Raw genomic sequence first — 68971 nt, forward strand, 5'->3', positions numbered from 1 at the left:
CTTAAGATTAAACTCAAATTTTCTATGTATGGCATATAAGAATTCCTAATTTATTCTTAGTCCATCTCTATATTCTGCTTGTGTGAAAATTAGAAAACACCTATATCTATTTTGTAAAAAATTCAAAAGTAACTGCATTTAAAGAAATGTATTTACAGTGAATGTAAACACAATATTACAGAATAATCAAACAGAATATATTTAGCTCTTAAGCACTATTGGGTGTGTCACAAAAAGAAGAGAAAGAAAAAAGAATATTTTAATAATCTTGATCATATTAAAGAAAAATATTCCTTAACACAAACAGCATACATGTCTATAGGTGTTCTTTTGTGAAGGATATTAAATAGGCTCTAAGTGAAAAATCTTTCATCATGGGGGCACAGAGGGTAGGGCATTTGCCTTGTACACAGCTGACCCGGGTTTGATCCTGGCATCCCATATGGTGCCCCGCATCTGCCAGGAGAAATTTCTAAGCACAGAACCAGAAGTAACTCCTGAGTGCCACCAGGTGTGGCCCAAAAACAAAAAAAAACAATAACTTTCAGCAAAAAAATGATCTGGAGTCAAAACAAGAAAATGCTTATAGTAAAAAGTCTATATATAACTGAATATAAAAATCTTATATACAGTTTAAGTATTTAAAAAACATAAACAATCAAAAATGGCATTACTTCTTTAGAGTAATTTTTAAAATCTTTTTTTGTTTGTTTGTTTTGGGGCCACAACCGGTGATGCTCAGGGGTTACTCCTGGCTGTGTGCTCAGAAATCGCTCCTGGCTGGGGGACCATACGTGATGCCAGAGGATGGAAAAGTGGTCCGTCCTAGGTCAGCCGCGTACAAGGCAAACACCATATCTGTGTGCCACCACTCTGGCCCCACTTTATAAGAGTATTAAGCTGAAGATAGATAAGTCTTTCTGCCTATATATATCTCCCCAAATTTATAATATATCTATACTACTTTTTTATACTACTTTTATATTTTAAGAAACTATAAAGGGGCCCGGAGAGATAGCACAGCGGCGTTTGCCTTGCAAGCAGCCAATCCAGGACCAAAGGTGGTTGGTTCAAATCCCGGTGTCCCATATGGTCCCCTGTGCCTGCCAGGAGCTATTTCTGAGCAGACAGCCAGGAGTAACCCTTGAGCCCGCTGGGTATGGCCCAAAAACCAAAAAAAAAAAAAGAAACTATAAAGGTTGAACATATTCAGTCTATACATTTTTTGTGAAATAAATTATTAATTCACCTTTCTTACCTTTGTTAATGTTTGAAAGATATTAGAAAGAAATTCACATGAGATATCCTTTAAGATTTTTAGGTGGAAATCATCTTGGATAAAATCAGACTTTTTGGTTTCTTCTGTACTAGACTCTGCTGAGTTCTCTAGTTTCTTCTGACAATGTTCCATATTTCGTAAAACACGAATCAAGCTGTCAATTAGGGGAAGATTTGCTGTACAGATAAGAGACAAGGAATTAGTTACTTTGGGTTTGGGTTTCTTCTCATTTCCTCACAAGCCTGGAATATCCACCAGTCTAGAGAAATACTGTATCTCAAGTGTTATTCAAAGAATGAGGGATCAGGAAAACAGCTCAAAAGGCTAGAGCACATGTTTTGGAGATGAGGTTCAATTCCTGGTACCACCTACCTGAGCATCGTTCAGTAGGGAAGGCCCTGGGACTGGGGCAATAGTTTGATCCCTAGCATCTATTATGGTCCCCCCGGGCCTGCCAGGAGTGATCCCTGAGCGCAGCTCCAAGTATCTCTCATTGTGGGACCCTATTTTCCCCACCCCCAAAATAGTTCTATCTTAAGAGAGACAAAGCCATTAAAAATCATGGGTACATTGGTATCAAAGTTGAAAACTCTGGATGCTCTTGGAAGGAGGTGGGCTGAGTCCCCGCCTTGAGGAAGCCCTGGCAGCCACATCCACTCCCCATAGTCTCTGCCATGCTAACAGCCCAACTTCATGGCTTAGCAACTAATCTCACTCCAGATACACCATTTCTCAAATGAAAATTCTGGAGTCTTCTCAGACTCTATCCACTCTCTTTCCAGAAACTCCAACAGCCACACCCAACAACCCACAGCTACCACCATGTAAACTTATGGGTCCAGCTTCATAGATCCTGCAGTTCCTGGAATGCACTGCAGACACCTCCAAATTTCTCAATATAGACACACAGAGGGAACCAAATTACATGGGAAAGTAACATAGAAGCCACCTAAGCTCAACAAACAAAAACAATACAGAAAGCACAGTTTAGTAAGTCTTCAGAGAATGACTTAATAACTCCATTGTGAGATTTAACAATTTTCACAAATACTCATTTACTGAAGTTTTTCTGATAATTTTATTATCATTTAACTATAGCAATATAAAATCAATTATTTTGTGCCTGCCAAGGGGGCGTACTTTAGGTGGGAAACTGGAAACAATGGTGGAGAGAATGTTACACTAGTGGTGGGATTGTTACACTAGTGCTGAAACACTGACTAACAGAAACTGTGTTATGAACAACTTTGTAAACCGGTGTTTAAATAAAATGATTAAAGGGGGTACAAACAAGATTATAAAGGCATTAAACTTCAAGAGGGTTTTTTTGTTTTTCTGTTTTTGGGCCTGGTGATGCTCAGGGGTTACTCCTGGCTATGCGCTCAGAAATCGCTCCTGACTATATGGGACGCTGGGGGATCAAAGCGTGATCCATCCTAGGTTAGCACATGCAAGACAAAAGCCCTAGTCTTGCGCCACCGCTCTGGCCCCCAAGAGTTTTTTTTATTTTTTTATTTTTTATTTTGGGTCCATACCTGGTGGTAATTAAGGCTTAATCCTGGCTCTGCATTCAGAGACCTTTACAGGTGATCTTGGAGCACCATATGTAGTGTGCTCAGGATCTAACCTAGGTTTACTGCATGCAAGCCAAGAGTCTTAACCTCTGTATTATCACTCTGGCCCAAATCTTTTTTTTTTTTTTTTTTTGGTTTTTGGATCAACCCGGCAGTGCTCAGGGGTTATTCCTGGCTCCAGGCTCAGAAATTGCTCCTGGCAGGCACAGGGGACCATATGGGGCACCGGGATTCAAACCAATGACCTCCTGCATGAAAGGCAAACACCTTACTTCCATGCTATCTCTCCAGCCCCTGGCCCAAATCTTTTTATATCTATATATGAACAACAATCTAGAAGGGGGGAAAAGAATTAACAATTGCATAAAAAAAAAAGAATCAAATACCAAGGCAGGAGCAGGTAGGATGTTTGCCTTGCATAAGGATGACCCAGGTTTGATCCCCAGCATCCTACATGATCCCCCAAGCCTACCAGGAGTAGTTCCTGAGCTAAGAACCAGGAGTAACCTATGTGGCCTAAAAAACAAAACAAAACAAACAAAATAAAAAGAATCAAATACCTAGGAATCAAATTAACAAAGATATAAGACTTATACATTAAAATGATACAGTAAGCAATAATTAAATGAAATTAGAAGACACAAAAGATGGAAAAATCCTTGTTCATAAATTGAAGTAGTTTAAAATGACTTATACAAAATTTTGTATAAATTCAATGCAATATATCAAAAATTCTAATGGCATTAGTCAAGGACAGAAAGTACTACCAACATTTTTAATGAACTAAAGAAATGCCCAAGAATCAAAGCCAACGCAGAGGAAAAATAGATGGCAGGCATTGTGTTACCTGACCTTAAACTACACTTTAGACTACATTAATCAAAACAGTGTGGTATTAAAATTTTAAAAACACAAATACAGACCAAAGAAATACAACAAAGACCAGAAATAATCCTTACATATATAAAGTTAACTTTTAAGAGCCAAGCACATGAAGAAAGAAAATTCTCTTAACAAATGGTACTAGGAAAAATTAGTTAGCAATGTGAAAAATGATAAAACTGAGGGGCCATAGCAATAGCACAGTGGGTAAGGTGTTTGTTTTGCATGCAGCTTTCCCAGATTCAATCCCCAGCATACCACAGAATCTACCAAGCCTGCTAGAAATAACTGCTGAGTGCAGAAATCAGGAGTAACCTAAGTGCTGTGTGGCCCAAAAAAAAAAAAAAAAAAAAAAACAACAAAAATTATTTTAATGGATTAAAGACATAAATGTGAGACCAAACTTCATAAAATACACTGACAGAAACAACTGGGCCAAGGAGAGCGCTTAAAAGTTTTGGAGTGCATCATGTTTTGTATATGAGAGCCCAGGGTCAACCCAGGCACAGCATAGTATTCTGAGGATCCATGACAGAGGTCCCTGGCTAGGTGTAGCCCAGTAAAAAACAAAGAAAAAGAAAAAAACCCACGCCTTTTATGAAGAAAAAGAGGGATAAAAAAAACAAAACAGTATAGGAGTAAAGATGCTTGCTTGCTACATACAGACAAACTAGGATCAACAACAAAAAATATATGTATGTGTATTATGTGTTTGAGAAACCAAAGGGGGGCCAGAAACAGTACAGCAGGCAGGGCACTTCCTTGGATATTATCAACTCATGTTCAATCCATGACACCATACATGGCCCCCTAAATCCACCTGACTTTGGGGCTATATTAAGTCCTAAAAATATTGGGTGTGACCAAAAAGCAAACAAAACAAACAAAAAAGAGGCTAGTTTTTTTTTTTTTTCAATTTGGCAGAGAAGAATTTAATTTATTAAACTGAAATGATGCCTACCTTCTTCTCTTTTTAGATACTCCTGCTCTGCCTGCGAGGCATAGATGGCAGACATCACTGAAAAAACAGAGGCTAGCACGGTTTTTTGTTCCTGAAGAATAATGGGTGGATCATCAGCCTGGCAGAATTCATGGCAGACCAGGTCAAAAAGTAAGCTCCATGTGTCTTTCCCAGTATCAGGGCACTGTACTTAAGAAAGATAATTTTAAAAGTAGTCAATTAAAAAAGAACAAGTCACTCCTTGAATGAATACAAAGCTTCCACATATTACATCTTACCAACTGCTTGAATTCCATCGTCCACGGTGGTAAGCAGCTGTAAGATACGCATGTAAACATCAAGTCCTTCTGGATGTTCCGAGCTAAACACAAAAACAAAGATCATCAATACTGATACTGAGCTTACCGCCTTTGTGTGTGTGTGTGTGTGTGTGTGTGTGTGTTGCACATGTGTGTGCACGCATGAGAGAGAGAGAGAAAAAAAGAGAGATAATGCACTCAAGAAAGATTTCTAACACTATGACCTACTCACTACTCTGTGTTGGGATTTTTTTTTTTTTTTTTTTTGATTTTTGGGCCACACCCAGCGGTGCTCAGGGGTTACTCCTGGCTGTCTGCTCAGAAATAGCTCCTGGCAGGCAAGGGGGACCATATGGGACACCGGGATTCGAACCAACCACCTTTGGTCCTGGATCGGCTGCTTGCAAGGCAAACGCCGCTGTGCTATCTCTCCGGGCCCTCTGTGTTGGGATTTAAACAAACGAGCAAAGAACTCTGCACGGTAAAGGAAACAATGTGAAAAAGGCTTAGTGAGGAGAGTCTGGTTCAGCTGAAATAATGTAGAAAATGCTAGATGACTGAAACAGAGTAAAATAAGAAGGATGAAGAAGTACTGTGTAGGGCCTTATATAAGCCATTTTCTTAAGAAATCTGGGAGACCAGAGATGTGGCTGAGTGAAAAAGTACTTGCATTACATGTGTAAGTTCTGAGTTCTAGTCCCAGCACTGCAAAAAAAAAAAAAAAGAAAAAGTATAGATAGCAAAATCTAGCCCTCATCATAAGGATGGCAAATAGAGACTGAGGCATGAACAAGAGAGGGTCAGGGTGGGCTCTGCAGAATCATAGAGGAGAAAAAAGTACAGCAGTTGTCCAGGTGAGATACTGGCCTAGCCATTCATACCATCAAGATCCTAGAGAAAACTGGGACAAAGGGCCCAAGACATAGTACAGTGGATAGGGTATTTGCTTTGCACAAGGCATATGCAGGTATGATCCTCAGTGCCCCATATGCTCCCCTGAGCCACTGGATATGGCGCAAAAGCAAAAAAAAAAAAAAAAAAAAAAAAAAGTACTACAAAAGAAATCCTTTTATACCTAAGATTTCTAGCAATTGGACTTTCCTATATTTTGCATACAGACTTCACCTACCGTACTTGTTTGGCAGCTTCAAGCACACAGGGCACAATTTTAAACACTGGCTGTTCTTCAGATTCTTCCTGGGGTGGGTCCAGAGGTGGAACAGTCCCCTTTCTAATCCATTCCAACATTAGCTTCTCATCCAAATCAAAGAGTTTGTCCACAACTTCCCCCACCTTCCCTAGCAAGTCAACTGCAGAAAATAAAATGGGTTGTAGAAATAAATGAGTGATGTGCAGACCAAGAATCTAAGTGAAGGCTCCTGCAAACAAGTGCTCAAGCCCTTTGATCCAACATTTTATTATAATCTTTTGCTTTGGGGCACAATCAGTCATGCTAAGGGTTTTCTCAGGAATCACTTCTAGCAGGTTCAAGGGATCCTATGAGGTGACAGGGATCGAACCCAGATGAGCATCATGTAAGTCAAGAGTCCTGCTACATCTCCAGACTCCAGCTTTTTAAAAAAGTGATCCCTAAAAAGTTATTTGGTTTCCTTGGGACCAGAGCGGTGGTGTGAGCCATAAGGCACTGCCTCACACGCACTAGCCTAGGACAGACCTTGGCTCGATCCCTGAGTGTCTAATATGTCCCCCAAGCCAGAAGCAATTTTTGAGCACATAGCCTGGAGTAGTAATCCCTGAGCATCAATGGATGTGACTGGTATTTTAGAAAGAAATTCTGTATCTTCATCAGGGTCAAAAAGATCATACAGGGGGTAGGGTGCTTGCCTTGCATGCAACCGACATAGGTCCAATCCCCAGCACCCCATATGGTCACACACAGAGTCAGGTGTGATTTCTGAGCATGAAAAACCAAAAAATAAAAAAAAAGTTATATGGTTCCCTAAAAATCAAATATAAATGGTGTTTTTAGATTACATGGTGACTTACCATTTGTTGAACTTGACAAGATGAAGCAAATACTATCATAAATAGATGGATATTCCCGAATTCTTTCAACCCAGATACTAGCCACTTCCATCTGGGAAAGGCAAGTAAGCAACAACCTGTATGATAAATGTGAGTTTGATAGCTGTATTTTAAAATCAGTACAAAGATTTCAAGAATAAAAATTACCTCTTTTTTCCTACAGTCCCATATGAGTGAGCAAACAGAGTAAAAACAAACAAGCATACCTACTTATTTCCAGCAGGGTTGGAGGGTCTGAATCATAAAAACAGTGCAGTAACACCTGGCTACAAAAACAAACAAAAAAAATCTTTCATTTCAAATATCAAAGCAGTATTCATTCCACTTCTTTAACATTTTTTGAGGAGTGAAATTCGTCATGCATATACAAAAGCCTGTAACATACAAATCTATTCCTAGTAGGTAAAGAACACATTATCTCCAAGAAAAAGGACAGCCCTTCAATTCCACAGTCCCATAAGTACCTTCCAAATCACAATTCTCTTTTCCATCTAGAAATAACTACTATCATAATTCTTCCAGCAATCTTTTTTTTTTTGCTTTACTTTATGATTTTATATATTTGTTATGTGTTCTGAAATACCCAGCAATGCTGGGTGCTAAGTGCTCAGTTATTGATCCCCAGCGGTGCATGTGGGACCAGGCATTGGGAATCAAATATAGATGCTCCAGCCCAGTGAGCTATCTTCCCCATGCTCATTTTTGTTTTAAACCTTATTTACATGGTATATATTCTAGTGAGTACTGTTTTAGCTCAACACATTAAGATCTACCCACATGGGACTGGAGCAATAGCACAGTGATAGGGAGCTTGCCCTGCATGCAGCCGATCCAGGACAGACCTGGTTTGATCCCTGGCGTTCTATATGGTCCCCCTTAGCCAGGAGCAATTCTGAGGGCATAGCAGCCAGGAGTAACTCCTGAACATCATTTTGGTGTGGCCCAAAATTTAAAAAAAAAATCTACCTAAATGAGGTAATCACCTCTATTTTAGAGACCCAGGGATGTAAATCTTGATTAAGATATTAACCACCTAAGACATTCTTTTTTCTTTTTTTTGTTGTGGGTCATACCTGGATTTCAGTCAAGTCCCTTCAGGATTTTCTCCTGGCTCTTGGTTCACTCCTGGCAGGACTCAGAAAAACATAAAGGATGCTGGGAACCAATCCAGGTTGGCATCATGCAAGGCAAGCACAGTACCTACTGTACTATCACTCCAGTCCCCTTTTTCTTTTTATTGGAGGGGGAAAAAATGGGAGAGGGTGAGCCATACGCTGCAGTACTCAGTAATTACTCCTGGCTCTGTGCTCAGAACTCAGACTCTGTGCTTAGACCCTTAACCACTATTTCATACAGTATTACAACAGTTTTTTTCCTAAGAACATTTTTTGACCTGTGTGGACACAAATTTCTTTGAAAATTTTTGTTTGTTTGTTTGTTTGTTTGTTTGTTTGGGGACCACACCTGTGGTGCTCAGGAGTTACTCCTGGTTCTGTGTTCAAAAATCACTCCTGGAAGGCTTGGGAGATGATATAGGATGACAATATAGGATGGGTCAGCCACATGCAAGGCAAGTACCTTACCCTCTATGTTATCATTCTGGTCCCCTCTTCAAAATATTTTAACAGCTATAAACCTTAGAAAATATTGGCAACATGACTGAAACCTAATCACAATCATGTTGTAATCAAGGTGTTTAAATAAAGATATAAAAAAAAAAGAAAATGTTAGCAAATATTCCTGAGGCTCAAACCATTATTACTAGGTTTCCAATATTAAAAAAAAAAAAAAACCGCTAGGGACAAACACAGTTAACATGTTTGAACCAAGCCAGCTCCATAGAATCACTCTTTTTTTTTTTTTTTTTGGTTTCTGGGCCACAACCAGTGATGCTCAGGAGTTATTCCTGGCTTAGGGGACCATATAGGATGCTGGGGATCAAACCGAGGTTAGTCCTGGGTCAGCATTGTGCAAGGCAAACATCCTACTGCTGAGCTATCGCTCCAGCCCCTGCCCCACTAATTCTTATTCCTAATGGTTAACCATCTGCTAAAAACGCAGTTCACTTTGCTATTATGAAGAAAATAGGTTCAAATCCTGAGTCATGTCCTTCAACAGAAGCCCTGTGCATCAGATGAAGCTCACCACAAAGAGTGGCGAGTGCAGTTAGAGAAATAACTACAATGACAACTATCATGACAATGTCAATGAGTGAGATAAGTAGAAGGCATGTCTCAAATACAGGCAGGGGGTGGGGGAGGACGGAGATAGGGGACATTGGTGGTGGGAATGTTGCACTGGTGAAGAGGGGTGTTCTTTTTATGAGTGAAACCCAACTACAAACATGCTTGTAATCATAGTGCTTAAATAAAGATATTATTTAAAAAAAAAAAAAAGAGTGCTCATCAGAGAAAGGTGGTAAAAAAAAAAAGGGTTGTTTTATTTATTTATTTATTTATTTTTGCAGTGCTGGGATCAAACCCTACAAGACAAACACTGAACCATATCCCCCACCCATAGTATATATTTCTTTTTTTTTTAGTATATATTTCTTATCTCTACAATACATCAGGATTTCCTTAGAGATATAAAACATCAATACATTAAAAAAAAACACACAATTATTATGCAGTAAAACTTACCCAAGATTTTTATTATTGCTGATAGACACACATATCTCCTGGAAACAGGCCATATTACCTAATATTCCCACACAGATTTCCTGCCAAAGCAAATTTTATAAGTCACAATGGCTCTGAATCAAAAGACACAAATACAAAAATCACAATTTGAAAAAAAATATTAAGCCAAGTTTGGGTAAGGGGGGAAAAAAGGAAAGAAGCATATAGAAGTCAATTACCTGAGTCCTAATTGTAAAAAGTTTGTAGTATTTAAGAAAGGATGAAAGACACATAAAAAACAAAGGCAGGGAAGAGTTATAAGAAAAGAAATCTTGGGGCCAGAGCGGTGGCGCAGGCAGTAAGGTGTTTTCCTTGCACGCGCTAACCTAGGACAGATCGCAGTTCGATTCCTTGGCGTCCCATATGGTCCCCCAAGCCAGGGGCGGTTTCTGAGTGCATAGCCAAGAGTAACCCCTGAGCATCACTAGGTGTGACCCAAAAACCAAAAACAATAAAAGAAAAAATCTTGAGTCTTTAGTGACTGGTAGGATTTAAAACATGAAAGACACCCAGAAATACAAAGAAACTTAGAAGGGGTCCCTCTCTTCCCCTCTCCCCTCTCTCCTTCTCTTTCCCCTCCCACTCCCCCACTCTCTTGTCCAGATTGATCAATTCAACTATCACTGCATAGTGGTCACTTCTCTACCCTAACTACATTGCTCCACTATTTATGGCAAGTTTCCTCCCATGGACTGGACCTCCTGGCCTTTATCTTTAAAGTCTTGGGGTATTATTACCATACTATCTTTTTTTCCTTATATTCCCAAAATGAATACGATTCTTCTATGTCTATACCTCTTTTTCTGACTCATTCCATTAAGAAACTGGAGAAACAGCATAGAGGTTGGGTGCTTGCCTTGCATACAGCAAACCTGGATTCAATCCCTGGCATCCCATATGGTCCCACTAGCACTACCAGGACTGATTCCTTAGTGCAGAGCCAGGAATAACACTTGAGCAGTGCTGGATGTGGCCCCAAAAAGTAAAAATGAAAGAATCCATATGCCTATAATGAGAAGGAATGGAAGGCAATACAGTGAAACATGGAAGTGGTTAAGATAAAAAAAAAAAAATAAGTTTCTGAGACGAGGAGTAGACAGGCCTAGCTAAATTGGAAGCACCTGGAGGGTTAGCTCTTAAAATGAAAAATTATTTGGACCCAATTATAAGAAATCTTTAGCAAAAGGCTGAGTTTGGAATGAAGGCTTTTAAGTAAACAGGCAATTTTGTGAGTAAAAAGGAGAGATCAACAAAATAGGGGTCTGGGTACCAATTTCCTGTTCTGCCACACAGTAGCCACAGAGCTGGCCAGGCCCATCTGGCTTCTATAGTCTGATAAAAGTGCTGGTCTCTAGGTTCTTCCCAAATCTACATGACTTTTGTCAAATAGACCCTTACCTGGTACTATGCAATAGGCATTTACAGACTGATTTATAGTCAGTAAGGTAATGTCAGTGAGAAAAAAATTTAAGACTTTCTAGCACTGTTACTGTTACAAAAAGAGACTTACCCTTAATCGAGGACACCTGGATTTGGCCAATACTCCCATAAATATGTCAGGAGTATTAAATTCTTGGAGAAATAGAGCAACATCCTGCAAATAAGAATAATTATTAACATAGTGATAGTCTCCTTTAAACTCTGCAGCCTATTCTGCACTTCAAAGGAAACAGTGACTAGGACACAAAGGCCAACCATGGAACTGAAGAAACTATTCACCCAATACTCATCGGATAAGGGGCTAATATCTAAGATATACAAGGTACTGACAGAACTTACAAGAAAAATATATCTACTCCCATCAAAAAATGGGGAGAGGAAATGAACAGACATTTCCTCAAAAAAGAAATACAGATGGCCAAAAGGCCTATGAAAAATGCTCCACATCACTAATCAACAGGGAGCTACAAATCAAAATAACAATGAGGTATCATCTCACATCATTGAGACCAGCACACATCACAAAGAACAAGAACAACCAGTGCTGGTGTGGATGCGGGAGAAAGGGACTCTCATTCACGACTGGTGGGAATGCCATCTAGTCCAGCCCTTTTGGAAAACAATATGGAGAGTCCTCAAAAAACTAGAAATTGAGCTTCCATCTGATCCAGCTCCCATCTGGATCCATCTGATCCATACTTCTAAGGATTGCCCTAGGAACATTAAAACACAATACAAAAATGCCCTCTGCACTCCTATGTTCATTGCAGCACTATTTACAATAGTCAGAACATGGAAATAACCTAGGTGCCCAACAACAGATGAGTAGTTAAAGAAACAATAGCACAGCTACACAAATGAAATACTACACAGCTGTTAGGAAAAATGATGTCATGAAATTTGCCTATACATGGATGAACATGGAAACTATTACTCTGAGTGAAATGAGCTAGAGGGAGAGGAAAAGACATAGAACAGTCTCACTTATCTGCGGGATATAAGAAAAATAAAAGGCATTATGTCAAAAATATCCAGAAATAATACAGCTGAATGCTAGGAGGACCAGCTCATGGCATGAAGCTTGCCACAAAGAGTGGAGAGTGCAGTTAGAGCACTAAATGCAATGTAATCACAGTGCTTAAACAAAAAAAAAATTTTAAATAAAAAATGAACGAGGGTCAGAGAGATAGCATGGAGGAAAGGCATTTGCCTTCCATGTAGGACATGTGAATCCCCAAACTAACTCAGCTATGGAGATCTGTGTTAAATCTTAAACAAAATGAATTTAAACTTAAAATTAAGTTTCTGGATATTTTTGCCTCAGATTTTCACCAAACTTGAGGTATATTTATGATAACTTAGCTTGAAAGTTAAGACAAGAAACCAAAGTGATAGTACAAGTAATACTTTAGCTTTATATGAAGGCCAACCTAGGTTCGATCCCCAGCATTGCAACTGGTCCCCAACCATCACCAAGAATAATTCCTGACTGAAGACCCAGGAGTAACCTCAAAGTATTGCCAGGTATGGCCCAAAAAATTAAAAATATAAAAACGTTTTAAAATGTTAAAATGGGGAGGCCAGAGAGACAGCACAGTGGTAAGGCGTTTGCCTTGCATGCAGCGGACCTAGGACAGATGATGGTTCAATTCCTGGTATCCCATATGGTCCCACAAGCCTGCCAGGAGTGATTTCTGAGTGCAGAGCCAGGAGTAACCCCTGAGCACCACAAGGTGTGACCCCCCCAAAAAAGAAACAGGGCCCGGAGAGATAGCACAGCAGCGTTTGCCTTGCAAGCAGCCGATCCAGGACCAAAGGTGATTGGTTCAAATCCCAGTGTCCCATATGGTCCCCTGTGCCTGCCAGGAGCTATTTCTGAGCAGACACCCAGAGAGTAACTCCTGAGCAATGCCAGGTGTGGCCCCAAAACCAAAAAAAAAAAGAAACAGTTAAAATGATAATGTACTTCAAAGGGCCCTAGAAGGTACCTTAAAGAGACAGAAAGCAGAGTTTCTTCAAGCAAGATAACCTACATGAATGCTGACTAACAGAGGCGTGTACTGGGGCCAGAGACACAGTACAATGGGTAGAGGGCTTGTCTTATACACAGCAGATGCAGATTCAATCCCCTGCACTATATATGGTCCCCTGAGCCCTTCCAAAAGTGATCCCTGTGTAGAACCAAGAGTAAGCCCCAATCAATGGATGGGATCCTAATAAGTAAACAAAATAAAGATTGTGAGCTAGATGCCAACCTATTAGTGCTTCTTTAGATCTGTCAAAGAATGAATCTCTGAAGAGGTGACATTAAACTTGTAAAAGAAATTAAATCTATTGGAGGACAGAGAGAAACAATCACTGAATAACAGAGTGATCTACAACGAAGTAAACAGTTTCCCTGAGCACAGAGAATGTTTATACGATTTTTTACAGCATCCAAGAATATAAATAAAATGGTGTGTGAGGTAGCTCAAACTGTAGGACACATGCTTCACTGTGTTTGCTTCAGGTTTGCTTCCTTGCACCTCACAGCCCCCATGCACTGCTGGGAATAGCCCTGGACTGCCAAGTATTTCTAGTTGGCTAACAAATGAAATAGCTAAAATATGAAATAGGCTCAGAGGGCTAAGGAGCTTTTCTTGCTTGCATAACATTGGTTCTTCCACAATGCCAGGAATACCCTGAACATTGTGGAGTGTGGCTCAAATCCCACCTACCCACCCCCACAAATATACAAAACAATAAATAAAATAAATAAATTAAAATAAGAGGAACCAGAGAGGGCCGGGCGATAGTGCAGCGGGAGGGTGTTTGCCTTGTACGCTGCTGACCCAGAACAGATCTTGGTTCAATCCCCAGCGTCCCATATAGTTCCCTAAAGCCAGGAGCTATTTTTGAGCACATAGCCAGGAGTAACCCCTGAGCGTCACCGAGTGTGGCCCAAAAACAAATAAACAAACAAAAAAGAAGTCAGAAAGATAGTACAACAGTAGAGCATTTGCCTTGCATATAGTGAACCTGGGCTCAATCCCTGGAATCCCAGATGGTCCCCCCAAGCATTGCCAGGAGTAAATCCTAAGTGCAGAGTCAGAAATATTCCCTGGGCATTGCCAGGTATGGTCCAATTTTAAATTAAATTTAAAAAATAAGAATGTTTAAAAAATTCATTTTTTTACCCTACAAGTCTTTCCAGTTTCATTTCCAAGCCCATACCTCATCCATTGACATATCCCATACTCGGCAGATTTCATTCTCCAATTCTTCATCCAGCTCTGTCTGCTGCTCCTCATCATCTGAGCTGCCTTTAGTGTCTTCTGGGGTAACAAGCTTCAAAAAAAAAAAAAAAAAAAAAAAAGGAAAAGTACATAAAACTATCCATATAATTTGGCTAAAATGATCTCACAGTCATTTAGAAGTCACAAAACTACCTCAAAGAAGCTTCTTTTGCAAAAAACTTACTTGAAAGATACAGTAAGATCTTGGATGGATTTATTTATTCAACATACATGGTTTACTCCATATATGCTATTACTAGGTGCTATCATAGAAATATAAGAGATGGAACTGGAAAGACAGTACAATGTTTGCCTTGCATATAGCCAACCTTGGTTGATTCCTGGTACATTCCTAAGCTCCACCCGGAGTGACCCCTGAGTACATAAAACTAGGAATAAAGCCTGAACACTACCAGGGAACCTAAAGCAAAATGAAAATATAAGATAGACGGGGCTGGAGCGATTGTACAGCGGTAGGGTGCTTGCCTTGCCCACGCTAGCCTAGGATGAACCGTGGTTTGATCCCCCAGTGTCCCCTATGGTCACCCAAGCCAGGAGCAATTTCTGAGCACATAGCCAGCAGTAACACTTGAGCATCACCAGGTGTGGCCCAAAAACAAAGAAAACAAAAAATGTAATATAGAATCCGTTACTTCCAAACAATTTGGTCGCAATAGAGACTAATTCATCTGAATTGAATACAAGGAGTGATGATGGAAAAATTATCTGTAGGTGTTGAAGAAGTCCAGAACTCTTCTTCTAGTGACTTGTACGCTACAGTGTGTCAGATGAAGGTAAGAGACTCCAGAACATGGGGTTCAGACTGAAGAAAGGAATGAGAACATTTGGGAAAAGGGGGGAGATGCAATGGGCTCTAGATTCTGAATTTCAAGCTAAGAAATATTTTTTTTTCTTCTGCAGGCAAAGGGAACAACAAGAAGTTCCCAAGGACACCTTTATTTATTTACCTTTAAGACTATTCTTGCAGTTACACAGAAGATGGACTGAAAGGAGCAGATATTGAAAATTGGAAAATCAACTTGGAACATGGGGAATAAAGTTTCTATTTATTGGGGCCGGAGAGACAGCACAGCGGCGTTTGCCCTGCAAGCAGCCGATCCGGGACCTAAGGTGGTTGGTTCAAATCCCGGCGTCCCATATGGTCCCCCATGCCTGCCAGGAGCTATTTCTGAGCAGATAACCAGGAATAACTCTTGACCACCACCCGGTGTGGCCCAAAATCCAAAAAAAAAAAAAAAAAAAAAAAAGTCCCTATTTATTGAGTTTCTTGTGTGCACTTTGGTGGTATCTTTTTAACCCACACAAAACCCTATATACAGAAAGATAGTACCCCCATACGCATGCACACAAACTAGAGAGAGACAGAGAGAGAGAGACAGAGAGACAGAGACAAGAGAAAGAAATTGATCTAGACTCCAAGCAACCTGCCCCAAAAGCCACACGATGCATGCATGACTCTAAAATCATTTCTCCCACTACAACAAGAATCCAGGACCACAAAATGTCATGTAGTAAAAGCAAAACAAAAAACAGGGATTGCCTAGATCAGCTTTGACACCAGAGTATAGAGAAAAGGAAAGAGAAGGAATGAAATCAAGAGGAGGAAGAGAAAGGGCACTAACGGGGAACCTAGGTCATTGAGGGGCCTTGTACTATCGGTGATGTAGGAGACTGGGGTAGCTGTATTTCCAAAACAGACTCAACAACACTGCAAATATGAGACCTACACTGCAAACACCGAACTCTGAAATGTCCATGTGAAGGCAGGCAGGCAAAGGTGGGAGAAAGCATGGGAACACTGGTAGAGGGAGGAAGGTGGTGGGACTGATGTCGAAATCTTGTCTGCCTAAAAACCTATCCTATCACTTTGTAAATCACGGTTCTCTACGTAAATAATTAAAATAATTTGAAAGGAAATGAAAAAAAATTGGACTGGCTGGCTTGCGAAACTACAGTGGAAACAGCAAAGATCCTAGCCCAGCCTGAAGAAGATCGTGCACTTGGGGAATCAGCAAAACAAATCTGGGAGCAAGACAAGATTCCAATATCCCTTCCATCAGGATGTTGGGGGCACCGAGACGACCCCCCACAGTTGGGAAGCAGCAGAAGCGGCCAGGATGGAAGCCCAGGGCTGAGGCCCAAGTCGGTGCCAACTGCAGAGGCGGGAAAGTGTGGGGCGAGCCGCCGATGCCACACCTGGATGAGTCCGTTGAGGACGCCAAAGAGCCAGTGCTTGCTGTAGACCGTGCTCCCTATGCAGTCTCCCGTGGCCACGTCCTCCTCCCGACTCGGAGGCGGCGGCGACGGGTTGCGGTCCATCACTTGCCGCCACTGGCTGCGCAGGCGCCGCGCCGGAAGCTGCCGGAGGAAGCGAGAGGACTCTCGGCGGCAAGAGGGGCCGGCGCGCCCGGTGCCGCTCTCGCCACAGCGCCCCCTGCCGCGTAGGATGCAGCCGGGTTTAGAGGCACGCCAGGTGTACTGCACTTGCAAGGCCCTTTTTTGGTTTTTGGGCCACATCGGCGGTGCTCAGAGGTTACTCCTGGCTGTCTGCTCAGAAATAGCCCCTGGCAGGCATAGGGGACCACATGGGACGCCGGGACTCGAACCAACCACCTTAGGTCCTGGATCGGCCGCTTGCAAGGCAAACGCCGTTGTGCTCTCTCTCCGGCCCCAACAAGGCCCATTTTATACAGGGCCCACGTACATATAATTTCTTTATCAAAGGCATAATGATTTTCACCCTCACAAGATCAGATTTTCCACATCTCTGGAGCTCTGATCCTAAATCAAAGAGAAACGGTTAGGGAGGCCAAGAAACAGATCTGTGCCTTTTTGCAAAGCAATCCGTTTTTTTACCTTAGGGTGTGACCCCCGGGACCCTGCCCACAGGGTGGACTGAGGATCACGAAGTAATTCGTGGGTCACGAGCGGGATCTGACCTAAAAAAGAGGAAAGAGGCTGGGAAAGAAATGAGCTCAAGTCAAGCTTGCTGATCAAGAGCTAAAGTTTATTGAAAAGGGGCTAGCTTTTATAGCATGAGCAAAATATGGAAGTAACAGTCAGTACTTTTCCATGGCATCTATAGAAAAGTAGGGGGGTCGTGCAGGATGGACTTTCCAGTTTTACATTATCTTTATGGGGCACAAACATTCTTTCACAATGGTAGCTTAACAGGATGTGTGATCTTATCTTAGCAACTCGGGCGGTTTACTGGAACATCTTGTGACTTTTGCTAACTGAACTATGTGGCTGTTCTTTCCTTTAGGTCCATGGGGGAAATGCCACAGTGGCCGCCTGTCATGTAATGTACACAGGCCTTATGTTTCAGGCATAAGAGACTCCATTTTGCTCTCTAGCTCTAACAGCCTCCAACATTAGGGTACAGAGGAAAAACAATAAAACAATAAAGTAAAAATAAAAATAAATTAATAAATAAAATAAATATATAAATAAAATAAAAACAATAAAATAATACAATTCCCTAATAGAAATGTGCAATAACTTCAAGACAAAATATCTATTTTGCTATTCTAAGTGCTTCATCACAACTCTACTGAACGATAGAGTAAATGTCTCCAATATTAGCATTTAGACAATAAATCACTGTAAACCACCTAATCCCCCTTAGTTACAAATGAAAAATGAGGGGGCCAAAGCTATAGCACAGTGGTAGGGCATTTTGCTTTGCACAAAGTCGACCTGGGACAGATCCCAGTTCGATTCCCGGCCTCCCATATGGTCCCCCGCGACAGCCAGGAGAGATTTCTGAATGCAGAGCCAAGAATAACTCCTGAGTGCTGCCGGGTTTGGCCTAAAAAAAAAAAAAAAATGAAACGCACCTGTGGGTTTATCAGGGAGCAAGTTTGGCAAAGTCATGAAAAAAGGATGGTAAAGTTGTGACAAAAGCAAAGATCAATTTACACTGTAATTTCATTTCTTCAAACTATTAAGATATTAAAACTGGGGGCCGGAGAGATAGCATGGAGGTAAGGCGTTTGCCTTTCATGCAGAAGGACGGTGGTTCAAATCCCAGCGTACCATATGGTCCCCTGAGCCTGCCAGGAGCAATTTCTGAGCATAGAGCCAGGAGTAACCCCAGAGCGCTGCTGGGTATGACCCAAAAACTGCTGTCAGGCTCGATATAATAGCATTTGTGTTATTAATATAACATAAACTTTTTTAATTTTATTTTATTGAAACCATTGTGATCTACAAAGTCCTTCATAGTCAAATTTCAGATATACAATGAATCAGGGCCATTCCATCACGAGTGCCCAGAGTATGACGTGAACTTTATTTGGGGGTGGGAGGAAACACTTTGCTGTACTCAGGAGTTATTCCAGGCTCTGCACTCAGAAATCGCTTAAAGCAAGATCTGGGGACCATATGAGATGTGGGGAATGAAACTACCATCTGTCCTGGATAGACTTCTTGCAAGGCAAATGCCCTACCACTGTGCTATCTCTCCAGCCTCAGATGACATAAACATTTTGGGGGGGGTCACAACCGGCAGTGCTTAGGGGTTATTCCTGGTTCTACACTTAGAAATTGCTCCTGGCAGGTGCAGGAGACCATATGGGATGCCGGGATTAGAACCACCGTCCTTCTACATGCAAAGCGAACACCCTACCTCTATGCTATCTCTCTGGCCCCCAAACTTCTAAAGCTGTTTCTCAACCTTTTTCTGTCCAGGACCTCCCGAACCAGCAATTTTCCTTTATGTTCCCCCATCCCTCCTACCTAGTGACCCTTCAGTCCCATTCCGTAGCATCTCATTTCAGAAAAACTAAAGTCAGGACCCCAGTTGAGAAATACTGGCTTAAAGAACTTATATTTTGAAGGTGCTTGCTCTGAATAATTGTTCTGCATTGTTATAAATAGTTTTAGGGAAAAAGTTGTATTTCTGGGAGAAGTTCTAAGGTGCCAGCAGTATTGAGCAGAAGATACTGAGATTCGCCATGAAATCTTTGTCCCCATTCACGCATCACAGTTGACATAATTAATAAACTTACATGGACACATCCTTATCACTAAGAATCCGTGACTTGCATTAGGGTTCACTCTGCATGTTGTGTTTCAATGAGTTCTAGTAAAATTATGACACACATCCACCAATATTGTATGACATAGGAAAATTTCATGACCCAGAAAACCTCTCTCACCCTGCTTCTATACAAGCTTTTTAAAAATATAACTTTGATGGGGCCGGAGAGATAGCATGGAAGTAAGGCGTTTGCCTTCCATGCAGTTCGAATCCCGGCATCCCATATGGTCCCCCTAGAGCTGCCAGGAGCAATTTCTGAGCCTAGAGTCAGGAGTAACGCCTGAGTGCAGAGGGTGTGACCCCCTCCAAAAAAAAACCACCAATATATATATATATATATATATATATATATATATATATATATATATATAATTTTGCTGACTTTTCTTTGATCCACTCTATGACAAAAACCCTGGAAAATAATTTTCTATAACAAAGATAGAAAGGTTCATTCTCTTTATTAATCCATGGTTAGAGAGGGGCTAAAGCCTAAATACAGCAGGTAAGGCAGCTGTCCATCTGTCTTGCATGCTTCTGACTAAGGGTTCAATCTCCAGCACTTTATTTGGTCCCTTGGGCATTGTCAGAAGCGATTCCCGTCCCAGAGAATAGATCTAGGAATGCTCTAAGCACAGCAATGGGAAAGTCCTCCCCCGCCCCAGGTTACTTTTTTTTTTTTTTTTTCATTTTGTTTTGGTGTCACACCGGGCTTGCTCAGGGGTTACTCGTGGCTCTGAGCTCAGAAATCGCCCCTGACAGGCACGGGAGACCATTTGGGATGCCTGGATTAGAACCACCTTCCGTCCTGGGTCTTCTTCATGCAAGGCAAACGCCCTACCGCTGTGCTATCTCTCCAGCCCCGCCCCAAGTTACTTTTTTTAGTATGGTTATTTGAATTTTCTGGGATGCTTATGAAGTATCTATGGTATTAAATAGGCTTGTGTTCCCAGGAAAATGTCCCATGTTATTCCCAAACACCAACCAGTTAGATTTCACAAACATTTATTCACACATTTCTCTATGCTTTTTTCTCAACTATCAAGTACTAGAAATTTAGCATCCAATGATTTTTGTTCAGTAGCTGTTCTGTCCTCCTGAGGCTTTCAGAGAGCAGATGAGGGAGAAGATCAGTACTTCTCAGGCAGTTTTGCAGGACGGAAGTGGTTGGGGTCTTTGCCACTCCGGCCCCACTCATTGGCAAACTGATCGGCCTTTGAATCTTCCCGTCCATGACCACTGTTTCCATACTTAAAAAAGTCTGTGATTCTCTGAGAACCCTCTCTGGCATCGCTGAAAGGAGTGAAGGAGAAAGGAGATGAATCAAAGACAGAAAAGCAATATTCCCATTTTACACATTTCTTTCTTCCAAGGGAGTCAAGAAACAAGAAGCTGTAACATTGGCCCTGCCTGGGCAAAATCCAACTCAGCCTACTCTGATCTCCTGTATGCTGGGCAAATGGCCTCTGTCCTGAGGCTGGAGAATAGCTCTCTCCACTCGCCTTATTCTCTTTCAGCCTCCCAACCCAGAGTGGGCAGAGGGGAATGTGGCAAGAGGTACTTGGATCAGAGGATTGTCTCCAGAGCCTCCTTCCTCCTGATCCCAAACCTCCTGACCCTTTTCACCCACCACTTTACCTGATCACTTTAGCTGCCCATGCGCCACCAGGTCCTCTTCGTGCAGCATCATAGTTCCCCCGGGCATGGAAGTATTTGTCTGAATTTTTATGATTGGCCTCTCGCATGTCGGAATAGGCTCTCCACATGTCTCCGGCCCCTAGAAGGAAAAGAAAGTAATGAAATGCAGGCTTTCACGTTGTGGAGAGAGAAATTTTAAAAATGCTTCTTTCCTGAATTTCAAGAGTCTTTTAAAAATGTTACTCTAAAGTATATGGGCTTGAAAATTATTAATTTTTCACTTCCTTTAATTAACATTAAAAGACACACATGTGGTACAAGATTTTTCTGTGTGTTCCCACTCTGGGTTCTATTGCTCCTTTCATGATGACTGTGTGTGGTTTATGCGCACTAACCACTTTCCTATCTCCTGACCCTGTATCTTAGCTCTTTTTTGTTTATTTGTTTTGTTTTGTTTTTGCTTTTTGGGCCACACCCGCGGTGCTCAGGAGTTACTCCTGGCTGTCTGCTCAGAAATAGCTCCTGGCAGGCACAGGGGACCATATGGGACACCGGGATTCGAACCAACTACCTTTGGTCCTGAATCGGCTGCTTGCAAGGCAAACGCCACTGTGCTATCTCTCCGGGCCCTGTATCTTAGCTCTTAGTGCTTCAGTTTCTCTGTTAAGAGATAGTGATGGTAACATCAAAAAATTCAAAGATTAAAACATGAGTATAAAGATTAGTTTATTTGTGAGTACAAAGCCCAAATAGTGCTTTGCATTATTAAAAACTCTGTTATGGGGCCGGAGAGATAGCATGGAGGTAAGGCGTTTGCCTTTCATGCAGAAGGTCCGTGGTTCAAATCCCGGCGTCCCATATGGTCCCCCGTGCCTGCCAGGAGCGATTTCTGAGCATAGAGCCAGGAGCAACCCCTGAGCGCTGCTGGGTGTGACCCAAAAAACAAAACAAAAAAAGAAAAAAAAACTGTTATTTTGGCTACAAAGAGGCTGGGGCTGGAGAGATAGAATAGCAGGGAAGACATTTGTCTTGAACACAGATGACTTAGGTTTCATCACCTGCACCACATAGAGTTCCCCCAACCCCCTTCAAAAGTGATTTCTGACTTCAGATAGAGCCAGGAGTTAGCCTGACCATGATGGTCCAATGTATCCCCCCCCCCCCGCAAACATCACCAAAAAATTTATTCAGAGGTAAGAGAATTGGGAACAACTCCCAGGTTTGATAAATCCTCATCAGAGCAACATACAAGTGCTATACCCTAACCTCCATTAGGGGGAAGCAGGTCCTTACTTGTATTATTCAAGGAACATGCACTTTAGAAATCCAACTCTTTTCTTCACGCCTGTTAAAAGTTGGGGTCTCGACTTTATGAGCCCTGCTGTACAGGGGTATCCACTGAGGAGGGCAAAGCCCTAAGAAATGCTGTCATAAAGTCCCTACTCAATTTCAACCTATTGTGGCCCTGACCCTGAGAGGTTGTGTCCTCTGCTCAGATGATTGGGTGAACAGGGGGAAAGTCTGGTACAGGCCCTGACCATCACCCTCCCAGCCTTGGAGCCTTACCTTGAGAAGCTTCCCTGAGGAAAGTAAGCCAACGTTGGCTGCTGACACCCAGAAACAAGGAGCAGAAAAGAATGGCCGTGAAAAGTTTCATCTTGCTGCAAAGTCAAGAACACAGCAAGAATTCCAAAAATAAATTTCACTTAATTTTATAAATAGGTATATAGATAGAAGTGAAAAGATACTGTTTTATCATTTAACATAATTCTTACAAGCTTTATTCTCCATTTCTATTTATCTCATGGATATCCAAATGCTTTTCTAGGATTACAAAAGATTACAGTGAGTTTTTTTGTGTGTAAGTCATTTTCCATTTCTATCATCCATAATCAGCTCTGAAATAGAACCATACAGCATGTTTCCATGGAAGGATTCATAGATTTATCCTTCTAAAATACCATATGAGTTTAATAATTCATCCACATTTGTGATATGACACCACATAGAGGTTACAAACAACATGATTTATAATAACTTCCTAGACTAAAAAGTATTCATGGGGTTGGGGAATTAATTCAAAGGGCTGAAGTGCCTGCCTTACAGGTACAAGGACCCAAGCTCAACAATTAGTGATTCCTTCTCCCTATGCCCCAAACACTGTCAGGGTGACTCTGGTGACCCTAGCACTATTTATTTTTTTTTGACCCTAGCACTATTGCTGAGCAGGAATGAGTCAGAGCACTGGACCATCAGGCCTGAACTTCAGGGCTCATGAGAATAGTCACCAGAACCCTAAGCAGTGCTGTAGAGGTCCAGCAATGACAAAAACAGCCACATCTGCTAAGTTGTAATTGTCAGAACAGTTGATTCAGAAAGGATGGAGGACAAGAATGCTTCTGAGAAAGAGGGTTCCCAAAGAAGGAAATTTGGAATATTTTAGCACCTCACCTTTTTCTGTCCCTTCCTGCTGAGAGTCCTGGTACAGTTGAGCAGTCTGTGCTGTCTGCCTGGGAAAAGATCTCTGCTATATATACTGCTTACTTGGGTCATAGGACACATGGGAAGAGAGGGTTGAAGAAAAACAAAACATTAGGGGAATTCCCTGTGTACAGGTGCATTATCTAGAGTATTGGATAGACTTTCATCATATATTTCATTCCCAAATTTCACAATCTGGCAGAATTGAGCATTCTTGGTGTGTTTTCTGTAAATTTCTGGAGTTCTTGTAAATCTGCTCGACCTTTTTGGGAAGGAGTGTGTCCGAGTTATCACTGGGAGATTTTGCAAGGGTGTGGAGAGCAGCATGGTTTGATGGGTCTCTGTAAGCAATGTGTTTGGGCGTAAACTAGACCACTTTTCCTTGGAAGGATTTCTTTTCTTTTCGGTAAGGGGCAATTTCTTTTTCTTTTTTTTTTTTTTGAGGGGGGGTCATTGGTTCACAACCTGGCAGCGCTCAGGGATTATTTCTGGCTCTGTGCTCATCATCACTCCTGGCAGACTCAATGGGACCATAAGAGATGCTGGGGATTGAACCCATGTCCGTCCCAAGGCATCTGAATCAAGGCAAATGCCTACCACTGTGCTAGCAATCTGGCCCTTGGTAATGGGCAATTTCAAAAGGGACAATTTCAAAATTGGCAAACTTATGATTATAAAAGAAGTTTTGCACAATAATTTTTTTAGCTTTCTTTATTGAGTCATAAAGCTCCCCCCAAATTAGGCTTGTGCACCAGCCCTGAGCATGCACAATAATTTGAAAGACAAATATTTCTTTCTTTCAAATTGTGATACTTGCTTCCTGCTGTCCCCAACTGAGGACAAATAATCTCCAAGTACCTCAGATCCTAGGGTAAGAATCTTAAAAACTGGATAGGTTTGTATCCACTCAATGTTGATGAAGAAGTGGCAGTGGCAGTTCTTGGAATCAACTTCCATCTCATTTCTATTCCTTTCCCTGATCTAAAGAGAGCTTAGAGATACAGGCGGAAGAGAGAAGTCAAGAGTTGCTAGTTTTATGAGCATACAGTGTTTTTGGAAACAGAGAACTGGAGAACCAAGAAGAAAAGAAAAGTGTCTTTGAGTCCCAAGGTGAATGTATGTTGAGCTGTGAAAATTCTCCTTGTTTAGGGCCAGAGCTATAATAGAGCAGCAGGTAAGGCACTACCTTGATGTGGCCAATGCAGATTGACTCTCTGGCATTCCATATGGTCCCCCAAACACTGCCAGGAATAATTCCTTAGTGCAGAACCAAGATTACCCTGCAGCATTGCCAGATGTGACCCCAAAAACAAACCAGAGCAAAACAAAACAAAACAAAACAAAAAACCTCTCCTTGTTTATATTAGAAAAGAGTAAAGGAGGGAATTCTTGAGAGACTGGGTATATATAAGACCCAGAGGATGTTCTGAAGGTGCTTATTCTAATACAGAATTTCTTTAGGAGGGGTAGAAGCTGGGAAGATTGGAAGTACACCCTGTGGTGCTCAAGGTTTACTTTTACCTCTACAGTCAGGTATCACTTTTGGCAGTGCTGGAGGATCTATTTGGGGTGCTGGGAATAGAACCTGGGTCATGCAGTACTAGGGCCCTACCTACTGCAATATCTCTCCTGACTCCCAGGTACAATCTTCTCTATAATGGAAAGTCCTTGTCAGATGAAATAGTGCTATACTGATTTTATGTCATAAAAACGATGCACAAGGGTTGGAGCAATAGTACAGCAAGTACTGCACTTGCCTTACATGCAGCCTACCCAGTTCAATCTTTGGCATCCCATATGATCCCCCTTAATAAAAAGCCAGGAATAACCCCTGAACACCCACCTACTAAAACTAGGGAAGAAAATTAAAAGATCCTTTGTGCCAGTGGATGCTGCCAACAGGACGTGTGTTGCGATCTTCATATTGCACAAGGTTTTGCAGCTGCTAGTGAGGTCAGAAGTGAAAGTGCAAGAGGTGCCAGAAGGTGCTTTTGGACATAGCCCAAAGGCCAACCTTTTTGAAGGTACTTCCATCCAAAGGGAATTGTGCCTGAGGATGTTGAACTTGAGGCCAAACAATAAAATTATTATTAGAAAGTGTGCCTCCAGAACGCTGCCCAGAAGCTCATTTTATTCCTTTATTCCCTCACTCCCACACCTATTACCCATCATTTAACCATTTTTTGTACTAATGATTTTTTGTTTTGGCCGAGGTGGGTGCATATGTTTCACAGTAATGTTTTGGGGGCTGTCTGAAGCTTCAGCAGGCAACACGAGGAGAATATGACTCCATGCAGTAGGCTTTTTGGCCAAGCTAAGAGGAAAATGCAGTCTTGGCTCCCCCCCCCCCCCACACACACACACAGCCTTCTCTGTCCTTCCTCTCGGTCCCCAGGGTTATCCCTGGCCACTGCTCAGGGTCCTAACAAGTGGGTTCCAGCGAGGAGCAGTTTAAAGGAGACCCCAGGCTTCCCAGTTCCTGCATGGGGCAGGGAGGGGACTAGAGAACTCCTGGCTTCCAGCAATTAGGAAGCAAACGCCTCTGGGGGAGTCGGAAGCTTCAGCAGGCAACACAGGGATAACATGGCTCCATGTGCTCTTCACTTGGCCAAATCACAAACCCAAGTGGTGTCTCGGAAATAACACCCTCCCTATTGATTATTTCTAAAACATAAAAGGGACACGTGTATCTCCTTTGTATATCTCAGATGTAGTCCCTTAACATCTAGAACAGGGGTCTTCAAACTTTTTAAAGTGGGGGCCAGATTACGGTCCCTTAGAGAGCTGGAGGGCCGGACTATATGAGCTACTAATTCCTACTCACACTGCACATATCTTATATAAATAAAATGAAAACCATTTATAAATAAACAGATCACACACCAGTATTTCAATGGGAACTGTGGGCCTGCTTTTGGCTAATGAGATGATCAATGTCCGGTTCCATATTTGTCACTGCCAGCCATAACAAGTGATGCAAGTTGGCATCAGTTAATCTTGATCTGGTTGGAGATTTCAGATGTTTATTTCTTGAGAAAGTCTGTTCACAGGCATAAGTGCTACCAAAGATGGTTACCATTTTGAGTGCATGGTTCCTGATATTTGGTTATACACTGAGTGTATATGCTGGCAGGTATCTTGGCAACCAAACAGCGCTCACTGCTGGCAGGCCGCATGTGGCCCTCGGGCCGTAGTTTGAAGACCCTGATCTAGAACGCTTTCCGAATATCCTCAAATAGTGACAATTTTGCCCACTGGTTTTGTTGCTTGATTGTTAGCTTTTCTCCCGTTGAGATCTGTTTTATAAGCAATCCTGGTAGAAGAGTATCTCTGTATAGAATTCATGTTTGAAACAAGTTACGGGGAATGTTGGACTTTATTTGTAGGCCCATGATGCACCAACAATATATTGTGGCATGTTTCTCTTTTGCATAGGCACATTAAAATGGGAAAATAATACATATGCAAACAAGTTCTTATCTAATAGAGATGGGAACACAATTTTGGTAATGCAGTTAGGCCTTATACCCTGAACATTGGCATAATGATTTGGCTTAGGCCTCAGAAGAACGGACATTGCCCATACACACCTGAACAATGGATATCATCTATGGAAACAACCACAATTGTCTATAACATTACCAGGATCCAACCCTCTACCAGGGAAGACCTACTACTGCTCTGGCATTGACTTACTCCAAAGAGTGCTCTCAACACCCAGATGACTCAGCAACAGTCTGCTTGCAGGGCAGATCGCTCCGCATCTAACGGTGTGCTGAAACTAGAGGATGTGCCACATCAGCCTGACTTCGATGAAAGAAATGCATTGAATCCAGAATCTTTAAACATAGGAACCTGATACCAACAACAGCTAAAATGTAAAAAAATTTCACCGGGACCACGGAGAATGACTCGAGTTGGACAGACTGGTATGCCTGGAGCCCAGAGTCGATCTTATGCCAACAAACCTCAGGGGTGAGGCCTTCTTGTCATCAGGCCAAGGATTTTTTTTTCCGTTTTCCCCATATTTTTCTGGCTCTGTGCAAACAACGGCGATTGCCACTATCACACCTTTACTATTTTTTTTTAACCATTATCCTTTAAGAAAAAAAAATTACTGAACTTAAAAACAAATAACTGGGCCGGAGAGATAGCATGGAGGTAAGGCGTTTGCCTTTCATGCAGGAGGTCATCGGTTCGAATCCCGGCGCCCCATATGGTCCCCTGTGCCTGCCAGGAGCAATTTCTGAGCCTGGAGCCAGGAATAACCCCTGAGCACTGCCAGGTGTGACCCAAAAAAACCAAAAAAAAAAAAAAAACCAAAAAAAAACCAAATAACTGTAGTAGAATGACTGTCTCAAATACAGGCAGGGATGGGAAGGGGGGAGGGGGCATTGGGAAGGGGGAATGTTACACTGGTGAAAGGGGGTGTTCTGTTTGTGACTGTTACCCAACTATAATCATGTTACATAAATAAAAAATATATTAAAAAAAAAAAAAGAAAGTGTGCCTGAATTCAGCTGATCAGGAAAGACACAATACCACAGTCTTTGTAGCCAATGATGTTTGTTTGAATTTTATTGAGGAAAAAGTATGAAATTCTGAATGCTGGATCTGGTCACAAAGGGCATTCTGTTGGTGACATTCCTGGAGTCGATTTTAAGGTTGTCAAAGTAGGCAATGTCTCTCTTTTGGCCTTATACAAAGGCAGGAGAAAAAGACCGATATCCTAAGTTTTGGTATAAAAGTACAGTAGTAAGAAACTTTCACATACCCAGAAAGATAGATTGCTTTAAGGAGTATCTCTCTTTGGTTCTTGCCACTTGGGTTACAATATGTCTTGATCATCTGTTTGGGTTTGTTTTGTTGTGTATATTTTGGACCTTCTGATCAGTAAATCTTTACATTGTTAACATGAAATGTATAAATGTAAATATCCCCTTTACACACTCGGGAAAATTAATTCATTCTATCTAAGGCTAGAGCAATAGTATATTGTTTTCCACATAATCAACCTGGGTTTGATCCTCAGCATCCCATATGTTCCCCAGAGCAACACCATGAGAACACTACCAGGTGTGGTTCAAAAAGCAATAAATAAATACTTCTTCCTTGCATTTTCTTCAGTATCCTGTGGTGATGAGTTTTTTTTTTCTCTTAATTTTTTATTTATCTCTTAAGCTCTGTTTGAGGTATTGGTGTGTTCGGTCACATCCAGCAGTGCTCAGGACTTACTCCTGGCTCTGTGCTCAAGAGTCACTCCTGGGGTCGGAGCGATAGCACAGCAGTAGGGCATTTGTCTTGCACGCAACCAATCTAGGACAGATGGTGGTTCAAATCCTGGTGTCCATATGGTCCCTCAAGCCAGGAGCGATTTCTGAGCAAAAGCCCAGGAATAGGGGCTGGAGAGATAGCATGGCGGTAAGGCGTTGGCCTTGCATGCAGAAAGATCGTGGTTTGAATCCCGGCATCCCATATAGTCTCTGAGCCTGCCAGGAGTGATTTCTGAGCGTAGAGCAAGAAGTAACCCCTGAACGCTGCCAGGTGTGACCCAAAAACCACACACACACATACATACACACACACACACACACACACACACACACACTCAAAGCCAACAGTAACCCCTGAGTGTCTCTGGGTGTAGCCTACAAACCAAACAAAACCAAAACAAAACATTATAATATAAATTTACTGCTTGAAAAAGAAAAAAATTACTGCTTGAGGGGCTGGAGCGGTGGTGCAAGCAGTAGGGCATTTGCCGTGCATTCGCTAACCTAGAAAGAACCGTGGTTCCATTCCCCGGTGTCCCATATGGTTCCCCAAGCCAGTAGCGGTTTCTGAGCACTTAGCCAGGAGTAACCCCTGAGGTCACAGGGTGTGGCAAAAAAGGCAAAAAAAAAATTACTGCTTGAACACAATACAGTTAACTACAGTTATATTTTTCAGAGGGTGGGGAACACCTGGTAGTACTCAGAACTTACTCCTGACTCTGTACTCAGAGATCACACCTAGGGAGCTTGGGAACTATATGAACTTCTGAGGATTGATTGCCTGTAGGCTGTGTGCCAAGCAAAGGCCTTAACCACTGTATTTTATCGAAGCCCCTCAACTACAATTCTTGTAGTCAACATACTCTTGTTTTCTCCACATGTGGAGGCTGGTCTTTCTGGCTTAACTTCTGGACAAAGACTTGTACAACATTCTGCCTATAATTGTTTCACTGTTCCTGGCTACCCAGTTCTCTCCTTTAATTCTGTCCTGCCATCTGGCTCCACTTTTTCTTGGATTTTATTTCTGATACCTGTCAAATCAACCTCAAGGATCATCCTAAGAATATTGGCTTAAAGTCAGGGTCCTACACAGGGCTCGATTCTCCCACCTCCTACTCTCCGTTAGCTCAGATGTCCCCATCCAGGTGCTCCAATCCCCTCCACAGTCCAAGTATTCCTGTCTCAGACCCCCTCCCAGTCGCCCAACCTTTGATATGAGGCAGCCAGGTCACATTGCAAACTTTGTTTGCTCAGGTTTGTGTAACCAGGTTATGACAGGAGGATGCGGAAACCACCGATGTCTGGAAAATAATTCTCAGCAATTTTTCAGAATTATGGCCTTCAGAAATTTTCCCTGGATCTCGTTAGCATGAGGAAATAAGGTAGGATCAGCTCCAAGAAGTGGTCAAAGTGATTCAGTTTAGTTTCTTCTTTCTGAATTACATTGCAATTTCTTATTTATTTATTCATTTATTTATTTACTTTTGGTTTTGGGGTCACACCTGGCAGCACTCAGGGGTTGCTTCTGGCAGGCTCCGGGACCATATAGGATGCCAAAGTTGGAGCCACCATCCATCTTGAATTTGCTGCATGCAAGGCAAACGCCCAACCACTGTGCTATCTCCCTTGACCCAATTTCTTTGTCTTTCTTTCTCCTTCCTTCCTTTCTTCCTTTCTTTCTTTCTTCCTTCCTTCCTTCCCTCCCTCCCTCCCTCCCTCCCTCCCTCCTTCTTTCCTTCCTTCCTTCTTTTTCTTTTCTTTTTTTTGGGGGGGTCACATTAGTGGCACTTACAGGTTACTCCTGGCTGTGCACTCAGAAATCGCTCCTAGCAGGCTCGGGGACCATATAGGATGCCAGGATTCGAACCACTGACCTTGTGCATGCAAGGCAAACACCTTACCTCCATGCTATCTATCTGGCCCCTCTTTCTTTCTTTCTCTCTTTCTTTCTTTCCTTTTCTTTTTTTTCTTTTTTTTCTTTATTTGAATATTTTGATTACATAAATGATTGTGATTAGGTTTCAGTCATGTAAAGAACACCCCCCTTCACCAGTGTAACATTCCCACCACCAATGTCCCCAATCTCCCTCCATCCCACCCCACCCCGACCTGTACTCCAGAAAGGCTTTCCAGTTCCCTCATTCATTCACTTGATTATGGTAGTTTTCTGTGTAGTTATTTCTATAGCTGTACTTACCACTCTTTGTGTTGAGCTTCATGGAGGGAGCTGATGTTCCAGCCCTCCTCTCATTGTCTCTGAGGATTGTTACAAAAATGACTTTTATTTTTCTTAAAACCCATAGATGAGTGAGACTATTCTGCGTCTCTCTCTCTCTCCTTCTGACTTATTTCACTCAGCATGATAGATTCCATGTACATTCATGTATAGGAAAATTTCATGACTTCATCTCTCTTGACGGCTGCATAATATTCCATTGTGTATATGTACCACAGTTTCTTTAGCCATTCATCTGTTGAAGGGCATCTTGGTTGTTTCCAGAGCCTGGCTATTGTGAATAGTGCTGCAATAAATATAGGTGTGAGGAAGGGGTTTTTATATTGTATTCTTGTGTTCTTAGGTTATATCCCTAGGAGTAGAATAGCTGTGTCAAATGGGAGCTCAATTTCCAGATTTTGAAGGAATCTCCATATCGCTTTTCATAAAGGCTGTACTAGGCGGCATTCCCACCAGCTGTGGATAAGAGTTCCTTTCTCTCCACATCCCCGCCAGCACTGATTGTTCTCATTCTTTGTGATGTGCGCCAATCTCTGTGGTGTGAGGTGGTATCTCATCGTTGTTTTGATTTGCATCTCCCTGATGACTAGTGATGAGGAGCATTTTTTCATGTGCCTTTTGGCCATTATTATTTCTTTTTTATCAAAGTGTCTGTTCGGGGCCGGAGAGATAGCATGGAGGTAAGGTGTTTGCCTTTCATGCAGGAGGTCATCGGTTCAAATCCCGGCACCCCATATGGTCCCCCGTGCCTGCCAGGAGCAATTTCTGAGCCTGGAGCCAGGAATAACCCCTGAGCACTGCCGGGTGTGACCCAAAAACCACAAAAAAAAAAAAGTGTCTGTTCATTTCTTCTCCCCATTTTTTTGATGGGATTAGATGTTTTTTTCTTGTAAAGTTCTGTCAGTGCCCTGTATATTTTGGATATTAGCCCCTTATCTGAAGGGCATTGGGTGAATAGTTTCTCCCACTCAGTGGGTCACTCTTGTATCCTGGGCACTATTTCTTTTGAGGTGCAGAAGCTTCTCAGTTTAATGTATTTCCATCTGTTAATCTCTGCTTCCACTTGTTTGGAAAGTGCAGTTTCCTCCTTGAAGATGCCTTTAGTTTCAATGTCATGGAGTGTTTTACCGACGTGTTTTTCTATATACCTTATGGTATCCGGTCTGATATCAAGGTCTTTAATCCATTTGGATTTTACCTTCATACACGATGTTAACTGGGGGTCTATGTTCGCTTTTTTGCAAGTGGCTAACCAGTTCTGCCAGCACCATTTGTTGAAGAGATTTTCCCTACTCCATTTAGGATTTCTTGCTCCTTTGTCAAAAATTAGGTAATCGTATGTCTGGGGAATGTTCTCTGAGAACTCAAGCCTATTCCACTGATCTGAGGGTCTGTCTTTATTCCAATACCATGCTGTTTTGATAACTATTGCTTTGTGATACAGTTTAAAGTTGGGGAAAGTAATGCCTCCCATTTTCCTTTTCCCTAAGAGTGCTTTAGCTATTCGAGGGTGTTTATTGTTCCAGATGAACTTCATAAGTGTTTGATCCACTTCTTTGAAGAATGTCATGGGTATTTTTTTTTTTTTTTGGTTTTTGGGCCACACCCGGCAATGCTCAGGGGTTACTCCTGGCTGTGTGCTCAGAAATAGCTCCTGACAGGCACAGGGGACCATATGGGACACCGGGATTCGAATCAACCACCTTTGGTCCTGGATCGGCTGCTTGCAAGGCAAACGCCGCTGTGCTATCTCTCCGGGCCCTGTCATGGGTATTTTTAAGGGGATCACATTAAATCTGTATAATGCTTTGGGGAGTATTGCCATTTTAATGATGTTAATCCTGCCAAACAATAAGCAGGGTAAGTGTTTCCATTTCCCTGTGTCCTCTCTTATTTCTTGGAGCAGGGCTTTATAGTTTTCTTTGTATAGGTCCTTCCTGTCTTTGGTCAAATTGACTCCAAGATATTTGAGTTTGTGTGGCACTGTTGTGAATGGGATTGCCTTCCTGACTTCCATCTCTTCCCTATCATTATTGGTGTATAAAAAGGCCATTGAGAGAACACTCCGCATGCCAGATTTCTGGGTCTTTGACTGGTATGTTGGGGGCTCTGGGCAGGACAGCTAGCCACAGGCCCCCTGGGCTGAACACCTAGTCCAGGGGACCAAGATCCCCCCAAACCTGGTGGGTCTTCAGGGCCACGCCTGGTTAATCGGGCCCTAGGGGGAGGGGGGAGAAATCCTTCCCTATGCAGCCAAAAACTACAGAGGCACAGCTGGGCTCAGAACACTCCACATGCCAGATTTCTGGGTCTTTGACTGGTATGTTGGGGGCTCTGGGCAGGACAGCTAGGCACAGGCCCCCTGGGCTGAACACCTAGTCCAGGGGACCAAGATCCCCCCAAACCTGGTGGGTCTTCAGGGCCACACCTGGTTAATCGGGCCCTGGGGGGAGGGGGGAGAAATCCCTCCCTATGCTGCCAAAAACTACAGAGGCACGGCTGGGCTCAGAACACTCCGCATGCCAGATTTCTGGGTCTTTGACTGGTATGTTGGAGGCTCTGGGCAGGACAGCTAGCCACAGGCCCCCTGGGCTGAACACCTAGTCCAGGGGACCAAGATCCCCCCAAACCTGGTGGGTCTTCAGGGCCACGCCTGGTTAATCGGGCCCTGGGGGGAGGGGGGAGAAATCCCTCCCTATGCATCCAAAAACTACAGAGGCACAGCTGGGCTCAGAACACTCCGCATGCCAGGATTTCTGGGTCTTTGACTGGTATGTTGGGGGCTCTGGGCAGGACAGCTAGCCACAGGCCCCCTGGGCTGAACACCTAGTCCAGGGGACCAAGATCCCCCAAACCTGGTGGGTCTTCAGGGCCACGCCTGGTTAATCGGGCCCTGGGGGGAGGGGGGAGAAATCCCTCCCTATGCATCCAAAAACTACAGAACCCGCGCGTACTTCATATATTAAGAGTATTCCTTACTGTTATGTTACGTTTTACGTATCCAGAATCTTTATTTTGTATTGTGTCCTTTCCCACATCCCTACAAAGCGCCTTTTTATTCCTTTACTCTCTACCCCCCCAAACATTTCTAATCTACATTACTCTTTTTAATCAGTAGTGTACAAGCCTTATCACAGACCAAAGCCGTTTATTGTGTGTAACAACCCCAAACTGTTTCAAGATACATAAAATGGACTCGTATTTCTTTAGAATATTTTGTGTTTTTTCTCTGACAGCTATAATTCTTACTAAATGTTTTCTTATATGGTGACGATTCTAACCACTTTTCATCTTCTCTTTTTGAGCTGTTTAACAAGGAATCTTAGAGAAAGAGTCCCCCAGATTAATGCTTATGATTGAACCATAATTGTTCTTATCACCCCCATATGCACCAAGAACACCACGTGGCATTGCTCCTTTTTTGCATAGGCACATTAAAATGGGAAAATATTATACATATAAATAAGATCCTATCTAATAGAGATTGGTACAGACAAATCTTATAGTGCAAAGGGACCTTACACCCTGAACATTGACATAACGACCTGGCACAGACCTCAGAAGAAAGGGCATTTCCCTGAACCAGGGAAGCCATCCACAAAACATCCAGGCTGGTCTATAGCATCACCTGGAAGCAATCCTCTACCAAGGAAGACTCTACACTGCTCAGACATTGTCCTGCTCAAAAGAGACTTCCATTAACACTGAGAAGACTTAACAACAACAACGACCTGCTTACAGGACAGGGCTCCCTGCATTGCCCTTTGATTGTGAGGTGAAACCAGAGGACGCTCCACATCCTGACTTCAATGTTGGATATACAGATTCCAGGATCTTTAATACAGAAGCTTGATACCAACAACAGAGACTGTGTGAAAAATATAAGTGTGTTGGCACTACAGACAATGTCTTGGATTGGACGATCTAGCTTGCCTGGAGCCTAGAGTTGGTCTTGTGCCATGAACCTTCAGGGGTCGGGTCTTTTTGTATTTAGGCCAAGGTTATTTCTTTCCATGTCCCTCATATTTTGGTGGGCCTATGCAAACAACAATTGCCACTCTAACACCATTTTTGCTGTGCTCCTTTGACTCTAATCCTTAAAAAGAACCCACTTAAGATTTGAGGTTAACTTAAGCTAATATGCATGAATATGGAAATGTAAAAAAATGCTGTGCCTGTAATGTTTAAGGAGTTATGTAAGTTTTATGGCTTTAGATTGCCTTGTGTGCTGTTAAGAAATATTATAGTGTGTTACAATCTTAATGTTCTTTGAATGAAATTTCAAAGTTGGGATATCAGCAAGGGGACTTCTGAGAATTATGTTATGTATTGTCCTTCCACTGTAACTTTACCTTGTCCTCTTTCTTTGCATCCTTGTTCTCATAATTAAAAATAAAAAAATTAATAAAAAAAAGGCCATTGATTTCTGTAGGTTGATTTTGTAGCCTGCCACCTTGCTATATGAATCTATTGTTTCTAGAAGTTTTTTGGTAGAGTCTTTAGGGTTTTCTAAGTATAGTATCATGTCATCTGCAAACAATGAGAGCTTGACTTCTTCCTTTCCTATCTGGATTCCCTTGATATCTTTTTCTTGCCTGATCACTATAGCAAGAACTTCCAGTACTATGTTGAAGAGGAGTGGTGAGAGCAGACAGCCTTGTCTTGTACCAGAATTTAGAGGAAAGGCTTTTAGTTTTTCTCCATTGAGGATAATATTTGCCATTGGCTTGTGGTAGATGGCTTCAACTAGATTGAGAAAGGTTCCTTCCATTCCCATCTTGCTGAGAGTTTTGATCAAGAATGGGTGTTGGACCTTATCAAATGCTTTCTCTGCATCTATTGATATGATCATGTGATTTTTATTTTTCTTGTTGTTGTTGATGTTGTGTATGATGTTAATAGATTTATGGATGTTAAACCATCCTTGCATTCCTGGGATAAAACCTACTTGGTCGTAGTGTATGATCTTCTTGATGATGCATTGGATCCCATTTGGCAGGATTTTGTTGAAGATCTTTGCATCAGCATACATCAGGGATATTGGTCTGTAATTTTCTTTATTGGCAGTGTCTCTGTCTGGTTTTGGTATCAAGGTGATGTTGGCTTCATAAAAGCTGTTTGGGAGTGTTCCCATTTTTTCAATTTCATAGAAGAGCTTGGCTAGGATTGGTAGTAATTCCTCTTGAAAGATTCGAAAAAATTTATTAGGAAAACCATCTGGGCCTGGACTTTTCTTTTTGGGCAGATGTTTGATTACAGTTTCAATTTCCTCAGTAGTGATGGGGTGTTTAGATATGCTACATCCTCCTTACTTAAATGTGGAAGGTTATAAGTGTCCAAGAATTTTTCCATTTCTTCTAGGTTCTCATGTTTTGTAGCATAAAGTTTCTCAAAGTAGTCTCTGATTACCCTTTGGATCTCTGCAATATCTGTCGTGATCTCCCCCTTTTCATTTCTTTTTTTTTTTTTTTTTTTGGTTTTTTGGCCCACACCCGGTAACGCTCGGGGGTTACTCCTGGCTATGCGCTCAGAAGTTGCTCCTGGCTTGGGAGACCATATGGGACGCCAGGGGATCGAACTGTGGTCCGTCCAAGGCTAGCACAGGCAAGGCAGGCACTTTACCTCTTGTGCCACCGCCCGGCCCCCCCCTTTTTATTTCTAATAGGGGTTATCAGATTTCTCTCTCTCTTTGTGAGTTTTGCCAATGGTCTATCAATCTTGTTTATTTTTTCAAAAAACCAGCTTCTGCTTTCGTTGATCTTTTGGATTGCTTTTTTGTTTTCCACTTCATTGAGTTCTGCTTTCAGCTTTGTTAATTCCTTCTAGACAGAAAAAATCTATTTTTGGTTCCTTTTGTTGGTCATTTTCTAATTTTTTAAGCTGCGCCATTAAGTTATTCGGGTATGCTCCTTCTTCCTTCCTGATGTGTGCTTGTAGAGCTATAAATTTTCCTCTCAGGACCGCTTTTGCTGTGTCCCATAGATTCTGGCAGTTTGTGTCTTCATTATCATTTGTTTCCAAGAAAGTTTTGATTTCCTTTTTAATTTCATCTCAGGCCCACTGGTTGTTCAGTAGCAGGGTATTTAATTTCTAATTGTTAAAGTTTTTCTTCTGTGTGGCTTTGTAGTTCACATCTAATTTCAGAGCCTTGTGGTCAGCAAAGGTAGCCTGCAAGATTTCTATCCTCTTGATTTTATGGAGGTATGTTTTATGTGTCAGCATGTAGTCTATTCTGGAGAATGACCCATGTACATTGGAAAAGAATGTGTATCCAGGTTTTTTGGGATAGAGTGTCCTGTATATATCTACTAGTCCTCTTTCTTCCATAACTTTTCAGGGCTAGTATGTTTTTGTTGGGTTTCAGTCTGGTTGACCTATCAAGTGTTGATAGGGCCGTGTTGAAGTCTCCCACATGATTGTGTTATTGATTTCTTCTTTCAGATTTGTCAGTAATTGTATTAGATAATTTGCTGGTCTCTCATTGGGTGCATATATGTTTAATAGTCTGATTTCTTCCTGTTGCACATATCCCTTGATTAGTACATAGTGTCTATCTTTGTCCCTTACCACTTTTCTGAGTATAAAGTTGGTGTCATCAGATATTAATATGGCCACCCCAGCTTTTTTGAGGGTGTTGTTTGCTTGGATGATTTTCCTCCAGCCTTAGATTTTGAGTCTATGTTTGTTCTGACTATTCAGATGTGTTTCTTGTAGGCAGCAGAAGGTTGGATTCATCTTTTTGACCCATTTTGCCACTCTGTGTCTTTTAATTGGTGAATTTAGTCCATTGACATTGAGGGAGATGATTGTCATAGGATTTAATGTCATCTTTGTAGATAAGTTTGCTGTGTTTGTTGGTCTCTCTTGTCTTAGAGTAGATCTGTCAGTTTTTCCTTTAAGGCTGGTTTATCATCTGTGAAGTTTCTGAGCTGTTGTTTATCCATGAAGCTGTGTATTCTTCCTCCAAACCTGAACGTGAGTCGGGCTGGGTGCAGTATTCCCAGTGAGGCATTCATTTCATTCAGTCTTGTCACAATATTCCACCACTGTTTTCTGGCCTTGAGAGTTTCTTGTGACATGTCTGCTGTAAGTCTTAGGGATGCTCCTTTGAATGTAATTTCCCTTTTTGATCTTGCTGCTTTCAGTATTCTATCTCTATCTATGGGATTTGTCATTGTAACAAGGATATGTCTTGGGGTGTTTTTCTTTGGGTCTCTTTTAGCTGGTATTCTTTGGGCATGCAGGATTTGATTTCATATAGTCTTTAACTCTGGGAGTATCTCTTTGATGATGTCTTTGACAGTTGATTCTTCTTGGAGATCTCCTTCCTGGGTTTCTGGGACTCCAATGATTCTTATGTTGCTTCTGTTGAATTTATCAAAGGTTTCTATTTTCATCTGTTCGCATGCCTTGAGTACTTTTTCCATTGCCTGTTTGTTTGTCTTAAGGTTCTTTTCCAATTTCTTCTCTTGTGTTGAGTTTTTCTGCATCACATCTTCCAGTACTCTGATTCTCTCCTCAGCTGCTGATATCCTGTTGGCGAGGCTATCCATTGAGATTTTCAGTTGAGCAACCATGTTTTTCAGATCTGTTATTTCAGTTTGGAGTTTTCTGATTTCTGTCTTTGTGTTTTCTTCAGACCAGTCTATGCTCTTTTTGAGTTTTACGAACATATTCCATATTTCTATTCTAAACTCCTTATCTGAAAGGTTAATCAGGTGGTTGGAATTTATTAGGTCATCCGAGCTTTCATCTTCATTCTCTGTGGATGGTGTTTGCCTGCGAGGTTTCCCCATTGTCACGCTTGTAGTGTGGTTTTTCCTGTGTGTCGTGGTGGGGTTCATTGATTAGAAAGAGTGCACGGCCACGAAGTGAAGCTGCCGCACTCTTCTGCTGCCTCTAGTTGACAGTCCTCAGAGTGAACAAAGGCACAGCAGGGCAGAGCGATCCCGCAGCCCCAGAACGTATTCACTTAGCAGCTTCAAAATGCAGTTTTTTGGGGGGTGCGCTCCCTAGGCCTCTGAGGAAACCTTCAGGGATTCAGAAGCACAGTTTCAGGCAGACAGAGATAGGAGTTTCCCCTGAAGTCCTCAGAGTGAACAAAGGCACAGCAGGGCAGTGTGATCCCGCAGCCTCAGAATGTACTCACTCAGCAGCTTCAAAATGCAGTTTTTTGGGGGTACGCTCCCTAGGCCTCTGAGGAAACCTTCGGGGATTCAGAAGCACAGTTTCAGCTCTTTCTCTCTTTCTCTTTGTCTTTCTTCCTTCCTTTCTCTCTTTCCTTTCTCTTTTCTTTCTTTCTTTCTTTCTTTCTTTCTTTCTTTCTTTCTTTCTTTCTTTCTTTCTTTCTTTCTTTCTTTCTTTCTTTCTTTCTTTCTTTCTTTCTTTCTTTCTTTCTTTCTTTCTTTCTTTCTTTCTTTCTTTCTTTCTTTCTTTCTTCTTTCTTCCTTTCTCTCCTCTCTCTCTCTCTCTTCCTCTGATCTAACAGGCAACACAGGGGTTAAGGTGTAACAACTCCTGTTCCATGCATGGCACTCCATGGTCTCCTGAGCCCTGCCAAGGGAAATCCCCAAGCCCTTATTGAGTGTGCCCCTCAAAATAAAATAATAACAGTTTTGCTGTATACTTGTCCCATTTGACATTTGGGTTAAAAGAGTGACACATAGAGATTCTTTCATTGGGTTATAGGCTGAAAAATGGCAGGACAGTTTGGTCCTAATTGCCCTCTTCTTTCTTGGTGACCTGTCTTTGAATCAGGGCTGATGATGGGTTTATGAGTTATGCCTCTGAATAAGAAGCTACAGACTCTTCCTGCACAAACGTTCAAACAAGATTCCAGTGAAACAAAGGCCATGTTCCACGAAGCTCTCTTGACATCCAAATCTAAGTGGGCTGTGTACCCCTGACTAAGTCTTGACTTTCCTTTTATTTCAGCACTATGATGTTTTTCATGGGCCTCAGGTTCTGCTCTTTGATCTTGAGAGTCAGAAGCTGGCACTGGGCTTCCTTCATTGGTGACTCCTCATGGCAAAACTAATGGAGGGAACAGAGCATCATGGCCCAATAAGATTCACCCTGAGTACTTTTAAGGGTTGATGCTACTGTCTTAGCTTGTATGGTATGAAGTGTCAATGTGAAGGCAGCTTTTCATAAGAAAACCAAAGAATTGGGGCCGGAGATATAGCATGGAGGTAAAGCGTTTGCATGCATGCAGAAGGTCGGTGGTTCGAATCCTGGCATCCCATATGGTCCTCTAAGCCTGCCAGGAGCAATTTCTGAGCGTAGAGCCAGGAGTAACCCCTGAGCGCTGCCGAGTGTGACCCGAAAACCAAAAACCAAAAAAGAAAAAGAAAGAAAAAAAAGAAAGAAAACCAAAGGATAAATATAACCAAGTTTTCTTTTAGAGGGAAGAGATACATTCAGTGATTTTCAGGACTTACTCTGTGCTCAGAGTTCTCTAGAGGACTATATGGGATGCTAGGGATTGAACTCTTGGCTGCATTTGAGTATCCTAACCACTGCACTATTAGTTTGGTTCCTCACCAAGATCTTAGAAAAACCACAATAATTATTTCCAGGGAAAAGGGGTCTGGGTCCAGACCAGTTTGGTTCCCTTACTCCTGTCAATAGCAGAGTCCAGAAACAGTGGAAGATTCCTTCAGGAAATGTCATGAAGCATGATTAATATGGTCATGGGGGTGGGGGGAGGCAAATACAGTGGTGCTCAGGACTTATTCCTGGTTCTGAGCTCAATCCTGGCAAGGCTAGAGGGACCACATGGAGTGCCAAGGATTGAACCTGGACCTGCTGCATGCAAGACAAGTGCCATACCAGCTGTACTGTCTGGCCCTGTCCACTTTTTCTTCACCTCTTCATTCTCCTCTCCTCTTTCTATTTTTTCCTAATAGGGTAATTCAAAGAGACCTTGTGAATATGGTTTGATGATATTGCCTGTAGTTTTGGACTTAACTGTCCTGGTTTTGAGCTGGAGGGATAGTACAGTGTGTAGGTTGCTTGCCTTGCACAGAACTGACCTCTGGGCTCCTGAGCACCTTTATGAAAGATTTTGAGTGCTTAAATATGGATGAAATTTTTTAATAGACAGGCTCAGTTCCAATTGCTCTTGAATATGTCTGGTCTCTGAGTGCCCAATCATCATCAAATCCTCACTCCCATCGTCCTACCATCATCGATCAGATGATCGAGTAACCCTGAAGCCCCTCTTAGTGCTGCCTAATTTAGCTGGCTTGCAACAGAAAAAAAAACTAACTAAAAAAACAAAAAACAAAAAACAGTTCCAGTCTGGTTTGACTTTTGCCCTTTTAACTGAGTACAAATGAGATAATGTATTTAATACGCATCAAGAAAGCATTAGGAATCAATCCTGCATTGTTACTCAGCATGACCAGCACTTCCAGACTCAGCAGTTCTTTGCATGCAGACTGTTCTGGTAAAGCTGGCATAGCATGAGACCAGAAAGGTAGCACAGCCAGTAGGGCTTTTGCTTACATGCAGCCTACCCAGGACAAATAGTGATTCGAATCTCGGTATCCCATATTGTCCACTGAGCCTGCCAGGAGCGTTTTCTGAGTACAGAGCCAGGAATTACCTCTGAGCGCTGCCAGGTGTGACACCAAAACCAAAACAAAACAAAACAAAGCTGGCACAGCAGCCACCTTATTGAACTTGAGAACTCCTTGGTGAGGCAGGCCTCTTCCCCTACTAGAAGATAGGAAAGAGGCTGTTAGAGAAACAAGAAAACGGGAAACATTAGCAAGGTTTTTGGCCAGGAATTTAGTTATCAGCAGTAGGCAGAGCAGAATGATGCAGTGCCTAAGGACAAGGTCTTCTCAGGAGGTTGTCTCAGGTCCACCTCTGAGTTTTTCCACACTGGATTCACCTGGAGAACCTGAAATGACTAATGTCTACATTAATAGGCATTCCCAAAGTCCAGGATGACTGTCCTGAGGACTTGCAATATCTCCCCCAAAAACTAAAAAATGTAGCCAAAGTTGAGAAAAGGAGTCACTGTTTATACTTGCTTCCTTGAGCCATTCCCTTCATTAGAATAGTTTGTTTAGAAAATATCTAGTGGGCCATTTATAGTCAAGTCAGTTAGCTGCCTTCACACTGCAAGAACACACTGCTCTTGGGGTTGCAAGAGAAAAGATGGCATGACCCTAGCCCTTCTCAGTCCTGCCTTCTACGGCTTCCATTCTTGCCCAGAACCTGGTCTCCCCATACATAAGATGTCATAATACAACTTCCAGAGCAAGGCCCATTCAGTCCTGAAGACCTCAGCAATGTCTGGAGACAATTTTGCTGATATCTAAGGTGTGTGTTGCCTCCTCTAGTAGGTAGAAAACAGGGGTGCTGTGGATATTTCACAATATTTAGGACAGCTTCAAGTATTCATCAAAGAATAGCTAAAAGGTGGTCTCAAAAGTTCAATAGTGCTGAAGCTAAAAAAATCCTGTACTTAATGGAACCTATTGTTTCCTTAAACACAAGACAAGAAGCTGTCAAAGCATTTTGCAAAACAAACAAACAAAACCAAAATGAACCCCACACCTTTTTTGGATTTTTGGGGGGTCATATTTGATGGTGCCTGGGTTATTCCTGATGAACTCAGGGGACCCTATGGGATGCTGGGGGTGGAACACAATATTTGTTACTCTCTCTTATCTTCTCCATTCTCTTCTTCAGTATCTCCAATAAAGTGACTTTACTTAAAAATAAAAAGGGGTGGGGCTGGAACAATGGCACAGCGGTAGGGCTTTTGCCTTGCATGTGGTTAATCTAGGATGGGCCTTGGTTTGATCCCCCCGGTGTCCCATATGGTCCCCAAGCCAGGAGCAATTTCTGAGCATATAGCCAAGAGTAACCCGAGTGTCACCGGGTGTAGCCCAAAAAACATAAAACAACAACAACAAAAGAATTCTGGGGCTGGAGTGGTTGTGCAAGCGGTAAGGTGTTTGCCTTGCACTTGGCTAACCTAGGACAGACCTGGGTTCGATCCCAGGCGTCCCATATAGTCCCTCAAGCCAGGAGTGATTTCTGAATGAATAGCCAGGAATAACCTGAGCATCACCGGGTGTGGCCCAGAAACCAAAAAAAAGGAAAAAAGAAAAGGACCTTATACCAGGTAGTATGATCCGGAGGGATATGCTCAGCAGAGTCCTCTTCAAACTCTAGCCTCTTTGTTTGTCAGTACCAAATTAAACACCCACCCTCTCCAGAACACTGAGCCACTTTTTAAAATCAATTTATTTATTTACTTATTTAGGTTTTGGGGCCACATTTGACAGTGCTCAGGGGTTACTCCTGGCTCCGCAGATAGAAATTACTCTTGGCCAGCTATGGGGCCATATGGAATGCCAAGATTGAACCAGGGTGGGCTGTGTGCAAGGTAAAAACTCTACCCATCTGTTGTGCTATGGCTCTGACCCCTGAACATCTTTATATACATTGCATGCTCCTCAATACTCACTCTGATCTCCCCCAGGAATATAAAAAACTTCTCTGTGACTACTTTATATCTATACTTGTTCTTCTTTCTTCATAAGGAAAAGAAACCTTTTTTTTTTTTGCTCATTTTCTCTGGCAGCTTATATTTATTGTTAATATATCATATAAATGTACAAAAACTGAACAGTAATCCAGTACATAGTCTAAGTTAATGATTTTTTAGCCATGGATCCACAGACCAGTGCTGCTCCACAGATAAAGAAAAGCTGTGAACCACTGTTCTCTCACTGTAGTTCTAACTGCTAGGACTGGTCTGAAGACAGGTGCCCATCTGCAGGTAGAAGATGCTGAAAGAACATTAGTTAATATAAAACAAGTCCTGCTGCAGTGTTTATTAGAATTAATCTTTCCTTTATTATGGCTTTTAAAAATAAAATTTAAAAAGTGCATGATTCCTTTGGGGTTTTCTGTTAAGGAAAAAATAGGAATAAAATATTTCCAGGAATAAGTTAGTCAACTGCATATAGACTCAAATTAGAAAGATGGGGCCCGGAGAGATAGCACAGCGGCATTTGCCTTGCAAGCAGCCGATCCAGGACCAAAGGTGGTTGGTTCGAATCCCGGTGTCCCATATGGTCCCCCGTGCCTGCCAGGAGCTATTTCTGAGCAAACAGCCAGGAGTAACCCCTGAGCACCGCCGGGTGTGACCCAAAAACAAAAAAAACAAACAAACAAACAAAAAAAAAGATAAATACTAAAAAATATTTAAAATTCATTCCATTTAAATATGAAGTTATTTCACTTAAATAATCTCACCTGAATTCTATTTCACTTACTCTGTGTTAATTTCATTATACCAGGTCCTACCTTAGTAATTTTCCAACTGTCTCATATTATATGTAAATATTAACTCCTGTAAATTTTACTCTGTTTTAATGTGACTGGTATGAGAAATGTTTGCTCTCTAAACAGGAGTTACAAAGGGGAGGAATTTCCCCAACCCACTGGCAAGGAGCAAGTAATACTGTAGTACAGAACAAAGGCTGCTGTGTTCACATTCTGATTCCAGAGCACTTCACTTCAGTAATGAATTTGCTTCCAGAATTCATCTTTGGTTGAGAAATAGAGGAAGTCCTAGACCGAGTTAGATGCAGTACCAAAAAGTACTCCCAAAGAAGGAGGTCAGGTGGTCCCGTTCCTTCAATAATAAGCACATTCAGAAGGCTCAGTAGCATGATTCATTTTCTCTCAAAATATGATGATAACCTGTTGAATCTCCTTCCGCTTAGGCTTGCTGAGAACACAGAAACTGATCACATTTTTCAAGCATGCTCTGCATCAAGGCTCTGACATCCCAAAGAAAAGAAATAGGCAACTTTGCATTTCATTGCTTGTTCTTTAAGAAAAAACTTTTAACAAAGGACTGGAGTATATGCCTTGCATGCACTAGAGTGACCAATGGTCGGCAACCTTCTTTTTCAACTGAGTCAAATCTCGCCAAAACCACGATTAAAATTTATTTTGAGAGCCACACAGGGCACACACTGACAGAGGCTAGGAGCAGAGTCTTGACTCCTGAAGTGGCCGCTCGAACACAGAAGAGCCAAATTAAAAGTGTATAGAGCCACACATCGCAGGTTGCCGACCCCTGCACTAGACCATAAGTTTGATCCCCAGTACCACATAGTTTCTAAGCACAGTTGGCCCTCAACCCTGTAAGGATTGAGTGATGAACTTAGTTATGAATTTCGTTATAAAACTAGATTGAACATTGCTTCAAATAGTGACTGAGCACTGCCTGGGAGCACGGAGACTTTTTTTTTTTTGTCCATATCTGGTGATGCTCAAGGTTTACTCCTGGCTCTGCACACAGGAATCACTCCTCAGGAGTTATATCGATGATGTGATCAATCCCAAGTCAGCTGAGTGCTAGGTAAAAGCTGTATTATCACTCCCCTTCTCTTCTTTTTAAAAAAAATGTTTTGCAATGGTTCTAAAATTACCTATGCAATCATATGAATACACTTTACAACACTAAACCAGTGGTTAAAATGTTACACTCAATCGGATTAAGATATTACACTTGGGGCCAGAGTGATTGCTTAGCAGTAGGGAGTTTGCCTTGCACGTGGCCAAATCCAGACCAAAAAAAAAAAAAAAAAAAAGTTCGATCCCCAACATCCCATATGGTCTCCATACCCTGGCAGGAGCAATTTCTGAGAGCAGAGCCAGGAGTAATCCCTGAACACTGCCAATTGTGACCCCAAAACAACATTAATCACAACAACTGCAAAAAGTTGTTACAGTTGTTATACTTAACAGGTGGTTTAAATGGTTGATTTTGTTATCAGTATTTTACCAGAATAAAACAAAACAAATCTTACTGAGATAACTATCTGGTTGTCCCTGGAGATGCAACATATGGCAGGCTGGGGATTGAACCCCTGGCATGCAAGAGAAGCACCCTATTTGCTGTCCTCTTGCTTCAACCCCATTAGCCTCTCCCTTAAATCTTAATCAACAGTTTTACCACCTCTAAAAGTCTGTAGGGTTCTACTTTTCCAATCACTTATGAATAGTGTAGAGTAAAAGCATGAAAGGTAAGTATCACCTCTGCCTTTTTTCAGCAATCCTCAGAATATCACAGGTTCTGGTAAACTTCTCTGAAAGCTCATGTGTCAAATTGCATTCCTGTAACAGTGAACAGGCCTGATCTGGGCCCATAGCCTTAGCTAACAGAAGTGCCACATTTTCCACATTGATAGGAGAAGGCCCATCACCGAAGATCCCATTTGGTGGACTTTGAGATGTTGGCACAGTGCTTTTGTTCTGTATAAGATGTAGAAGAAGCTTCCATTCCTCCACAGTCTCTGGGATCCAACCTATACAAATACACAGAAATGATGTTGGTTCTGACTGCTTGAACCATGCTGCCAGCATACCCTAATCCCCAAACATAAGAATACTAAAGTCCATTTTCATATCACCTACCACACAAATGTTTTCTGAACATTTGTGTAATAAACAGTTCATGTTAGGGAGAAGCCACAAAAACAGCTTCAAGTTCTTCCATCCCCTTCTCTAGTAGGAGTTACCCAAGGATAGTCTACACAATGCACTAAATATGCAACGAGGAGTCAACAACTGTGGTGACTTCTGCACTCATGGGCAAGCCAGAACTTAAGTCAAACATATAAATAAATCTGTATATAAAAACTACATGGGGCCCAGAGAGATAGCACAGTGGCGGCATTTGCCTTGCAAGCAGCCGATCCAGGACCAAAGGTGGTTGGTTTGAATCCCGGTGTCCCATATGGTCCCCCGTGCCTGCCAGGAGCTATTTCTGAGCAGCCAGGAGTAACCCCTGAGCATCGCCGGGTGTGGCCCAAAAACCAAAAAAAAAAAAAAAAAAAACAAAAACAAAAACAAAAAAAACGAAACTACATGGAGCTACAAAGGAAAATGGTTAAGGGACTGCTAGAAAGAATAGTTGAGCTTTATGGTATTGCTAAGTAGGTTGATGACAGGGGAAAGTGAAATTTAGTTTTATTTTGGGATCATACCCAACAATGCAGTAAGAAGTTTGCCTTGCATGAGGTTGGCTTATGTTCGATCCCCTTCATTTCATATGGTCCCTGGAACCTGCCAGGGGTAACCTGAGAGCCACCAGATGCAGCAGGAAGGAAAGGGAGGGGAGGGGATTGGAGAAAAGGAGGTTAAGCAGCCCACATTTCTTTCTTTTTCTTTTCTTTTCTTTTCTTTTCTTTTCTTTTTTTTTTTTTAGGGCTACACGGAACAACATTCAGGAATTACTCCTACCTCTACACTCAGGAATCACTCCTTGGTGACTATATGGGATGCAGAGGATAGAATTTTGACCCACCCTACCAGCTGTACTATTGCTCTGTGCCCAGCCCATCTTTCTAACCACCCCACCAAAAGCCAAAAACACCAGATCACATGAAAAAAACAACAAAGTGAGTTACTAAGTAACTTAAAAGGCAAAGTGCACAAAGGGTGTAGTAAATATTGTGAGGTGAAGCTTTGTAATCACATCAGTATCTGGATATTAGCCTTTTACTTTTGAGTTCAATGGGGTTCAATGGATTTCAAGAAGAGCAATAAGATAATTTTTGTTGAAAAGAATAATTCTTGAGTGACTATAATAAAAAATGGATTTAAACTAGGAAGCTAGAATAAAAATCAGATGACCTAGAGGTTACAAGGCAATTGGTTAGGACCAGAATAAATGGAACATAAGAAAGCAGATATGAGGGTTCCAAAAAAAAAAAAATAAGCACAGTGGTAGACACTTGCATTGCATGTGGCTGACCCAGGTTTGATCCCTGGTATCCCATATGGTTACCTGGACTACCAGGAGGGATTCCTGAGTACATAGCCAGATGTAAGTAAGCCCTGAACACAGCAGGATGTGGCCATCACCCACCAAAAAGTAGATAAAAAGCAGATAAAAGTATATATGACATATATATAAATAAAACCGAAAAATAACACACCTTCAAAAATGATGAGTTATGAGATGAGAAAAATGCCAAGACACCTGTGCCCATATTTAACATACCAAGAGTAAGAAAAGATATTAATATTAATAAAATATTAAGAATACTTTTATAGGGCTAAGAATTTCAACTGGTATTATATAAAAAAATTGATATTGAGGGGCTGGAGTGGTGGCGCGGAGCAGTAAGGCGTATGCAATCATCAGGGAAATGCAAATCAAAACAACAATGTGTGCCACAGAGACTGGCACACACCACAAAAAAACAAAAAGAACCAGTGCTGACAGGGACATGAGGAGTAAGGAACTTTTTTTTTCTTTTTTTGGTTTTTGGTTTTTGGTTTTTGGGTCACACCTGGCAGTGCCTAGGGGTTACTCCTGGCTCTATGCTCAGAAATGGCTCCTGGCAGGCATGGAGACCATATGGGATGCTGGGATTCAAACCACCATCCTTCAGCATTTAAGGCAAACGCCCTATCACTGTGCTATCTCTGGGGCCCCAGGAAGGATCTTTTATTCACTGCTGGTAGGAAGACTGTCAAGCTCAATCTTCGTAAAGAAAAAAAAAAAAAAAGCTGGAAATTGAGCTTCCATATGATCCAGCATTACCACTCCTAGGAATATACCCTAGGGATAGGGCATCTGCTTTGCAAGCGCTAACCTAGGACAGACCATGGTAGGATCCCGGAGTCCCATTAGGTCCCCCAAGCCAGGAGCGATTTCTGAGCATATAGCCAGAAGTAACCCCTGAGCATGACCAGGTATGGCCCAAAAAAAAAAAAAAAAACAAAACAAAAAATAAATAAATAGGGGCCGGGCGGTGGCGCTAAAAGCAAGGTAAGCCCTTGCCTGCGCTAGCCTTGGACGGACCACGGTTCGATCCCCCGGTGTCCCATATGGTCCCCCAAGCCAGGAGCAACTTCTGAGCACATAGCCAGGAGTAACCCCTGAGCGTTACCAGGTGTGGCCCAAAAACCAAAAATAAATAAATAAATAAATAAACAAACAAACAAATAAATAAAAAGACAAATTTGTGACAAAAGGAAAGATCAACTTACACAGTAATTTCATTTCTTCAAAATATAAGATATTAAACTGGATAAAGTAATAAATTACCTGTGGTAATATACATGATACATTTAAGTCATAAGCTCATATAATTAGAAACAGTTTTTTTACCTTATGTACAGGGAAAGGCCCAGATTTATTAGGGCCTGAATTGTACACCTTTGAAGATACACTTTGATAAAAGAAGTACAATTTCAAATACTAAATTACTTACACTAGAAATATTTATAGTAAAGAGGAGTTATAACTAATCAGATTTGATAACCATCAAACTTAAACCAAAAGGCCAGAAAAACAAATCTTTTCTTTAATATATAGCCTAATTAATTTATTACAGTTCTTTTCTTTATCCTAATTGTTTTATTTTGATGTTGAAAGGCTGTCTCCGGGGCCCGGGCGGTAAGGGTATGTGGCATGGGCCGAGGCGCGGTAGGGCTACGGCGCTGGAGAATTGGAGACGCTGGGCCAGGCCGACATTAACTTTTAAAGCTGTTTCTCAACCTTTTTCTGACCATCACCTCCCCAGTTAGCATATTTTCCTTTCTGTCCCCCCATCCCTCCTACCTAGTGACCCTTCAGTTCCATTCCATAGTCCCCATTTCAGAAAAACTAAAATCAGGACCCCCGTTGAGAAATACTGGCTTAAAGAATTTATATTTTAGGGAACAGAGAGATAGCATGGAGGTAAGGTGTTTGTCTTTCATGCAGAAGGACGGTGGTTCAAATCCCGCCATCCCATATGGTCCCCCGTGCCTGCTGGAGGCGATTTCTGAGCATAGAGCCAGGAGTAATCCCAGAGCACTGCTGGGTGTGACCCAAAAACCAAAAACCAAGAAAAAAAAAAAAAGAATCTATATTTTGAAGGTGCTTGCTCTGAATAATTGTTCTGCATTGTTATGAATAGTTTTAGGAAAAAAGTTGTATTTCTGGGAGAAGTTCTAAGGTGCCAGCAGTATTGAGCAGAAGATACTGAGATTCCCCATAAAATCTTTGTCCCCATTCATGCATCACATTTGACATAACTAATAAACTTACATGGACACATCCTTATCACTAAGAATCCATGACTTGCATTAGGGTTCACTCTGCATGTTGTGTTTCAATGAGTTCTAGTAAAATTATGACACACATCCACCAATATTGTATGACATAGGGAAATTTCATGACCCTGAAAACCTCTCTCACACTGCTTATATATAAGCTTTTTAAAAATATAACTTTGCTGACTTTTCTTTGATCCACTCTATGACAATAACCCTGGAAAATAATTTTCAATAACAAAGATAGAAAGGTTCATTCTCTTTATTATCCATGGTTAGAGAGGGGGCTAAAATACAGCAGGTAAGGCATCTGTCTATCTGTCTTGCATGCTTCTGACTAAGGGTTCAAGCTCCAGCATTCTATTTGGTCCCTTTAGCATTGTCAGGAGCGATTCCCGTTCCTGAGAATAGATCTAGGAATGCTCTAAGCACAGCAATGTGGGAGTCCCGTCCCCTCCACCACCCCCACCCCCGTTACTTTTTTTGTTTCATTTTGTTTTTGGTTCATACCCGCTGTGCTCAGGGGTTTCTCCTGGCTCTGCACTCAGAAATCGCCCCTGACAGGTATGGGAAACCATATGGGATGCCTGGATTAGAACCACCCTCTGTCCTGGGTCTGCTTTGTGCAAGGCAAACACTTTACCACTGTGCTCTCTCTCGGCCCCGCCCCAAGTTACTTTTTTAGTATGGTTATTTGAATTTTCTGGGATGCTTATGAAGTATCTATGGTATTAAATAGGCTTGTGTTCCCAGGAAAATGTCCCATGTTATTCCCAAACACCAACCAGTTAGATTTCACAAGCATTTATTCACACATTTCTCCATGCTTTTTATCAACTATCAAGTAATAGAGATTTAGCATCCAATGCTTTTTGTTCAGTAGCTGTTCTGTCCTCCTGAGGCTCTCAGAGAGCAAATGAGGGACAAACTCAGTACTTGTCAGGCAGGCCTTCAGGACGGAACTGATTGGGGTCTTGGCCACTCCGGCCCCTCTCATTGGCAAACTGATCGGCCTTTGAATCTTCCAGTCCGTGGCCACTGTCTCCAAACTTAAGCCAGTCTGTGATTCTCTGAGAAGCCTCTCTGGCATCGCTGAAAGGAGTGAAGGAGAAAGGAGATGAATCAAAAACAGAAAGGCAATAGTCACATTTTCCACATCTCTTTCTTCCAAGGGAGCCGAGAAAGGAGAAGCTGTATCATTAGCCCTGCCTGGGCAAAATCCAACTCAGCCCAGCCCACTCTGATCTCCTGTGTGCTGGGCAAATGGCCTCTGTCCTGAGGCTGGAGAATAGCTCTCTCCATTCGCCTTATTCTCTTTCAGCCTCCCAACCCAGAGTGGGCAGAGGGGAATGTGGCAAGAGGTGCTTGAACCATAGGATTGTCTCCAGAGCCTCCTTCCTCCTGATCCCAAACCTCCTGACCCTTTTCACCCACCACTTTACCTGATCACTTTAGCTGCCCAGACACCACCAGGTCCTCTTTGTGCAGCCTCATAGTTTCCCCGGGCATGGAAGTATTTGTCTGAATTTTTATAATTGGCCTCTCTCATGTCAGAGTAGGCATTCCACATGTCTTTGGCCCCTAGAAGGAAAAGAAAGTAATGAAATGCAGGCTTTCACATTGTGGATAAATAGAGAAATTTTAAAAATGCTCCTTTCCTGAATTTCAAGAACCTTTAAAAACGTTACTGTAGGGCCGGAGAGATAGTATGGAGGTAAGGTGTTTGCCTTGCATGCAGAAGGACGGTGGTTCAAATCCCAGCATCCCATATGGTCCCCAGAGCCGGCCAGGAGTGATATCTGAGCATAGAGCCAGGAGTAACTCCTGAACGCTGCCAGGTGTGACCCAAAACCAAAAACAAAACAAAAGCTATGGTGTAGGTAGCTGTAACTGTAGGGGGCCAGAGAGACAACACAGAGGTAGAGTGTTTGCCTTGCATGCAGAAGAAGGGTGGTTCGAATCCCGGCACCCCATATGGTCCCCCGAGCCTACCAGAAGCGATTTCTGAGCTTAGAGTCAGGAGTAACCCCTGAGCGCTGCCGTGTGTGACCCCCCAAAAATGCTACTGTAAAGTATATAGGCTTGGAAATTAATTTTTTCATTTCCTTGGTTCACATTAAAAGACACACATGTAGTACAAGATTTATTCGGTGTATTTCCACGCTGAGTTCTACTGCTCCTTTGATGATGGCTGTGTGTGGTGTATGCACACTAACCGCTGTACTATCTCCTGACCCTGTATCTTAGCTCAGTGCCTCTGTTTCTCTGTTAAGAAATAGTGATGCTGACATCAAAGGATTCAAGGACTAAAACATGAGTATAACGATTAGTTCATTTGTATATATACAGCTCAGATAGTACTTTCCTTTATTAAAAATTCTGTTATTTTGGCTGTAAAGAGGAGGGGGCTGGAGAGATAGAACAGCAGGGAAGACACTTGTCTTGAATGCAACTCTCCTAGGTTTCATCCCCTGCACCACATAGAGTTCCCCCAATCCTCTCCAGAAGTGCTTTCTGAATGCAGGTAGAGCCAGGAGTTAGCTTGAGCATGGTTGAGTGTACCCCCAACTCAACCACCATCAAAAGTTTTATTCAGAGCTAGGAGAATTGGGAACAACTTCCAGGTTTGATAAATCCTCTTCAGAGCAACATAGAACTGCTGTACCATAATCTCCTTTAGCAGGAGAGAGGTTCTTACTTATATTATTCAAGAAACATGCACTTCAGAAATCCAACTTTTTTCCTCACTCCTGTTAAAAGTTGGGGTCTCAACTTTATGAGCCCTGCTGCACAGGGGTATCCATTGAAGAGGAAAAAGCCCTAGAAATGCTGTTATGAAATCCCTACTCAATTGCAACCTACTGTAGCCCTGACCCTGAGAGGTTGTGTCCTCTGCTCAGGTGATTGGGTGAACAGGGGGAAAGTACAGGCCCTGACCATCACCCTCCCAGCCTTGGAGCCTTACCTTCAAAAGCTTCACCGATGAATGAAAACCAACTTTGGCTGCTGACACCCAGAAACAAGGAGCAGAAAAGAATGGCCGTGGAAAGTTTCATCTTGCTGCAGAGTCAAGAATACAGCTATAATTGCAAAACTAAATTCCACTTAATTTTATTGATAGGAATATAGATAAAAGGAAAAGATACTGTTTCATCATTTAAGATATATCTTAGAAGCTTTATTCTCCATTTCTATTTGTCTCATGGATATCCAAATGCTTTTCTAGGATTACAAAAATTACAATGAGCTTTTTGTGTAAGTCATTTTCCATTTCTATCATCCATAATCAGCTCTGAAATAGCATGTTTCCATGGAAGGATTCATAGATTCATAGATTCTATCCTTCTAATAATAATAATTCATCCACATTTGTGATATGACACCACATAGAGGTTACAAACAACATGATTTATTTTGTTGTTTTTGTGTGTGTGTGTGTGTGTGTGTGTGTGTGTGTGTGTGTGTGTGGTTTTTGGGTCACACCCGGCAGTGCTCAGGGGTTTTTCCTGGCTCCGTGCTCAGAAATTGCTCCTGGCATGCACGGGGGACCATATGGGACGCCGGGATTCGAACTGATGACCTTCTGCATGAAAGGCAAACGCCTTACCTCCATGCTATCCCTCCGGCCCACAACATGATTTATAATAATTTCCTAGACTAAAAAGTATTCATGGGGTTGGGGAATTAATTCAAAGGGCTGAAGTGCCTGCCTTACAGGTACAAGGACTCAAGCTCAACAATTGGTGATTCCTTCTCCCTATGCCCCAAACACTGTCAGGGTGACTCTGGTGACCCTAGCACTATTGCTGAGCAGGAATGAGTCAGAGCACTGGACCATCACGCCTGAACTTCAGGCTTCATGAGAATGGTCACCAGAACCCTGAGCAGTGCTGTAGAGGTCCAACAATGACAAGAACAGCCACATCTGGCAAGTTCTAGTTGTCAGAACAGTTGATTCAGAAAGGATGGAGGACAAGAATGCTTCTGAGAAAGAGGGTTCCCAAAGAAGGAAATTTGGAATATTTTAGCACCTCACCTTTTTCTGTCCCTTCCTACTGAGAGTCCTGGTACAGTTGAGCAGTCTGTGCTGTCTGCCTGGGAAAAGATCTCTGCTATATATACTGCTTACTTGGGTCATAGGACACATGGGAAGAGAGGGTTGAAGCAAAACAAAACATTGGGGGAATTCCCTGTGTACAAGTGCATTATCTAGATTATTGGATAGACTTTCATCATATATTTCATTCCCAAATTTCACAATCTGGCAGAATTGCGCATTCTTGGTGTGTTTTCTGTAAATTTCTGGAGTTCTTGTAAATCTGCTCGACCTTTTTGGGAAGGAGTGTGTCCGAGTTATCACTGGGAGATTTTGCAAGGGTGTGGAGAGCAGCATGGTTTGATGGGTCTCTGTAAGCAATGGGTTTGTTTGTAAACTAGACCACTTTTCCTGGGGAAATTTAATTCATTCTCTCTAAGGGCTAGAGCAATAGTATATTGTCTTCCACATAACCAACCTCAGTTTGATCTCCAGCATCCTATATGTTCCCCAGAGCAACACCAGGAGAACACTGCCAGATGTGGTTCAAAAGCGATAAATAAATAAATACTTCTTTCTTACATTTTCTTCTAGTATCCTGTGGTGATGAATGTTTTTCTCTTAATTTTGTCCTATGTCCTATATATTTCTTAAGCTCTGAGGTATTGGTGTGTTCAGTCACAATAAGCAGTGCTCAGGATTTACTCCTGACTCTGTGCTCAAGAGTCACTCCTGACAGGGCTCAGGAGTCCATTTATGATGCTGGGGATCAAACTGGGCTTTGCCTCATACAAGCTCAGAACCTTAAGTCCTGTATTCCCTTTAGTCCATCTCCCCATTTGAAATTTATTTATTTTTACTCCTCTTTATTGATGTTGATTTTCATCCTGTCCTTCAAGTCATTGATTGTAGTCTTGGCTTCTTCCATCCGGAGAGATAGCACAGTGGCATTTGCCTTGCAAGCAGCTGATCCAGGACCAAAGGTGGTTGGTTCGAATTCCGGTGTCCCATATGGTCCCAGTGCCTGCCAGGAGCTATTTCTGAGAAGACAGCCAGGAGTGACCCCTGAGCACTGCTGGGTGTAGCCCCCCCCAAAAAAATTCAGCTACTATGCGTTAGACTTTAGCTCTTTCATTTATGCTTGAAACACTGCTCTCATTTTTTTCCCCATGGATTGCAGACAGATCCAACTCGTCTACAGTTTACTCACCTCATTAAGACCTCATTATAATATGAGTAACACTGTCATCCCTCCCATTAATTAACTTTTCCATATGTGCTATGGACAGTTACATGTACACAAGTAATTTAGTTTTATAATCCATACCTATAAATCATCCACTTAAGTGCCACTTAAAATCCCACATCAGTGTGCCAATCCCCTAACCCTCCTTAACATTATAGGGGTCGGAGTGATAGCACAGCAGTAGGGCATTTGCCTTGCATGCAGATGATCCAGGACAGATGGTGGTTCAAATCCCGGCGTCCCATATGGTCCCCCAAGCCAGGGGCGATTTTTGAACACAAAGCCAGGAGTAACCCCTGAGCGTCACCGCGTGTGACCCAAAAAAACAAACCAAAAATAACAAAACAAAACATTATAATATAAATTTACTGCTTGTAAAAGAAAAAAAATAAAAATAATTGCTGCTTGAGAGGCCAGAGCAGTGGTGCAAGGTGGTAGGGGGTTTGCCTTGCATGCACTAACCTAGAACAGACCGTGGTTTGATCCCCCATTGTTCCATATGGTCCCCAAGCCAATTTCTGAGTACATAGCCAGGAGTAACACCTGAGCAACACAGAGTGTGATAAAAAAAGCAAAATAAATAAATAAATAATTACTGCTTGAACATAATACAGTTAACTATGATTATATTTTTCAGGGTGTGGGGAACACCTGGTAGTACTCAGAACTTACTCCTGAGTCTGAATTCAGAGATCACGCCTAGGAGACTTGGGAACTATATGAAGTTCTGGGGAATGGTGAGAGTGGACAGCCTTGTCTTGTACCAGAATTTACAGGAAAGGCTTTTAGTTTTTCTCCATTAAGGATAATATTTGCGGGCCCGGAGAGATAGCACAGCAGTGTTTGCCTTGCAAGCAGCCGATCCAGGACCAAAGGTGGTTGGTTGGAATCCCGGTGTCCCATATGGTCCCCTGTGCCTGCCAGGAGCTATTTCTGAGCCAGACAGCCAGGAGTAACCCCTGAGCATCGCCGGGTGTGGCCCAAAAACCAAAAACCAAAAAAAAAAAAAAAAAAAAAAAAAGATAATATTTGCCATTGGCTTGTGGTAGATGGCCTTGACTATATTGAGAAATGTTCCTTTCATTTCCATCTTGCTGAGAGTTTTTATCAAGAATGGGTGTTGGACCTTATCAAATGCTTTCTCTGCATTTATTAATATAATCATGTGATTATTTATTTTTCTTGTTGTTGATGTTGTGTATTATATTGATAGATTTACAGATGTTAAACCATCCTTTCATTTCTAGGATGAAACCTACTTGATCGTAGTGAATGATCTTCTAGATGAGGCATTGGATTCTATTTGCCAGGATTTTGTTGAGGATTTTTGCATCTGTGCTAATCAGGGATATTGGTCTGTAATTTTCTTTTTGAGCAGCATCTCTGTCTGGTTTTGGTATCAAGGTGATTTTGGCTTAATAAAAGCTATTTGGAAGTGTTCCGATTTTTTCAATTTCATGAAAGAGCCTGGCTAGGATTGGTAGTTCCTCCTGAAAGGTTTGAAAGAATTCATTAGTAAATCCATGTGGTGCCGGAGAGATAGCATGGAAGTAAGGCATTTGCCTTTCATGCAGAAGGTCATTGGTTCAAATCCCGGTGTCCCATATGGTCCCCCGAGCATGCCAGGAGTGATTTCCGAGCGTGGAGCCAGGAGTAACCCCTGAGCACTGCCGGGTGTGACCCAAAAGCCCAAAAAACCAAAAAAAAAAAAAAAAAAGTAAATCCATGTGGACCTGGGCTTTTGTTTTTGGGCAGACATTTATTACCATTTTAATTTCCTCAATAGTTATGGGGCTATTTAGATATGCTATATCCTCCTTATTCAACCATGAAAGGTTGTAAGAGTCCAATAATTTATCCATTTCTTCCAAGTTCTCATGTTTAGTGGCATAGTTTCTCAAAGCAGTCTCTGATTACCCTTTAAATCTCTGCAATATCTGTAGTGATCTCCCCCTTTTCATTTCTAATATGGGTTATCAAGTTTCTCTCTCTCTCTTTCTTTGTGAGTTTTGCTAATGGTCTGTCAAGTACTAGGAGTACTTGCTATAATGATTAGGCAAGAAAAAGATATAAAGGGAATCTAGATAGGAAAGGAAGAAGTCAAGCTCTCACTTTTTGCAGATGATATGCTACTCTACTTAGAAAACCCTAAAGAATCTACGAAAAAGCTTCTAGAAAAATAGATTCATATAGCAATGTGGCAAGCTACAAAATTAACACACAGAAATCAATGACCTTTTTATACACCAATAATGATAGGGAAGAAATGGACATTAGCAGCCAATCCAGGACCTAAAGTGGTTGGTTTGAATCCCGGCATCCCATATGAAACTATTTCTGAGCAGATAGCCAGGAGAAACCCCTGAGCACTGCCAGGTGTGGCCCAAAAACCAAAAGAACCAAAACAAAAAAAAAAAAAAAAAAAAAAAAAAAAAGAAAACAACCCCATTCACATTAGTGCCACACAAACTCAAATATCTTGGAGTCAACTTAACCAAAGACATGAAGGACCTATACAAAGAAAACTATAAAAACCTGCTCCAAGAAATAAGAGAGGACACACAAAAAAAGAGAGGACACACAAGAAATAAGAGAGGACACACCCTGCTCATGGATTGGCAGGATTAACATAATTAAAATGGCAATACTCCCCAAAGCATTATACAGATTTAATGCGATCCTTCTAAAAATATTCTTCATTTTTCAAAGAAGTGGATCAAACACTTTATTCATTTAGAACAATAAGCACCCTCGAATAGCTAAAGCAATCCTTGGGAAAAGGAATATGGGAGGCATTACTTTCCCCAACTTTAAACCTTATTACAAAGCAATAGTTATCAAAACAGCATGGTATTAAAATAAAGACAGATGCTCAGATCAGTGGAATAGGCTTGAGTACTCAGAGACTGTTCCCCAAGCATATAATGACCTAATTTTTGATAAAGGAGCAGAAATCCTAAATGGAGCAGGGAAAGTCTCTTCAACAAGTGATGTTGGCACAACTGGTTAGCCACTTGCAAAAAAGCGAACTTAGACCCCTAGCTAACATCATGTACGAAGGTAAAATCCAAATGGATTAAAGACCTGGATATCAGACCTGATACCATAAGGTATATAGAACAACACATAGGTAAAACAATCCATAGCAGGGGGCCGGAGAGACAGCATGGAGGTAAGGCATTTGCCTTTCATGCAGAAGGTCGGTGGTTCAAATCTCGGCATCCCATATGGTCCCCCGAGCCTGCCAGGCGCGATTTCTGAGCATAGAGCCAGAAATAACCCCTGAGCGCTGCCGGGTGTGACCCCCCCCCCCAAAAAAAATCCATGACATTGAGACTAAAGGCATCTTCAAGGAGGAAACTGCACTCTCCAAACAAGTGGAAGCAGAGATAAACAGATGGGAATATGTTAAGCTGAGAAGCTTCTGCACCTCAAAGGAAACAGTGCCCAGGTTACAAGAGCCACCTACTGAGTGGGAGAAACTATTCACTCAATACCCATTAGATAAGGGGCTAATATCCAAAATATACAAGGCATTGGCAGAACTTTACAAAAAAAAAAAAAACAACAACAAAAAAACAGCTAATCCCATCAAAAAATGGAGAGAAGAAATGGACACTTTGACAAAAAAAGAAATACAAATGACCAAAGGCATATAAAAAATTGCTCTACATCACTAATCATCAGGGAGATACAAATCAAAACAACTATGAAGTACCATCTCACATCACAAAGAATGAGAACAAGCAGTGCTGGCAGGGATGTGGAAAGAAACTTTTATCCACTGCTGGTGGGAATGCTGTCTAGTCCAACCCTTATGAAAAGCGATATGGAGATTCCTCCAAAAACTGGAAATTGAGCTCCCATACGATCCAGCTATACCAAATCCTAGGGATATACCCTAGGAACACAAAATACAATACAAAAATCCCTTCCTCACACCTATATTCATTGCAGCACTATTTATAATAGCCAGACTCTGGAAACAACCAAGATGCTCTTCAACAGATGAATGGCTAAAAAAATTGTGGTACATATACACAATGGAATATTATGCAGCCGTCAGGAGAGATGAAGTCATGAAATTTTCCTATACATGGATATACATGAAATCTATTATGCAGAGTGAAATAAGTCAGAGGGAGATAGACACAGAATAGTTTCACTCATCTATGGGTTTATATTATTCTTGCAATAATTTTCAGAGACAAAAGAGAGGAGGGCTGGACATTCCAGCTCATACATGAAGCTTACCACAAAGAGTGATGAATGCAGTAAGAGAAATAACTACATTGAGAACTATTATAACAATGTGAATGAATGAGGGAAGTAGAAAGCCTGTCTAGATACAGGCAGGGTGGGGTGGGAGGAGGGAGATTTGGGACATTGGTGATAAGAAGTTGCACTGGTGCAGGGGAGTGTTCTTTACATGACTGAAACCCAACCACAATCATGTTTGTAATCAAGGTGTTTAAATAAAGATATTTTAAAAAATGTCTGGGAATTGATTGCCGGTAGGCTGTGTGCCAAGCAAAGGCCTTAACCATTGTATTATCCTGAAGCCCCTCAACTACAATTCTTGTAGTCAAAATACTCCTGTTTTCTCCAGATTTGGAGGCTGGTCTTTCTGGCTTACCTTCTGGACAAAGACCTGTACAACATTCTGCCTATAATTGTTTCACTGTTCATGGCTACCCAGATTTCTCTCCTTTAATTCTGTTCTGCCATGTTGGCTCCACTTCCTCTTGGATTTCATTTCTGACACCTGTCAAATCAACTTCAAGGACCATCCTAAGAATATTGGCTTAAAGCCAGGGTCCTGGGTTTCTTTGCTTGGCAGACACTTGGGGGCCTCCCCAGGCATCCCCTGACGGCTTGCCTCGGCTGAGGCGTGTCTCGCTGGGGCTGTGAGTTTTCTGTTGGAGTTGTGGATTGTGCTGGTTTCTTTGCTTGGCAGACACTTGGGGGCCTCCCCAGGCATCCCCTGACGGCTTGCCTCGGCTGAGGCGTGTCTCGCTGGGGCTGTGAGTTTTCTGTTGGAGTTGTGGATTGTGCTGGTTTCTTTGCTTGGCAGACACTTGGGGGCCTCCCCAGGCATCCCCTGACGGCTTGCCTCGGCTGAGGCGTGTCTCGCTGGGGCTGTGAGTTTTCTGTTGGAGTTGTGGATTGTGCTGGTTTCTTTGCTTGGCAGACACTTGGGGGCCTCCCCAGGCATCCCCTGACGGCTTGCCTCGGCTGAGGCGTGTCTCGCTGGGGCTGTGAGTTTTCTGTTGGTGTTGTGGTTTGTGCTGGTTTCTTTGCTTGGCAGACACTTGGGGGCCTCCCCAGGCATCCCCTGACGGCTTGCCTCGGCTGAGGCGTGTCTCGCTGGGGCTGTGAGTTTTCTGTTGGAGTTGTGGATTGTGCTGGTTTCTTTGCTTGGCAGACACTTGGGGGCCTCCCCAGGCATCCCCTGACGGCTTGCCTCGGCTGAGGCGTGTCTCGCTGGGGCTGTGAGTTTTCTGTTGGAGTTGTGGATTGTGCTGGTTTCTTTGCTTGGCAGACACTTGGGGGCCTCCCCAGGCATCCCCTGACGGCTTGCCTCGGCTGAGGCGTGTCTCGCTGGGGCTGTGAGTTTTCTGTTGGAGTTGTGGATTGTGCTGGTTTCTTTGCTTGGCAGACACTTGGGGGCCTCCCCAGGCATCCCCTGACGGCTTGCCTCGGCTGAGGCGTGTCTCGCTGGGGATGTGAGTTTTCTGTTGGAGTTGTGGATTGTGCTGGTTTCTTTGCTTGGCAGACACTTGGGGGCCTCCCCAGGCATCCCCTGACGGCTTGCCTCGGCTGAGGCGTGTCTCGCTGGGGCTGTGAGTTTTCTGTTGGAGTTGTGGATTGTGCTGGTTTCTTTGCTTGGCAGACACTTGGGGGCCTCCCCAGGCATCCCCTGACGGCTTGCCTCGGCTGAGGCGTGTCTCGCTGGGGCTGTGAGTTTTCTGTTGGAGTTGTGGATTGTGCTGGTTTCTTTGCTTGGCAGACACTTGGGGGCCTCCCCAGGCATCCCCTGACGGCTTGCCTCGGCTGAGGCGTGTCTCGCTGGGGCTGTGAGTTTTCTGTTGGAGTTGTGGATTGTGCTGGTTTCTTTGCTTGGCAGACACTTGGGGGCCTCCCCAGGCATCCCCTGACGGCTTGCCTCGGCTGAGGCGTGTCTCGCTGGGGCTGTGAGTTTTCTGTTGGAGTTGTGGATTGTGCTGGTTTCTTTGCTTGGCAGACACTTGGGGGCCTCCCCAGGCATCCCCTGACGGCTTGCCTCGGCTGAGGCGTGTCTCGCTGGGGCTGTGAGTTTTCTGTTGGAGTTGTGGATTGTGCTGGTTTCTTTGCTTGGCAGACACTTGGGGGCCTCCCCAGGCATCCCCTGACGGCTTGCCTCGGCTGAGGCGTGTCTCGCTGGGGCTGTGAGTTTTCTGTTGGAGTTGTGGATTGTGCTGGTTTCTTTGCTTGGCAGACACTTGGGGGCCTCCCCAGGCATCCCCTGACGGCTTGCCTCGGCTGAGGCGTGTCTCGCTGGGGCTGTGAGTTTTCTGTTGGAGTTGTGGATTGTGCTGGTTTCTTTGCTTGGCAGACACTTGGGGGCCTCCCCAGGCATCCCCTGACGGCTTGCCTCGGCTGAGGCGTGTCTCGCTGGGGCTGTGAGTTTTCTGTTGGAGTTGTGGATTGTGCTGGTTTCTTTGCTTGGCAGACACTTGGGGGCCTCCCCAGGCATCCCCTGACGGCTTGCCTCGGCTGAGGCGTGTCTCGCTGGGGCTGTGAGTTTTCTGTTGGAGTTGTGGATTGTGCTGGTTTCTTTGCTTGGCAGACACTTGGGGGCCTCCCCAGGCATCCCCTGACGGCTTGCCTCGGCTGAGGCGTGTCTCGCTGGGGCTGTGAGTTTTCTGTTGGAGTTGTGGATTGTGCTGGTTTCTTTGCTTGGCAGACACTTGGGGGCCTCCCCAGGCATCCCCTGACGGCTTGCCTCGGCTGAGGCGTGTCTCGCTGGGGCTGTGAGTTTTCTGTTGGAGTTGTGGATTGTGCTGGTTTCTTTGCTTGGCAGACACTTGGGGGCCTCCCCAGGCATCCCCTGACGGCTTGCCTCGGCTGAGGTGAGTGTTTGGGGGCCGGAGTTGCAGATCAGGCTGACTGCTGGACCCCTAGGCCCGGCAGACATTTTGGGACCTCCCCCAGCCTGCATCAACCTGGGAACTTTGACCTGATTCAGCATTAATCTCTTCAAGGCGTGTCTCGCTGGGGCTGTGAGTTTTCTGTTGGAGTTGTGGATTGTGCTGGTTTCTTTGCTTGGCAGACACTTGGGGGCCTCCCCAGGCATCCCCTGACGGCTTGCCTCGGCTGAGGTGAGTGTTTGGGGGCCGGAGTTGCAGATCAGGCTGACTGCTGGACCCCTAGGCCCGGCAGACATTTTGGGACCTCCCCCAGCCTGCATCAACCTGGGAACTTTGACCTGATTCAGCATTAATCTCTTCAAGGCGTGTCTCGCTGGGGCTGTGAGTTTTCTGTTGGAGTTGTGGATTGTGCTGGTTTCTTTGCTTGGCAGACACTTGGGGGCCTCCCCAGGCATCCCCTGACGGCTTGCCTCGGCTGAGGTGAGTGTTTGGGGGCCGGAGTTGCAGATCAGGCTGACTGCTGGACCCCTAGGCCCGGCAGACATTTTGGGACCTCCCCCAGCCTGCATCAACCTGGGAACTTTGACCTGATTCAGCATTAATCTCTTCAAGGCGTGTCTCGCTGGGGCTGTGAGTTTTCTGTTGGAGTTGTGGATTGTGCTGGTTTCTTTGCTTGGCAGACACTTGGGGGCCTCCCCAGGCATCCCCTGACGGCTTGCCTCGGCTGAGGTGAGTGTTTGGGGGCCGGAGCGCGGCCGCTCCGCTGCGCTTCGCGGCCGCGCACTCCACCTCGCCAATGAGTACCACCACAACACGTAGAAAAACCCACAGCGTAAGCGAGACAATGGGGAGACTACGCAGACCAACTTCAACCATAGAGAATGAAGATGGAAACTCTGATGACCCAACAACGACCAACTACCTAAGCAGTCTTTCAGAAATGGAGTTTAGAGACGAAATATGGAGGTTGCTATCAGATATCAAAGAAAGTATAAATCAGAGCACTAATAAAAATCAAGAGAATATGAAGACAGAAATCAGAAAACTCCAAACTGAAATATCAGATCAGATAACAGGTCTGAAAAACTCAATAGACGAATTGAAGAACATAATGGATGAGTTTTCCAACAGGTTAACAGCAGCTGAGGATAGAATTAGTGCTTTAGAAGATGAGATGCATAACAACTTTACACAGCAGAAGAGATTAGAAAAAAACCTCAAATCAAATGATCAGACAATGGAAAATTTACTCAAAGAATATGAGAAGATGAAAATAGAAGTCTTTGATAAGCTCAACAGAAACAACTTCAGAATCATTGGAGTTCCAGAGACCCAAGAAGAAAATCTTCAGGAAGAATCAATGGTTAAGAACATCATCACAGAGAAACTACCAGAGCTAAAGAAAACATGTGACCAAATCCTGCATGCCCGAAGAGTACCAGCTAAAAAAGACCCCAGTAGAAACACCCCAAGACACATCCTAGTCACCATGATGAAACCCACCGATAGAGATAGAATACTGCAAGCAGCAAGATCGAAAAGGGAAATTACATTCCACGGAGCATCCTTGAAATTTACAGCAGACCTGTCACCAGAAACACTCAAGGCCAGAAGGCAGTGGTGGGACGTAGTGGCAAAACTCAATGAAATAAATGCTTCGCCAAGAATATTGCACCCAGCAAAACTAAGTTTCAGGTTTGACGGATGTATACACGGCTTCACAGATAAACAACAGCTCAAAATCTTTGCAGACTCAAAACCAGCCTTAAAAGAAAAACTGAAAGATCTACTCTAAAAACAAGACAGAACAAAAAACACACCAAACTTCTACACAAAGATGGCAATAAATCCCATGACAATTATTTCTCTCAATGTCAATGGACTAAATGCACCAGTTAAGAGGCACAGAGTGGCGAAATGGATCAAAAAACTGAAGCCAACCTTCTGCTGTCTACAAGAAACACACCTGAATAGTCAGAATAAACATAGACTCAAAATCAAAGGCTGGAGGAAAATCATTCAAGCAAACAACACCCTTAAAAAAGCGGGGGTGGCCATACTAATATCAGATGACACAAACTTTATACTCAGAAAAATTGTAAGGGACAAAGATGGATATTATGTACTAATCAAGGGATTTGTACAGCAAGAAGAAATCACTCTCCTAAACATATACGCACCGAATGAGAGTCCAGCAAAGTATTTAATACAATTGTTGACAAATCTGAAGAAGGATATCAATAATAACACAATAATTGTGGGAGACCTCAACACAGGCTTGTCAACACTTGATAGGTCAACCAAATGGAAACCCAACAAAAATATACTAGACCTGCAAAAAGAAATGGATGAAAGAGGCCTAGTAGATATATATAGGGCACTCTATCCTCAGAAACCTGGATACACATTCTTTTCCAATGTACATGGATCATTCTCCAGGATAGATCATGTGCTGGCACATAAAACATACCTCCATAAAATAAAAAAGATAGACATTTTGCAGGCTGCCTTTGCTGACCACAAGGCTCTGAAGTTAGATGTGAACTGCAAAGGGACACAGAAGAAAAAATTTAACACCTGGAAGTTAAACAGCCTCATACTCAATAACCAGTGGGTCCGAGATGAAATCAAGGAGGAAATCAAAAGGTTCCTGGAAACAAATGACAATAAAGACACAAACTATCAGAACTTATGGGACACAGCAAAAGCAGTACTGAGAGGAAAATTTATAGCTTTGCAAGCACACATCAGGAAGGAAGAAGGAGCTTACCTGAGTAGCTTAATGACACAGCTAATAGAACTAGAAAGTGCTCAACAAAAGGACCCAAAAATAGGGAGACAGAAGGAAATAACAAAGCTGAGAGCAGAAATCAACGAAGTGGAAACCCAAAAAACAATCCGAAAGATCAACGAAAGCAGAAGTTGGTTCTTTGAAAAAATAAACAAGATTGATAGACCATTGGCAAAACTCACAAAGCAAAAGAAAGAGAGAAACTTGATAACGCGTATTAGAAATGAGAAGGGGGAGATCACTACAGATACTGCAGAGATTCAAAGGGTATTCAGAGAATACTTTGAGAAACTCTATGCCACTAAATATGAGAACCTGGAAGAAATGGATAAATTTCTGAACTCATATAACCTTCCACGGTTGAATAAAGAAGAGGTAGCATATCTAAACACCCCCATCACTATTGAGGAAATTAAAACTGTAATCAAAAATTTACCCAAAAACAAAAGCCCAGGCCCTGATGGATTCACGAATGAATTCTTTCAAACCTTTCAAGAGGAACTACTACCAATTCTGGCCAGGCTCTTTTATGAAATCGAAAAAACAGGAATACTTCCAAATAGCTTTTATGAAGCCAACATCACCTTAATACCAAAACCTGATAGAGATGCTGCCAAAAAAGAAAATTACAGACCAATATCCCTGATGAACACAGATGCAAAGATCCTCAACAAAATCCTGGCGAACAGGATCCAGTGCCTCATCAAGAAGATCATTCACTTTGATCAAGTAGGTTTCATCCCAGGAATGCAAGGATGGTTTAACATCCGTAAATCTATTAATATAATACACAACATAAACAACAACAAAAATAAAAATCACATGGTCATATCAATAGATGCAGAAAAAGCATTTGATAAGGTTCAACACCCATTCTTGATTAAAACTCTCAGCAAGATAGGAATAAAAGGAACCTTTCTCAATATAGTCAAAGCCATCTACCAGAAGCCAGTGGCAAATATTATCCTCAATGGAGAAAAACTAAAATCCTTTCCTCTAAATTCTGGTACAAGACAAGGCTGTCCTCTCTCACCACTCCTATTCAACATAGCACTGGAAGTACTTGCTATAGCGATTAGGCAAGAAAAAGATATCAAGGGAATTCAGATAGGAAAGGAAGAAGTCAAGCTCTCACTGTTTGCAGATGACATGATACTCTACTTAGAAAACCCTAAAGACTCTACCAAAAAGCTTCTAGAAATAATAGATTTGTATAGCAAAGTGGCAGGATACAAAATTAACACACAAAAATCAATGGCCTTTTTATACACGAATAATGATAGGGAAGAAATGGACATTAAGAGAACAATCCCATTCACATTAGTTCCACACAAACTCAAATATCTTGGAGTCAACCTGACTAAAGATGTGAAGGATCTATACAAAGAAAACTACAAAACACTGCTCCAAGAAATAAGAGAGGACACGCGGAAATGGAAACACATACCATGCTCATGGATTGGCAGGATCAACATCATTAAAATGGCAATACTTCCAAAAGCATTGTACAGATTTAACGCGATTCCTCTAAAGATACCCATGACATTTTTCAAAGAAGTGGATCAAATACTTCTGAAATTCATCTGGAACAACAAACAACCTCGAATAGCTAAAGCACTCCTTGGGAAAAGGAATATGGGAGGCATTACTTTCCCCAATTTTAAGTTGTATTACAAAGCAACAGTTATAAAAACAGCATGGTATTGGAATAAAAACAGACCCTCAGATCAGTGGAATAGGCTTGAGTACTCAGAGAAGGTTCCTCAGACATATAACCACCTTGTTTTTGATAAAGGAGCAAAAAATCCTAAATGGAGCAGGGAAAGCCTATTCAACAAGTGGTGTTGGCACAACTGGTTAACCACTTGCAAAAAAGCGAACTCAGACCCCCAGCTAACACCATATACAAAGGTAAAATCCAAATGGATTAAAGACCTTGATATCAGAACTGAAACTATAAGGTATATAGAACAACATGTAGGTGAAACACTCCAGGACATTGAGACTAAAGGCATCTTTAAGGAGGAGACAGCACTTTCCAAGCAAGTGGAAGCAGAGATAAACAGATGGGACTATATTAAGCTGAAAAGCTTCTGCATCTCAAAGGAAATAGCGCCCAGAATACAAAGGCCACCCACTGAGTGGGAGAAATTATTCACCCAATACACATCAGATAAAGGGCTAATATCCAAAATTTACAAGGTACTGACAGAACTATACAAGAAAAAAACAACTAACCCCATCAAAAAATGGGGAGAAGAAATGAACAGACACTTTGAAAAAGAAGAAAGGCAAATGGCCAAAAGGCACATGAAAAGATGTTCAACATCACTAATCGTCAGGGAGATGCAAATCAAAACTACTATGAGGTACCACCTCACGCCACTGAGATTGGCACACATCACAAGAAAGGAAAACAAGCAGTGCTGGCGGGGATGTGGAGAGAAAGGAACTCTTTTTCACTGCTGGTGGGAATGCCGTCTAGTACAACCTTTATGGAAAGCGATATGGAGATTCCTTCACAAACTGGAAATTGAGCTTCCATACGATCCAGCTATACCACTCCTAGGAATATACCCAAGAAACACAAAAATACAATACAAAAAACCCTTCCTTACTCCTATATTCATTGCAGCGCTATTTACAATAGCCAGACTCTGGAAACAACCAAGATGCCCTTCAACAGATGAGTGGCTGAAGAAACTGTGGTACATATACACAATGGAATACTATGCAGCCATCAGGAGAGATGAAGTCATGAAATTTTCCAATACATGGATGTACATGGAATCTATTATGCTGAGTGAAGTAAGTCAGAGGGAGAGAGAAAGACGCAGAATGGTTTCACTCATCTATGGGCTTTAAGAAAAATGAAGGACATTTTTAACAATATCTCAGAGACAAGAGAGATGAGGGCTGGTAGGTGCAGCTCAGGACATGCAGCTCATCACATAGAGTGATGAGTGCAGTTGCAGAGATGACTACACTGAAAACTATCATAAAATGTGAATGAATGAGGGAAGTAGAAAGCCTGTCTCGAGTACAGGTGTAGGGGGGTGGGGAGGAGGGAGATCTGGGAAATTGGTGGTGGGAATGTTACACCGGTGAAGGGGGGGTGCTCTTTACATGACTGTAATCATACAACTATAATCATGTTTGTAATCACGGTGTTTAAATAAAGATAAAAAATAAAAACCCAAAAAAAAAAAAAAAAAAAAAAAAAAAAAAAAGCCAGGGTCCTACACAGGGTGCAACTCTCCCACTTCCTACTCTCTGTAAACTCAGATGTTCCCATTCAGGTGCTCCCATCCCCTCCACAGCCCAAGTGTTCCTGTCTCAGACCCCCTCCCAGACAGTCACCCTGCCTTTGATCTGAGGCAGCCAGGTCACATTGCAAACTTTGCTCAGGATTGTGTAACCAGGTTATGACGGGAGGATGGGGAAACCACTGATGTCTGGGAAATAATTCTCAGCAATTTTCCAGAATTATGGCCTTCAGAGATTTTCCCTGGATCTCTTCAACACAAAGAACCAGCAGCTACACTT

At 42.5% G+C, this 68971-nt stretch overlaps 2 protein-coding genes across 4 annotated transcripts in view; both read right to left on the bottom strand.

The window, feature by feature from the left end:
• Positions 1–16793, bottom strand: part of SAAL1 (serum amyloid A like 1) — a 21100-nt gene extending 4307 nt beyond the window's left edge. For both annotated transcript variants that reach the window (XM_049781042.1, XM_049781043.1), the window contains exons 1-10: positions 16655–16793; positions 14376–14489; positions 11233–11316; positions 9684–9763; positions 7248–7307; positions 7003–7118; positions 6125–6305; positions 4975–5057; positions 4697–4885; positions 1259–1455 (exon numbers count right to left, since the gene is read on the bottom strand). In XM_049781042.1, the coding sequence (XP_049636999.1) occupies positions 1259–1455; positions 4697–4885; positions 4975–5057; positions 6125–6305; positions 7003–7118; positions 7248–7307; positions 9684–9763; positions 11233–11316; positions 14376–14489; positions 16655–16777 (1227 nt within the window). In that variant the 5' untranslated portion in view covers positions 16778–16793. The remainder of the gene's footprint in view (positions 1–1258; positions 1456–4696; positions 4886–4974; positions 5058–6124; positions 6306–7002; positions 7119–7247; positions 7308–9683; positions 9764–11232; positions 11317–14375; positions 14490–16654) is intronic.
• A 3716-nt stretch (positions 16794–20509) lies between these two features.
• Positions 20510–54347, bottom strand: LOC126018990 (serum amyloid A protein-like). 2 transcript variants are annotated; one of them, XM_049781112.1, is made up of 6 exons: positions 54259–54347; positions 53188–53282; positions 51665–51803; positions 22704–22798; positions 21138–21276; positions 20510–20792 (listed from the first exon to the last, which is right to left on the bottom strand). In XM_049781112.1, exons 2-6 carry the CDS (start codon positions 53276–53278, stop codon positions 20630–20632), a joined length of 627 nt encoding a protein of 208 aa, XP_049637069.1. In that variant the 5' UTR covers positions 53279–53282; positions 54259–54347; the 3' UTR covers positions 20510–20629. The 2 variants fall into 2 exon arrangements, with proteins under 2 accessions (XP_049637069.1, XP_049637068.1); XM_049781111.1 differs by lacking the exons at positions 20510–20792; positions 21138–21276; positions 22704–22798; positions 53188–53282; positions 54259–54347 and adding an exon at positions 51117–51314 and having other exon boundaries at positions 51665–51859.
• Between the last annotated feature and the right edge of the window lie 14624 nt (positions 54348–68971).

The sequence above is a fragment of the Suncus etruscus genome, chromosome 9 (assembly GCF_024139225.1).
Source record: "Suncus etruscus isolate mSunEtr1 chromosome 9, mSunEtr1.pri.cur, whole genome shotgun sequence".
Classification (NCBI taxonomy): domain Eukaryota; kingdom Metazoa; phylum Chordata; class Mammalia; order Eulipotyphla; family Soricidae; genus Suncus; species Suncus etruscus.

Coding starts and splice junctions, on each gene's coding strand:
- LOC126018990 (XM_049781112.1), bottom strand. CDS start 53,278: ATGAAACTTTCCACGGCCATTCTTTTCTGCTCCTTGTTTCTGGGTGTC. Junction 21,277..22,703: donor CCTCAGGGAAGCTTCTCAAG/GTAAGGCTCCAA, acceptor TTTTCCTTCTAG/GGGCCGGAGACATGTGGAGA. Junction 20,793..21,137: donor TGGGCAGCTAAAGTGATCAG/GTAAAGTGGTGG, acceptor CACTCCTTTCAG/CGATGCCAGAGAGGGTTCTC.